Consider the following 72,089-nt stretch of genomic DNA (forward strand, 5'->3'; position numbering starts at 1 on the left):
GCAAACAAAGGAATTCATCTTTTGGTGTGGTGTTTTGAAAAGAGATGGGTGTAGAGGAGACAAATATGCTTAACCAGAACTATCATCAGGCATTAGCGGATGCTATTATTGTAGTTCATTCCTTCTGGATTGTAGATTGAATCTTGTTGTAAGTTAGTGAGACTTCCCTGAGCATTGTAGCCTTTCAGGTTATTATATCTTGAGTAGTGAGCTCTAGGCAGTGAGCCTGAATGCATGTGCATTCCACATTGTAATTATTTTCACATACTACTGCAGAGTATCATCATATTGTGGGTAGGTTCCCACCATGGTTTTTCTCTTAATTGGGTTTTCCACATCAAAATCTTTGTGTTGTGTGGTGTGCTATCAATTTTCTTATCTTTATTGTTACTACAGTTAATTATATTTGTATTTGTGGTTAAGTTTGACAATCTAGTGAAAACTGATTCACCCCCCCTCCCTCTCAGTTTTCTTTCAGTGATGTTGCCAACAATTTTGTGGGGAGATATCCTACTAAAAGAATTATTAGGGAAAAAGTAAAATTAGGACCTATATGGGATTTGAATTGATGCCATTCAAGACCTAATTAAGGTGTTTTCTCCTTCCCATTTTATTGAAGTCAATAATGCTAAATATATCCTTAACCATTCTTATTGGTATGCTCATCCTTGCTTTTCAACCTTGACATAAGACTCCATAGTCCTTGTCTTTGTTTGTGTGAATAAGGACAAATCCTAACTAGTTATTAGTTAGAACATATTCAGACATGGTAATTTTACTTAGGATACCTTATTTGTCACATAAAACTATCATTTAATATTGTTCTTGTTAGTTACCTTAGGTGTCATTCTAGATAGAGATGAGTCATGTCTCATTATTTAATATTAGTTTCATAATGCATCACTCATTTAAATATGTATCAAGGGTAGTTGTAAATACCTCATCACCTCTTACCTATATAAGAAAGGCTCATTTGTACATTATATCCTATCAATTTATTCTCATATAATATTGATCTCCATTGTTCATTCTTGTGCATGTTGCAACATTTTCTTGTGGTTGGTTTGTTTCTTGGTTGATCCCTTGAAGTGTGGCCAACTTCAAGATGGGCTCTTAATCTTTCTAAAATGGTATCAAATCTTTGTCCAAGAAAATTTCTTCTCATTCCAAATAATTGAGTGTTTGATGATGATTCATTATTTCCCCCTCCCACAAATTATCTTGCAGAGCCAACATCAATTCAAGGTTGTAAATTCTTTAAACTTTTAGAAATAACCTAAATTCGGGCTACTATTATATCTCTCTATGGAAACATTATTTAATTTTTGAGCTCAATATTTTCATTCACCACCTCTCTTGATCTTGTTAGAATTGATAAACGTATCTACTCGATATCACTATAGAGCAACATTATTCAAGTTGGGAATCATTTTTTTTATCTCAACCTTTTTGGCAATTGACACTCATCTAGTGATTTATGGTGGTTTCAGGTGACTTATTTTTGGTTTAGGGTTGTCATGGATGGAAACTCTTCATGGAGATTCATTCCAGTGGTCATGATTCTTCCTATCTGGAAGTAGGTGTTAACTGCTAGTGTGCTAACCGATATTTCATGAAGAACAAATTATTTTTGGGTTTAGTTACTTTCCGATGATTGTAGTGCATTGAATCATGTTCTTGTTGATTGGGTCAACTTAGATACATCATTTTGGTTATCTTTATTTATCTTTTTGGATCCAGTTAAGCCAACATGTATCTACATGTTACACCTTTAGGCTCACATGTTGTATGACCTATTTTTGGGTGTCGATATATAAGTTTAATGTGGGTGATCTTTTTGGTGGATGATGCGATTGTATGCAAGAAAGAGATGATTGAGAATTCATTTTGATGCAGTTTCACATGTACATTCTTGATCCAAAAGTTGACTAAGACAATGTACAAGGTAGAATAGAGTAGAACAGAGAAGGTGGTCCAGTCAGTCAATTTGTGCTTAACCGAAACTCATCCAACCATAGTAGATGCTATTTCAGACTTCATACACTGTAATTCATCATTGTAATAGTTATGTAAGTCAGTGAGATTCCCTGAGGGTTGTAGCCTTCCGGGTTATTATACTTGAGTAGGGAGCTCTAGGTAGTGTGTCTGAATGCCTGTGCATTCCCTATTTATAATATTTTTTTTCTACTGGCCATAGTGGAATAATATTGAGGGTTCAAATCCCACCTTGGTTTTTGGGTTTCCACATAAAAATGCCAGTGTTATGATCTTGTGGTTGTTTGTTATTTGTTTCTGCATTTCAATTTTAAGTGTATGCTTTTGGTGGTTAAAAGTTAAGTTTGAAAATTTGTCAACCGGTAGATCACTAATTAACCCCCCCCCCCCCCCCCCCCCCCGCCTCAGTGATCCCTGATTCCAACAATTGGTATTAGAGCCTAGTACCTCTAAAGAATCCTAACTGCTTGAGGAAGGTCTGAGAGATTGATTCAATGGATTCCGGTTTTCAGAAACAACTCAATGTGGCACTTGAGGATCTTGATGTAGCTAGAAATGAGATCTATACCTTGAAGAACAACCTGAATGATGCTTATGATTTCATTAATGACCTGGAGGATAACGAAAATGTCTCTAGAGAGAAGAGGAAGGAATTAATGGACAAGTTGAAGGAGAAAGAAGATCAGATCATGGAATACCAGGATAAAGCTAATTAAGTTAACAAGCTTCAAAGAGAGAATGCTACTTTGAAGAAGGAAATGCAATCCATTGTGATGAGGTTGACCAAGGAAATTGAGGACTAGAAGAAGAATGAAGAGAATTGTAAGGAATTTAAGTAGTAGAAAAACTTCCTACACTAACTTTGAGAGGAGGGTAATGGTAAAACTTTTAGAAATCATCACAATAGCTACAGAAAATAGAATTAGATATAATAACATTTAAACCATAACAAAATGATTTACGTGGGGAAAACCATTTTGGGAGAAAACCCCCACACTCCAAAAGCCGCCCAATATATTATTTCACAATAAAAAACAAATTGAAATATACTTGTAGAGAAAGCTCTTTGCAAGAGTACCACTTGGAAACAACAATAATTGAAAGACTAAATGAATTCAACCACAAAACCCTAGCCTAACAACAACAAAGATCCACCATAACATATGAAGATTACCTAAGACAATGAAAATCAAATAAAATCACAAAGATTATACCATGACATGTCCAATAGGGTTTGGATCTCCATTCTTCCTATCTCCATTGATCTTTCTTGATATATTTGCTCTCAGATTTTATGTGTGTGCAAGAGCTCAACAAAGAATAGAAATGTGGTTGATAGCTTGATCGCATATAAAAGTTCAAATGATAGAATGCTTTATTAGTTGATTAGGGTTGACAATGAAGGATGCATCTCCTTATATAGAAGACACTATAAGAAATGGAGGGATAAAATTAAGAGGTGTAAAAGATAAATGGTCGGCTATGAGTAGAGGGTAGGTAAAAGAAATAAGAAAATAATGAGAGGGTAGGTAGTGTAGGAATTAAGAGATGAATGACACGTGTCATGGGTAGAAAAGGATAATGAATTAATTAAATAAATAAATATTTATTTAATTAATAGAAGAAGTGGGATCAATTAAATAAATTAAAGTATTTATTGAATTTAGGAAAAGGCAATTTAAATAATTAAAAGTATTTATTTAAATAAGAAATAAGGCTAGAAGAGGATAAATGAATTAATTAAATAAATAGATTTATTTAATTAATAGAAGAATTAGGATTGAATAGTTAAATAAATAAAGATATTTGTTTAATTAGATAGGACAATTTTAGGTGTCTACATTTTGCCCCTCTTTGAGACAATTTAGCTTGTCGTGTTGTTTCAAAGAAGATAAGATGAACTGATACAAAGTTGCCCCAAGATGGGAATGATATGCCCCCTCGAGAGATTGGATGAAAATGTTTGAAAAGATCACAGACAATATCTCAATAAGAAAGAAAGGCTAGAAAGGACTAACCAGATAGGATAAAGTGATAGAGTCATGGGATAAAGAAGACTGACTTGGGAGACTAGGGCTGGGGTAGTCTATAAGATAGACTATGAGGGAAAACATCCTCATTGTCATCCACACATCCAAGAGATCAGAGTGCAAAGAGAGCATAGAGCAGTCAACAGTGATGGCATTGGTGCAAATATTCCATCGTGCTCACTGATATCGGAGGCTAGCAGATGCAGGAGAGCCAGTGAGTTCCACAAAACCTCCTTGTACTTTGCTACATTAATTGTTGTCACAAAAAAATGTCAAGCAGGGTAAAAAATGCTAAGGCATGTCTGCGGTGGTGCTAGGTGCGTCTAGGTAGGCTAGGTGTGTCTATGTTTGTTCCAAGTGTGTCAATGATTGTAATAGCGTTTGTGCAGGGCAGGTGCGTCTGTGCAGAATAGAGGCACATCTACATCTTCAAGGACAAATCGATAGTTCTATGATAAACATACGTTGTCGATTAGATAAGATGCTGAGAGGATACACTCAAGCAGGTCCTCAAGGAATACTAGGATAAGAGATAGGACTAGGATTGACAATTATGTGATAGAACATACGTCGCCAATCAGGAAAGCACTCAAGAGGATTCACTCAAGCAGAGGCCCTAGGATAGGATAAAGCAAGACATTTTGTGATGAACAAGGAGTACCATAGAAATTGACAATTTTGTGATAGAACATACGTTGTCAATTGGATGAGGCTGAAATTGACAATTTTGTGATAGAATATACATTGCCAATTGGATAAGCTACTCAAGAGGATACACTCAAGTAGGTCCCCTAACAAATAGGATCAAAGAAGCACTTTGTGATGAACAGGGAATGCTACTAGGATAGAAAGCAGTACTTTGTGATGAATGGGGAGTACTAAAAAGAGCAACACTTTGTGATGAACAGGGAATGCCACTAGGATAGAAAGTAGTACTTTGTGATGAACAGGGAGTACCACTAGGATAGAGTGCCATATGATAGATATAAGCACTAGGACAAAAAGAAGCACTTTGTGATGAACAAGGAATGCCACTAGGATTGACATAGTTGATTTGCTTGATTGCAGGAGGACCTACCTATGCTAGAGTCAAGGGAGAGATTCCCTTCAACTCAAAGTTTGTGAGAAGAGCTGACACTCAAGGATAGAGCAGCAATTCAGGCTATGGGCTTGTGATATATTTTGTATGTGCCTCAGTTTCAGGGAAACATGGGATTGTTGACTGCATTAGCTGGGAGATGGCACTCAGAGACTTGCACATTTCATTTGCTGATGGGTGAGATGACAGTCACCTTGGAGGATGTATATAGGATACTGCGGATACCGATCGATGGGGAGTTAGTTCCTTATGATCAAGAGAGAGACAAGGATGCACTGAGACGAGTGTCTCAAGATCCAGGACTGGAGATGAGGGCTGGACATGTGGCTTGGGATACCATGATAACGATAGGATTGGCACCACCTATGGTACTAGTAGGAGTGATCATTGGGTTCCTCTATGCAGATAGGGCAACACGAGGGTTGGCTGTAGGATGGGGGAGGACTCTAGAGACATTGGTGACTGAGTACACCAGGTTTGCATGGGGGCCATATCTGTGGCACACTTGTATTATTAGCTACATCATTTTGTATATCATGGATGAGTAGGATTGGGATGAAAAGTGACACTATTGTAGGTATGGGCATATGAGCATCTGTCAGTTACACGTCTGATACACTTCAGGGGAAGACGACATGGGCGCACTTATGTACACTTGTATGATATGATTATGTCATAGCCATGGATTGGGAGGCAGGAGTATTGGCATTAGGTTATGGATGAGGGAGTGGGAGCATGACGTAGTGGAGCTCCCATATGTATTCCAGAGCAAGTATTTGATTGGTAGGACATTGTATATTATTGAGAGGCAGTTGGTAGATAGGGTGGGAAGGCAGTTCGGTAGGATAAAACAAATGCCATGAGGTTCAGGGATGTATGCGTAGACAGTGAGGGATCAGGTGCATTTGGGGCCATTGCTTTCATATGATCAGGCTATGACATAGCTAGTAGAGATGGTTCCCTTGCCTTGGCATATGTGGGCAGATATAGAGGATGTCGGCATGGATGCAGCGTACACTGCATATTGGGGAGATCATCCCTTTCCATGGCTAATGGATCCAGGGGAGCTGATAGATGGAGATGGTGGAGGTGATGGAGATGATAATGGAGATGGTGGAGGTAGAGGCCAATGACGGAGGTAGTGCGTCATGGCAAAAAGGAGAGTGGCTCTAAGGATAGAGGACAGAGAGGAGAGACAAGCTCATGTAGTAAGCGGCAGAGGTAGAGAGGAGAGTGGTGGGTCCTTGAGGGAGACCTGCTAGGGATAGATAGATGAGATCTAGGATCTGGAGAGAGAGATGGCTAGACTCAGGAGATAGCTAAGGGACATTGAGTGGGAGAGGGATTAGGCTATTCAATGCTACATGGAGGTTGGGACAGCAGTGAGGGCAGGGAGGTAGGAAGCAGAGGACACAGGGGCCAGATACACCTATGTTCTATGGGTAGGGGAGGAGATAGCCTACTAGAGAGACCTATACTATGGAGTGGTACTACCAGATCAGCAAGCTAGGATCTTTCGTAGACCATCGCAAACTATGATGACCACTGGAGGGAGAGACAGAAGATAGGCATCTAGCGGTGGGGTCATGGGTCCTCCACCACCACTAGATAGAGGGGGAAGGAGAGATGATCCTAGGGCGGCTCCTTCCAGGGCTTAGACTCCATCAAGGCCAGTTGGCTCCGAGGGAGGGAGTTCATCATAGCCTTAGAGGGCTCCCTATGTATCAATTTTGTACCATTTTGTATGATGACACCTTCGGGTGATTGTAGCCATATGATTTTGACATCATTGTATCATGACACTTATGATTATTGTAAAGCGGAAACAATCAAACCCTAGTTGTTCTCCCCTCCCCAACTCCAAGGAGAGAGAAGGGAGGTCACTAGGGTTGATGGTTTTCACTTAGGAGAGACTTTACATTTAAAAGAGGGGTTGAAACCCACAAGATCCAATCCCACACAATGTAGGATTGGATTCTAAATGAGTTTCAAGGGTTGTGATAGCAAGGATACCCTCTTTTGTAAAGAATGTAGCTAGGATGATTGAACTAGGAATGCATGTAAAGTAGGAAAGATTCACCTATAAACAGAGATAGGGATACGAGATGAAGCTACGGACCTAGAATTAGCAGTAAAATGTCGAGACGGTGTTGTTCTGCAAGTTTGAGCGAAAGTTGACGGGACGATGGCGCCCGGCATGCACACGGTCCTCCAAAAAATCCGCGAAATGAAGGGGGACCTATTCGTCTCTGCACAAGGATTCCAGATCTTCAATTACAGCCACGTACCTACAACCTACACACAGAAAAGAGAGGACGATTGGGGGGTTAGGGATGAGGGGTTTGCCTTTAGGTCAAACACTGGTTTTGGAATTAACCAAGAAATGAGAATGCTGTAAATGTAAATGTTTGTAATGTAAACAAGTACTGATACCTTGTTGTAAGAATGTGTGTATTCTTACATGCGAAGGTGTAATGTATCTTGTATTTTGTATGTTGTATGTGATCTCCACTTCAATGGTTGAATCCTTGTCTTGAATGCAACACCTAGCCTTGAATGGAGACTTAGAATGCTCAATTGCTTGAAGGAATGCTTGAATGCTTGAATGTTTGAATGTTTGAATATCGCTTTCGCCTCTTGCACACATATGTTTTTCCCTTTTTCCTTACCTCCTCAAATGGGAGGGGAAATGTAGTTTATATACTTGTCAATTAGGGCTGATAGACTGATTTTCCCGACCTTAGGCCGACTAGGAAACATTATTTTCCAAGTTGCAAACTTAAAGACCCGATGCCCAAAAGAGACTGGGCCCAAAATAGGGCCAGGGACCAGGGCGTTGGGTGCCATGGTCCTGAAGGACCAGGGCACTGGGCGCCATGGTCCCACCTCCTGGGATAGCAGGGTGCAAGGAAGGATCAGGCCAAGGTGCAGAAAATGCAATTTTTGGTGTTATAAACAGGTTTCGGGGTCTCCATTTAGGTTCAACGTTGCGCTGCCATCGTGAAGACCAAATGCAATCAAAATTGTAAGTGTCACAATTTTAGGACGCTACATTTAGCCCCCACTTTAGCGGGAGTATAAGCGTACACTCATACTTACGGTAAAGTACAAGGAAACAACATTGAAAAACTTTCACCACGTCAAGGAGGCAAGATACACCAAGCCCCCAGTGGACTAAGGATCTTACGACTTCAATTGACAAAGTAAAAGGGAAGATCACGAGGGAGAACCATGACTATTAGTAGTAAGGTTCCCTCACTATGAGTCATGCAAGAAAGATATCAAAAATTTTCAAGGCAAAGCTAAATTTGTCAAGAAATTTTCAAGTATCTTGAAAAGATATGAACAGGATGTATGCCCCCCTACGTTAAAGCGATCGCACACGCCTCACCGGGGGTGATTGCTTTAAGGTAGTGATACATATAAGAAATGAGAAAGGAAAGGAGCACGTTATCACAAGGATTTAGCCCCCAAGTGTGAGATAAGCCCAAGGATAATAGACACAAAGCACAAAGAATGAGGTGACTTTGCTTTCCTCGGGGTCAGTATGCTGTATGATAATTCATGTGTATCATATGTATGTATGCATAATTGTTCTTCATTCCACAATCAAGGAAGGTCACCTAGAAGAAGGGAACACATGTGTCTTTTGAGTCAACATGAGAGGGACCAAAAGAGATCTCAATGTTTTGCATTGTCCTCAAGTAGACAACACTAAGGACAACAAATAGAAGAATGAGAGTAACACATAGAAGAAGTAACAAAAGAGAGGAGGAGAGAGACTGCTATGCTAATGAACTAGTCTAGCACGTCATCTACCCCCCGATCTTGCTGATCAATATTTCGGGAAGGTAGGAAACACGCTAGAGTAGGAACATCCAACACAGTAGATGGAGCTATCATAAGATCCAAACAAGGGCTATGTTCATATCCCAAGCCACGGTGTTCTTGTCTAGGAGCTAGGATAAGTGCTTTAGAAAATTCGTTAGATAGATGGTTATCAACATCAACATATTCATATTCACTATCAGAATGAACAGGAGTAACATTTTCATCATGAGTAACATTTTCATCTATATCATCATCAAGATTTATAAAAATAGGATCTTTAACTCGCACAGGATCAAGACCATCATGCATCTTATGTTCAGGAGATTTCGGCTCAATTGTCAGCTGAGGAGAAAATGGAATAATACTGGCTGAAGGTGTTTTTGGGGATTGCAAAGTTTGAGAAGCTGTTGCCTAAGCTCTAAGATGACGCTTTCATCAGCGTTCACATGCAAAACGATTTCGTCTAGTCTTAGTAGGAAGTTGAGAAGATTGAGGAGGAGGAATGTTCTCATCCTTATCACTTGGGTGTTTAGGTTGTGGTCTCTTAGGTTGAATAATAGTAGAAGAGGAAGGTCTCTTCTCTTTATAAGAGGAAGGAGGAGGAACTGCTCCATATAAGGGAGGAATATTTGGTTTAGGAAGGAGACCAAGTCCATCATGACGAGGACATATAGGTCTACTTTTAGGAAGTTTATTAGTCATAGGCATAGTCACATTCATAGGGATGGGTTGGGAATCTTCTTGAGGAAAGACATTAGTTTTATCTTTCAAAGGAAGAAATTCCTTCTCAAGAACGATAGGAATATTAAGTTTGGGTGTTCTAGGTTCACTTAGAGATAGGATCATATCTTTTTTCCACTTTTGATAAGATTTGAAAAGATGATCACTTCGCAGAGGAAGAGATTGGAATTGTTTGGGCCAAAAGTAATCAATAGGAACGCTAGAAGTTCTTTCAGCTGGTTTAAAGAGACTATGATTGACAGTAACAACTTCACCATTATGGGGAAATTTCAAACACTTGTGAATAGGAGAAGCAATAGCTTTCATGGAAGATAGCCAAGGATAGCCTAGCTTCACACAAAATTGTTCGGATGATGGAATAATAGCAAAGTCCACATCAAGGGATTTCTTATGGACCTCAATAGGTAATGTAATAGAACCAATTGCAGGAGAAGAAAATGCATCAAATAGTTTCACAACCACATTTGTTTCATCATAGATCACTTGATTCAATTGCAAAGTAAAAAGAAATTCTTCAGTAATGATATTAACCATACAAGAAGGATCAATAAGCACTCCACGGCAAGGTGAATTCTTGACTTTTGCAACTATATATAAAGGACCATCAGGTGCCCTGATAGTTTCACTAGAATCAAAGGTGATGGATAGTTCTTTAGGGATTTTCTGCTGCTCCACAAAGTTAATCACGTTCGGAGTCATGGACACAAGATCATCAGGTGAGACAGAGGAATTAGTAGTATCAATCACATTAGAGGTATGAGAAGGTAATGGATGAGTAAAAATCTGAAGATTTTGGTTAGGAGGAGCTATAGATGTATTGCCTTTATCATTCACTCCAGAAATAGAAATAGTATTATTATCAATCAAATCTTGAATTCTACGCTTTAAAGAAAAACATTTTTCAGTATCATGCCCAGGATGACGATGAAATTGACAAAAAGATTTGTTATCAAAATAGGGTGAATTAATATTTGTAGGATCTATTTGCTTTATAGGAGGAAGAGTAAGCACATTTTGTTCCAATAACTTATTCATAATACTATGCAATGATTCATTCAAAGGAGTAAACTTTCTTTCTTTCTTGAAAAACTTAGAAATAGGAGGCACACCTGATGCCACATTCACATTGTTGTTGATGATGTTTTCATTGAATTTAATGGACTCTCTATTTGGTTTAAACTTCCCAAATGGTTGTTGACTACTATCACCCTTATCACTCAGAGCCATAGGATTTGCTTGTTCCATTTGACTCACAGTCAGTTGATAATTGTGAAGAGTTGTGCACAACTATTGGAAAGAAGTAAACTCAGAAAATAGAAGTTTTTCTCTAATATCTTTTTGTAAATTAGAAATAAAGATTCTTTGAATATCATTGTTAGACACTGGAAAAGAAATTTGAGCATACAAATGCTTATATCTACCAATGAAATCAGTCACTTTTTCTTTAACACCTTGTTTACAATGCATTAAATCAATCAAAGTAACTTTAGGACTTATATTGTTTTGAAATTGTTGAATGAAAGCATTTGCAAGTTGTTCGAAAGAAGTAATAGAATAAGAAGGCAATGAGCAATACCATTGTAAGGCTTTATCTCTTAGTGTTCTAGTAAACAGTTTTGCAAGCAACCTTTGGTCATAAGCAAAATCAGTACATATTGTTTGAAAGGTCTTAACATGTGTTAGAGGATCACCCTTACCATTATAAAGCTCCAAATGCGGAATTTCAACATGTTTAGGGGGGATAGCTCGAACAATGTCAAGAGAAAGTGGGCTCGCGACATCAAATGTGGGCACACTAAACTTAGATTGATTCATAGAGGCAATTTGTTGCTGTAAAGAAGAGACAGTTTGTGCAAGATTGTTAATGGTCACTTTAGTCGAAGAGTTCATATTAGATGTGTTAGATTGTGATGGAGGTATTATGTTATTGAAAGAAGGTAGAGAGTAAGGTGGTGGGACACTATGATAGTTAGTCATAGGAGATGATTGGAAAGGAGGAACACTACAAGGAGGAATGGAAGGGTTAAATGAATTGCCCCCTTGCCTCATGTTCATTTGTGGAGATATAATAGGAACACTCATTGAAGGAATGAATGAAGAAGTCGGATTGAATGAAGGAAGAGTGTTGATTGAAGAAGAGGGATTGCCCCCATGACTAGTGATCATAGGAGGAATGTCTTGTATTGAAGTAGTCATTATGTTTGATGTAAAAGTAGGTATACTAGCAATAGGAGTCGTCAAAGGGATAGAATGATTAACTTGAGTAGGAGGTTGTGTATAACCTAAGGTTTCGGCAGAACTCTTCATCGGCATCACATTTGAATCCACAATGTGTGCAATACCATGCAAAATATCAATTACATTCTTATCACTTTGAACCATACATTTTAAACCCTCAATTAACGGAAGAGCTTGACTATCAGGGTATTCTTGAGACATCCATTGTCGAAAACCATCAAATTGGTTATCCAATTTTGAAAGTTGTTCTACAGAAACCTCATGGAGAGCTTCTTCATCATTAAGAGGATTAGAGGAATTACCCATGTCCTCGTTAAAAAGGCCATTCAAATTAGGTTCCATCTCCTCGGTAATTACACCTTGGAAAGACTTAATTCTAAGGCTTCATCTAACGGGAATAGTGTAAGTAGGGCTTATTGTTGTAAAACTCATGCACTAAAGAGAGAGAGAAGATTTTGAATTTTAGAGGTAGCAAATTTCAATAAAACCAGCCAATCTCCTAGATTTAAGTTGTTAAATGCAATCAGGACAATCTCCCAAAATTTCGGAAAAAATGTCTGGGACCGTGGCGAACGGAGTGCACACGGTCCTCGCAACTTTTTTCGAAATTTTTAGGGATGAAAGTTATGATGATTTTAAAGCTAATCTGAAAAAATTGAGTGATTTTACGATCTGTAGATAGGCCAAATTAAAGTTGCAATCTCAAAATTGAACCCTACCAAGATTGTTGAAAAATGTAAATTTTGAATTTTGAAAAAGAGAGGGAAACTGAAATTTTGAATTTTATGATTTTAGAGGGAATGCTGAAAGCAATGCAAGTGTTGAAATTTAAAATTTGACTCAATTTCATGCAAAATTCAATTTTGAAAGTGGAAATCAAGTTTGTTGCAATTAAACACTTAATTTCAAAAGTCACAAATTGCAAAAATTTGAATAAAACACTGAAATTTTGAATGAATGCCAACACACTTTTCAGATTTAGGATAGTAAGAAACACAATTTTGATATGAATTTCAATTTCAACAATTTTTTAAATGATTAGAAGCCTCAATCCAAGCAATCGCTAGACTAACTTTGACTTTAATTTTGAAAGTGTTAAAATTGATAAAATCAGCCAAAGTTCTGGATTTTAGCAGAAAAATACAGTAAGATCTAGCTCTCAAAATTTCGGAAAAAATGTCGGGGACGATGGCGCTCGGGGTGCACACGGTCCTCACAACTTTTTTCCAAATTTTCAGGGATGAAAGATATTGTGATTTTATTGCGGAATCCAAAGTTACAGCCGATTTGGAGGTGTTTTGATTAGTGAAATTATCAGTCAAAGGTTGAATCAAGAAGGTTTTAAAAATTAGGGTTTTGACACTTAACCACTTAATTTTCAAAATTAAAGCACAAATATGAATTGACAATTTGCAATAGAAGGGTAGATCTGAAACAATCATTAACAATTAAACATTTCACAAGCTCAATTACTTAAAAAGAAAATTTTAGGGTTTTTATGCAATCAACCTCTAAAATTTGCAAAAGATCAAACATGGAAATATAATTAGGAAAGCAAAATTTTCAGATCTAACCATGAATAATCAGAATGAGGATGTTCACGTCGGCTTCACCAAAATGTAAAGCGGAAAAAATCGAACCCTAGTTGTTCTCCCCTCCCCAACTCCAAGGAGAGAGAAGGGAGGTCACTAGGGTTGATGGTTTTCACTTAGGAGAGACTTTACATTCAAAAGAGGGGTTGAAACCCACAAGATCCAATCCCACACAATGCAGGATTGGATTCTAAATGAGTTTCAAGGGTTGTGATAGCAAGGATACCCTCTTTTGTAAAGAATGTAGCTAGGATGATTGAACTAGGAATGCACGTAAAGTAGGAAAGATTCGCTTATAAACAGAGGTAGGGATACAGGATGAAGCTGTGAACCTAGAATTAGCAGTAAAATGTTGAGATGGTGCTGTTCTGCAAGTTTGAGTGAAAGTTGACAGGATGATGGCACCCGGCGTGCACACGGTCCTCCGAAAAATCCGCGAAACGAAGGGGGACCTATTCATCTCTACACAAGGATTCCAAATCTTCAATTACAGCCGCGTACCTGCAACCTACACATAGAAAAGAGAGGACGATTTGGGGTTAGGGATGAGGGGTTTTCCTTTAGGTCAAACCCTAGTTTTGGAATTAACCAAGAAATGAGAATGCTGTAAATGTAAATGTTTGTAATGTAAACAAGTACTGATACCTTGTTGTAAGAATGTTTGTATTCTTACATGCGAAGGTGTAATGTATGTTGTATTTTGTATGTTGTATGTTATCTCCTCTTCAATGGTTGAATCCTTGTCTTGAATGCAACACCTAGCCTTGAATGGAGACTTAGAATGCTCAATTGCTTGAAGGAATGCTTGAATGTTTGAATGTTTGAATATTGCTTTCACCTCTTGCACACATATGTTTTTCCCTTTTTCCTTACCTCCTCAAATGGGAGTGGAAATGTAGTTTATATACTTGTCAATTAGGGCTGATAGACTAATTTTCCTGACCTTAGGCTGACCAAGAAACATTATTTTCCAATTTGCAAACTTAAAGACCCGATGCCCAAAAGAGACCGGGCCCAAAATAGGGCCAGGGACCAGGGCGCTGGGTGCCATGGTCCTGGGGGACCAGGGCGCTGGGCGCCATGGTCCTGGGGGACCAGGGCGGTGGGCACCGTGGTCCTGAAGGACCAGGGTGCTGGGCGCCATGGTCTCACCTCCCAGGACAGAAGGGTGCAAGGAAGGATCAGGCCAAGGTGCAGAAAATGCAATTTTTGGTGTTATAAACAGGTTTCGGGGTCTCCATTCAAGTTCAACGTTGCGCCGCCATCGTGAAGACCCAAATGCAGTCAAAATTGTAAGTGTCACAATTTTAGGACGCTACAATTATATATATGAGATGATTCTTCCTTGCAGAAACTATATGCATGTGTACCTATGTGATGTTTCTATGTGGTACTTATGATATGTGTGCAAATATGTACATGAGGAAAATGCAATATTTTTGTTGTTTTATATTTTTAAATGTTATGCATGATGTGGATGTATGAAATGCAGATCAATATGATAATGCAAATAACTATTTACATGATGAGAATGTAAAATGTGCTAACATGTGTTGTGTGCAGGATATGGTGCAATTGTGATACCTATATGTATGAAGTGCTAACATGTGATAATGCAGGTGCAAACTACATGAAATGCAGATATTTTTGGTGTGTCATTAGACTGAGTCATGTGATAGGAGGCTACACAAACTTAGGAAGTACGATGGAGGTCAATCAAGAAAGGGGGGTGGAAGATAGAAGATATGAATCGAAAGAGCTTCTTGTGCATTATCATCATTGAGCTTTATTATGACAAATAGGTTATGACAATCCAGACATAGGTTTGATCCAGAAAGTCATTGTCCCTGATTGCATGGAGATCAGACAGTTGCAAACAAGGAATGCCCTAGTTCACACTAGACTCACAGTGTCCTCATATCCTTGGACAAGTCATAGCATTACTAAGAGACAATCCACAAACAACAAAGAAAATAGGTGACGATACCCCATCCTCGCCTTTCTAGTCAAAGACATCCTAGAGATAAAATCTCTAGTCAGAGACATCTCGGAATAGCTAAAAGACATGTCACTAGAAAGATAAAATCAAAATAAAACCAAGACTTGACACCAACATCCAATGTAGTCCTCAAGTTTAGTGTCTCTTGCCACTTGTATAAGTCTATTTGATTGTGGTCACAATGTTTACTTTTACAAAAGGATAGATAGCACTGAACCATAATGTTGTCTGAGTCTGCTGAAAGATTTGATTTGTTGAAGCCGATTATTAGTATTGTGTCTCATTTGAAATTGACTGAATCCATGCAACTGATACTTTATTGCAGAGAAGATGAAACTTTATTGCGGATTGGCAATGAAAATATTGCTTTATTGTGGATTGTCCACGGATAGACTGAAGAAAACTGTACTCTTCGAAACATGTGATGCTCTTAGTTCCACACCCATCACTAGACATATGATTTTCCTTAGCCATAGATAGGAGCTGATTTATTATGGACGGAAAGGGTTGTGACTATGTACAAGGTAAAAGGATGAAATGGAATCCTGAACGAGGGGGCAGCAATGTCTCTATGCACGGCACCGGTGACCCGGTTTTCACCATGGTACTTGCTCAGGGCGCCACTGAAGTGGTTTTCACCATTGGACGAAATGTTTTTCTATTTTCCAATTTTTTTGTGTCACAAGGTGCCTGTTTTCCAGGTTTTCGCCAAGTAGCGATATTTTATTTTTTATGATTTTTTTTTAATTTTTTTAATTTTTTAATTTTTTTGTATTTTTTAATTTTTTTGTATTTTTTATTTTTTTGTATTCTTTTTTTTGGTATTTTTTGATTTGAGATACTCTGAAGAGCTATGTGTAAAACCTGCAAAGGTGCATTCTTTTGATAGGATCCTCCAAAGGTTCACCATCTGGAGTTGAGAGCTGATATGCACCAGATCCATAGGCTGCTATAATGATGTAAGGACCAAGCCAATTTGGTTCTAACTTGCCCTTCTTCTCTCTGTCTTACTGATTTTTGGGATTTTATTTGAGAACTAAGCCACCCACCTCAAATGTATGAGGATTCACTTTATGATTGTAACTGCGACTCATTCGTTGTTGATAAGCCTTGAGATGATAGAAAGTAGTTTATCTTCATTCATCCAATAGTTCTACTTCTTGCAAGTGAGAGACCCTGTAGTCTTCATTACTGATAATGTTTTGCAAAGAGACTCATAAAGATGGTAACTTGACCTTAATAGGAAAGATAGCTTCAATGCCATAGACAAGTGAATAAGGTGTGGCTCTTGTATGTGTGCGGACACTTGTGTGATAAGCCCAAAGTGCAGGATTAAGTTGGATATGCCAATTGCGGCCAGCGTCATTGACTGTCTTTTTAAGGATTTTAAGAATGGTTTTATTAGATGCCTCATCTTGAGCATTACCTTAGGGATAATAGGGCATGGAGAAATGGTGGGTAATATGGAAGCGATCACAAAGTTCACAAACATCTTGATTTTTGAAGGGACGTCCATTATCAGTGATTATGAAAATAGGAATACCGTACCGACAAATGATGTAGTTGAGAATGAATGTAGCAATCTATTTTCCAATGACTTGTGTAAGAGGCACAGCTTCAATCCATTTTGTGAAATACTCTATGGCAGTGATGATGAATTTGTGGCCATTGGAGGAAGGAGGGTGAATCTTGCATATGAGATTGAGTCCCCACTGACAAAAGGGCCAAGGAGTCACAATCGGTTGAAGTTCTTATGCTGGCACATGAATAAGGTCTCCATGAATTTGACATTGCTTACATTTCTTGATAATTTGATATGAGTCTTTTTCCATATTGGGCTAGTAATATCCAATCCTGATGAGTTTCTTGGCTAAGGTAGGACCACTAGAATGTGGACCACATATCCCTTCATGAACTTTGCGTAATGCAATTTGAGCTTCGTCCCTTTCTAAACATCTAAGAAGAGTGCCTTCTAGACCTTGTTGGTATAGGATATTGGCTAAAATGACATATTGGGAAGATTGGTGAATGAAAGTGTGATGTTGATTGTTGGATAAGTCTAGAGGAAGGGTGTTATTACAAAGGTATGGGAAAATGGAACCATATAACTAGGAATCAGGACCAATGACACATATCATCTTAGTAGGAGTGATCTCATATGAGGGAACCAAAAGGTTATCCACCAAGAGCTCATAGTGGGTTTCATTCTATGGTAGATCTATTAGTGAAGAAATAGTAGCCATGACAGCTACAGCTCAATTCTGCTCTCTTGGTATCTTCTCAAAGGTTAACTTCATGAAATGTTGTTTCAGGTCATCCACCATTTTTTGTAAGGCATTAATTTTTCATCCTTTGTTTGGTAGTCATCAATTGCTTGACGAATTACAAGTTGAGAGTCCCCAAAAACATGAAGTTCCTAGATCTTCCACTGAACTGCAATCTGTAGTCTAGTTGTTAATGCCTCATATTCTGCTATGTTATTAGTGCAAGGAAATGATAATCGATATGATTTTGGTATGGAATCTCCTTGAGGTGTGATGAAAAGGATGCCAGCGCCTACACCATGCTGTGTGTATGAGCCATCAAAGTACAGTTGCTAAGGCTTCATTTGTGATACCATCAGGATGGATTCATCTAGAAATTCTGAAATTAGAGGAGCATCATCTATCATGGGGGCATCTGCTAACTGATATGTGATAACTTTTCCTTTTATTGCTTTTCTATCTACATATTCAATGTCAAATTCACTCAAGAGAATCACCCATTTGGCTAGTCGACTAGTAAGCATTGCTTTATTGAGAAGGTACTTCAATGGATCGATCATTGCGACCATAGCGAGAAACACATGCTCAATTGGTGTGTAGTTTATCTCATAACCTACCAAAGTATGACTAATGTAGTAGACTGCCTTTTCTTTACCCTCGACATCTTTTTGCGCTAAGAGTGCCCCCAGTGTTGTTGATGTAGCTGATATGTAGAGTAATAGGGGTTGTTCTAGAACTGGTGGCATCAAGACTGGTGGATTTAGAAGATAATATTTGAGTATCTGAAAAGCCTGTTGATAGTTATCATCCCATTTGAATTTGATGTTTTTGTGTAGCAAGTGCTAAAAAGGATGACATTTATTTGCAAGTTGTGCTATTAATCTTAATATGGACTAGAGTCTTCCTTACAAATTGAAGTTGACTGATATTTCTTGGTGGTTGCATCTCTAGGATTGCCTTGACTTTTGTTGGATCGGCTTCAATTCCTCTTTTTGAAACAATAAATCCTAGGAGATTCCTGGAGGTTACTCCAAAGACACATTTCTTGGGGTTTAATCTTACTTTGTATTTCTCTAATCGATCAAAAATGATTGAAAGTATGTCCAAATGTGTATCTTTGTCTATTGATTTTCCCAAGAGGTCATCAACATAGTCTTCTATAGTTACATGCATGAGATGATGAAAGATAGTATTCATGGCTCTTTGATATGTAGTTCTTGCATTCTTTAGCCCGAAGGGCATGACATTCCAGTAGAAAGTTCCCTAGGGACAAGTAAATACTATTTTGTGCTGATCCTCAGATGCAATTTTAATTTGATTATAGATAGAGAATCCATCCATCAAAGATAACATCACATGACCTGCTATGAGATCTACGATCAGGTCAATATTTGGCAATGTAAAATCATCCTTAGGACAAGCTTTGTTGATGTCTCTGAAATCTATGCATATTCTGATGCTACGATCTGGGTTACTGACGGGTACTAAGTTGGAGATCCATTCAGGATAATTAATTGGGCATATGAATTCGACATCCAAAAAATTTTCAAGCTCTACCTTGACTAATAATGCCAATTGTGGATGCATCTTTCTTAATTTATGTTTTACTGGTTTTGCCCCCGGTTTAACTGTCAAATGATGCATTACTAAATCCAGATCTAGTCTAGGCATATTAGCATATGACCATGCAAAATTGATTTGTCGCTCTGTGAAGAAACTTATGAACCTTGGTTTTTCTATCTCTGTTAGAGATTGTGCCGGGAATATGTTATGTGGAATTTTTTCTGTACCAATGTTTGTTTTGATGGTCTCCTCTACCAACATAGATGATTTTTCTTCATATGATGCTAGGAGAATGTCAAGCCTTCCATCTTCGGGTGCCATAGAGAGGTTTTCACCCTCAAATACATCCTTTCTTTTTATTTTTTTGGGGTCAAATAGTGCCACAATGTGGTTTTCACCATAAGGCCCATGATTTTTTTATTTTTTTTACATTTTTGCGACTGGAAGGCCCAACACTCACCAAATATGCCATGATGTTGAGTTCTATAGTGTATCTAGCCTTATGGTCCCCAAGAAAAAGATCATCTCGTATGCCTAGATAGTCAATAAAGGCTTCATCATTTTGGAATGTGTCGAACTGTACAAGTCCTTCATGGTCCTAGTCAATAAATTGGTGGTGAACAAGGGGAAGGCCTTCAATGTTTTCAAAGTCAATGGGACTAAGGGTGAAGATACAGTTATATTCAGGTATGTCCAGGTCATCTTTGCCACTCTCCTCATCTATCTCAATCATGAATGAGTCCAAATTGTCATCACTAAAAGTGCATTCGGGGATAGGTGTCCTCATCCTTCGTGATTTCGACCTAGAACCTAGAGGCAAAGACTATGTGGGGTCCTCAAGGGTTGTTTCTTGACCAACTTTAATTTTTTTATAAAATTCCTCTTCTTTTGTGGGTTCACCTAGTTCTCTGAATGTCTTAGTGAGTTCATAGTCACTGGAGGATTTTTCTGAACCCCATTCCCATTCATTAGAGTCAATGGAATAGTAGTTATCTTATTGGTCTTTGGAAGCCTTTATTTGTAATGCTTCTTCTGCCTTTCAAGTATTTACCCTGGAAGATATGAAACCAAGCCCTTTCGAGCACTCTTTTTTAAATGTCAATTCTGGTTGCAAAGGTTGAATGATACCTTCCTTTCTTAAGCCAAGAAGAATTTTACCATCATACCCAAACTTTTGTAAGATCTTGAACCCTTTGCAATATTTTTCACATGGTATGCTGATGTGAGCTTGTGTACCATCTTCAGAGTCTTTGTAAAGAAATTTTTATAAGTCTTCTTCTTCCATTTCACCCCACTTTTGGAAGATGGTAGGGTCCCATTTGAGTGTAATGATTGATACCCATTTAGAAGGATGTGGTCATCCATATTCTTTTGGTGAACTCATGACTTGTCATAAGCACATGGTTTGGTTCAAAGTGTATTCACCCATGCCTTTGTCCCGATATTTCTCTTTAAGCTCACCTTGTTTTGATGTTGAAGGTTTTATTGATTCAGGGTCAATGTATGCCAAAGAAGGGATAGCTTCTCTATTATTTGGAATGATTGTCTTAGCTTTTGGTCTCAAGTTATTATAGTATATAAATGGATTAGGATCACCATTAATGGTTACTTCAACTCCATTGTGAGGAAACTTAATGCATTGGTGGTATGTAGATGGGATGCCCTCATCTCATGAATCCAAGGACGTCCTAGCAATATGTTGTATGTGAGATCTAGGTCTAGGACTTGACAAACCATATCCTTTGTAACTGGCCCAACTCTAAGGGGCAAGGTAACTGTGCCCTTCGATGAATGCTCTTCATCATCATATGCATTCATGGTAATTTTGTTTGTATCATTCATAGCTTTGTTTGAATATCCTAGTTGTATTATTTTGTTCAAAGTACATATATTGAGACCAGCTCCTCCATCTATCAGGACTCATTTTATTCAATGTTTGTGTAGGAAGGCTTCAATGTGTAAACGTGCATTATGCGGTTGGATCACAGAGGAATCATCAACTTTTGTGAATGTAAGGGAGTGTGGAATGGAAAGGTATCCTACCATGGCTTGAAACTGGTCCACATTCAGATCAATGGGGATGGAAGTGCCTCTCAAAGTTTTATCAAGAATGGCTTTATGTGCGGGGGATATGCATAAGAGCTCAAGGATTACGATAAGTTTGGGTGTCTTCCCTAACTGTTCTACCGGATTGTCCTCAGGTTTGGTTGATGAGGAAGTGGTGTTTTTAGCTAGAGCACCTTGCAAAGTGACTTTACCTCAATGAGTTGTAACATTACATTCAGAGGTAGGTTCGGAAGAAGGTCCAATTCCTTTTAGGACAACCTTGGGTCTTTGGGTAGAATTTTTTAGGCATTTTGTCCTTGATGATAATGGTAGAGACATAATTGTCCATCGAAATGTGATTAACAATTAAATCATAGTTCTAGGATGCTCTGGTGTAGTTGGTCTGGTCATCTATAGCTTTATCTTTTCCCTTGTCATGTTTTGGGAATGGTTCCTTAAACATTTCATGTTGTTGTTTAGATGAGTGTCCTTCAATCTCAATGTCCCCTCTATCAATAAGATCTTGTATGATGTTCTTTAGCTGATGAAAATTTCCTATTTTATGACCCTTGCTCTTGTGATATTCTCAGTATTCATTATCATTCCACCAATTCAGTTTGACCTTTGTCTCATATGGAGGCAAACCTAGAATTGTTATTATCTTGTTTTCCACTAGCTTCTTGAAAGATGACACAAGTGGTTCTCCCAATTGGGTGTACTTCCTTCATGATTTGGAAGTTGTTTGAGTATTCACTTGATTGTTTGTAGAGCTTGATCCCAAAAAAATGAATTTGGGTCATATTGTATTGGCATCAACAACATCATCATTGACTGTGTTCTTGTTTTTATTCCAAAATCTTGGCTTGTCTTTTCCTTTAAAGTCCTCTTTGTTTTCTTTGAATATTTTGACGGTGCCTTTCTCAATTAGGACCTTCTCTATTTCTAAGCCCTTTTCAATGACATATTTGAAGGTGGACAAATAAGATTTTCTTAGGTCATAACCAATGTCTTTGTTAACATTTTGGGTGAACATTTCAACCATTTGTTTTTGTGGAATTTCACAAAAGCATCTGTTGGCTAGATTTCTCCATCTTTGTAAAAATGATGAAAAAGATTCTCCATCCTTTTTCTTGGTGTTGCAAAAAGTAATGATTGATATGTCTGTCTCTATGTTGTAGGAGAAATGTTGGATAAATGCCTCTACTAAGTCACCCCATGACTTAATTCTAGGTGGGCATTGGCAGAACCATTCCATAGCTTGATCACCTAAGCTCTGTGGGAATAATCTCATCAAATATGTCTCTTCTATTGCTACCTCAATGCAATCTGTGAAAAAATATCTTATATGTGCCTTAGGATCCCCTTTTCCTCTATACTTATCAAAATTAGGTGTCACAAAATGTGTAGGAAAAGGAGGCATTGGAATGTTTTTGTCAAATGGATAGGGACATATGTCTCTCATTGTGTAAGTTGGCTTTGATGTATTTATGTCCTCCATTTTCTTTTGTAAGTCCTTAATTTTCTGTTCCAAATTGTTCTTAGGTGGAGACCGACTTCTTGGACCATACCCCATGCCTAAACCATCGGGTGGAGGAGGAGCATGTTGCATATATGGATGGTATTGATCATACACATGTTCATATGGAGGAGGTCTATAATGATGCTGCATATATGGACCACTTGGTATAGAGTCATGATGAGGAATGGAATATCTATTTTGTCCATGTATACCATACTCTACAGGCATGTCATGAGTTTTTTATAGTGTGTTGCCCCCAAATTTGATGTGGGGTTTCCTTGTGTCCAAATTTTGAACATGCCTTTAGATATCCAATTGCTTTGGTGGTTGGTCCTTAGCATTAGCATGTGATTGAGTATATTTTTCTACATAAGACTTCCATAATGGTCTGCAAAGGTCAGTATCATATGCTTGACCATGTGTATGTGGGACCTCAAGTTTTTGAAACAAAGATGATGGTGATTCAGGCACCATATGTGGTCCTCTATTGCGTCCACTACTAGGCCTCCTTTAATCCATGTTGAGTTGAGGTTGTTGCAAAGGTTAATTTTCCATTATTTGAGACATGTCAAAATCATGAGGGATCTTGGCTCCACTTTGTCCCATCACTTGTAAGAAATATTGTCTATCTCTCCTCATTATTTTCTCAACCAATCGATTAAAACGGGGATCCATAATGGATTCTTCCACTTCTCCTGAATGTATGAAAAAATTGTCCATATTGTCATTGTGTGTATCATTGTTGTTTGTAGTGTCCATGTTCTCAACAATTGGAATGTTTCTATAGGCATCCATGACACGTAATGTGGTATGATCAGAATTGAAAAAGACATCATTATCATTCTCATAGGCACTCATGTTTGTGGACTCTTGAGCTTCTTTAGCTTCTCTCCTAGATTTTTGCGAATGAGTTTCAACCATGAACTAGATCTTGACCAAGATATGTGAGACTAGATGAAAATGGAAAGAGTATGGAAGACCAAGAGTTGGATGGAATGTAAATGAATCTAAAGTGTACTTGTAATGTACAAAGTGTAAGACCAAGTATGTATGTAGTAGATTAGGTTTGGCTTCCAAAGAGATGATAGTTTCTCTTGATGAGGTAAGTTGACCTTGACTCTAAGTAAGACCAAATGAGACACAAAGGTGATAGACCTTGATGAGGGACCACTTAGCAAAATGTTTTTGTATGTAGTGTGTTGACAAAGCAAGATGAGGACAAGCAAGTGACCTTTTGACTCAAGTTTAGACAAATGTGAATGTAATGCAAGGTGTAAAGCAATGATGGACTTTGTGAGACCTAGAAATAGGCTAAATTCTAGATGAAAACCCAGAGAGATAACCTAGGAAGCTCAATAAGTCTGAAACTGATTGTTCTTGTTTGCTGGACTGTATTTTTTTCAATTTTGAACATAGACAAGCCTATATACTTCATAGACACACTTAAATGACACAAACACTGTTTAACACTGCACAGACGCATTTCTTAGAATTTGTGAATGTAATGTTGTTTAAAATAACACAAATGCATTTCTACCCTTCACAAAAATGGCTAAATGACACAGACACGTTTCTGAGAACTTTGTGCATTTTTTCCAATTTGTGAAGTTGCTGTTGTGACCAAATCTGAATTTGTTTAACTGTTTTTCATGACAAGATGACATAATGTTGATGAGGACTCAAAGTTTGTAAGTGTTTAGACTCAAAATGACTCAAAGAAAAGTGTGTTGTTTGATGTAAAAATGTTTTGCATACACTTGAAGACACAACAGACACAATGGTTCAATGTTTGATCTTGAATCTTTGAATGTTTAAGATAAGACAAGCACAATTCTTATGGCAAGCTAGGACAATAGTTGTTGATCCCACATGGGGTTTCCCTGGAGGCTATGCTATTGAGAGTGGATACTTAGATGCTTGACCCCACTGTCTCCACCCTCAACACTCACTTCTTCGGGGCACCCAAGCATCAGTCCCCATGAAAAATCCTTGTGGCAAACTTTGTATCTCTACTAAGAACCATATGTGTGTAGGCTGCTCTAGAGGTCCGACCTCTTGCCCCAACAACTAGAAGGATTTTGACTTTCTAAAACAAAAAGGTGCTAGTAAGGGCATCCACTTGTGTGTCCATACATGCAGCACGTTCAGCTCTATAAATATAGAAGGCTCCTAGCCAATAGTGGTTACGCCTTACAACTGATCAAATAAATTTGATCAAACAGGTTTATGGGGAGACATAGTGTCAGTATGAACTAATCAGCACATGTTACCCATAGCTTTCACCATGGATACAAATATTTATAGTGGTTCGGAAGAGGTGGGTTTTCCTTGCTACCACTTGGGTTGTTCTCTCCTCACTAGTAGTCCTAATGACCACACGGGGAGACAGGCCCTCTAGAGATTAAACAAAAAGAGCCTATTGCCCAAGACACAAAAGACACTGGTTTAATTTTAGTGCACCAATTGAAGTGTTTTCTAATCTATGAAAACAAGGCACACAATAAAGATCAAAACCCTTGCCAAGATCCTGCAACAAATATTTGTTAGTAGTTTGGGTTGTTTCAAATGATTACCCCTTACTGCAAGAAAACGAGTTAGGTGAATTTTAAATCCAAAAGACTTTGTGAAATAGGGGTCTTCGACAAGATGATTTGTTTCAAGGACAAGTTGCACCAATTTTGTTAGCTAGATCACAAGATGTTAGCCCAAAATAAACTAGATCTGAAATCCAAATGATGAAATAAAGCCTCAAAACTGGATCAAAAACTAAAAATGCAAGATCTGAGACACAGACGCGATTAAATCTAACTCAGATGCGGCAGAAAATCACAAACATGTCTAAATTCATCGCAGATGCGCCTATATCACACAAACGTGACTCCTGAATGCAGACACGACCGAGAGATTCATAGACGCGGTTTTAAAACAAAGACGCAACCCTGCAATCTGCAAAATAAGATAAAATAATGTCAAGTATAGATGCGATTAGGAAGGTCACAAATGTGGCAAAAAAGAAAAAACATGGTTCCAGGATGTGCAGATGCATAAATATCAAAAGTTTGTCAGAAATGTCAGATCTGCAACTTCAAAAACACAAAATTTGGAACAATTAAACGCAAAAGGAACAAGATTCCCACCAGGTGTGCCAAAATGTTTATGGTAAAAATGGAAACACCAATAATTGAAAGACTAAATGAATTCAACCACAAAACCCTAGCCTAACAACAACAAAGATTCACCATAACATATGAAGATTACCTAAGACAATGCAAATCAAATAAAATCACAAAGATTATACTATCACATATCCAATAGGGTTTGGATCTCCATTCTTCCTATCTCCATTGGTCTTTCTTGATATATTTGCTCTCAAATTTTATGTGTGCACAAGAGCTCAACAAAGAATAGAAATGTGGTTGATAGATTGATCGCATATGAAAGTTTGAATGCTAGAATGCTTGATTAGCTGATTAGGGTTGATAATGAAGGAAACATCTCCTTATATAGAAGACACTATAAGAAATGGAGGGATAAGATTAAGAGGTGTAAAAGATAAATGGCTGGCTATGATTAGAGTGTAGGTAAAATAAATAAGAAAATAATGAGAGGGTAGGTAGTGTAGGAATTAAGAGATGAATGACATGTGTCATGGGAAGAAAAGGATAATGAATTAATTAAATAAATAAAGATTTATTTAATTAATAGAGGAAGTGGGATCAATTAAATAAATAAAAGTATTTATTTAAATGAGAAATAAGGCTAGAAGAGGATAAATGAGTTAATTAAATAAATAAAGATTTATTAAATTAATAGAAGAATTAGACTTAAAATAGTTAAATAAATAAAGTTATTTATTTAATTAGATAGGACAATTTTAGGTGTCTACACCACTAATCAAAGATTCAAAGGTAACTCAATAGCTATAAGATTCTTTCATACAACCTCTATCTCACGCACCTCATATATAGGAGATACAATACAAGAAACAGTCAAACAGTATTACAAAACCATGGGCTAAAACCACCCAATAAGGTGTATCTAACCTTATCTCCCTTCTAGATGCCCTATGGCACATCCCTTCCTTTTTACAGTTCATTTATGTGTCTGATGTATTTTATATTTCTTATTTAAGGAGTACAAAATTTTGGAGGCCATAACTTGAGAACCGTGTGTCCTATTGACGAACCATTTGAAGCGCAAAAAATCTTGTGAAGTGCTCTATTGCCTCATAAACTTTTTACATTGTTTATTCCCACTTTTCAGAGCATTTAGGGGCCTCTAAAGCCCTCAAAATCAAATTTAAACCTTTCATTGGACCCCTCCAAAACAAAAAATTTAATATATTCAAAAATAGTTGTGATCTTGCAACATACCTTTATGGGAATGCTTATCTAGCCAACCAAAAGCTTTGAGGACAATTTACCACCATTTCGTGCTCAAATAAAAAATTACCATAAATAATAACCTCATGTAAATGCGAGGTTGAGACACCATTTTCTCAACAAATCTCTCACTTGTCGAACACCTTTCAAGAGAAAAGGGAGTATCAACACAATGAATCAATTGCTAGGGGCCATGAGGCCCATAGAATCCGAACACCATCTGAAATTCTCTATTCTCACAGCCTTAGTTAAAGAATCTGCAACATTCATCAAAGTTTCTACTTTAAGTAGCTTCACCCTACCATCTTCAACCATATCTCTGACAAAATGATACTGAACATCAATGTGCTTGGTCTGGGCATGAAATGTTAGGTTCTTAGCTAGGTAGATCACACTCTAAGTGTCACAATAAACTATTATGGCTCGTTATTTTATTCCAATGTCTTAAAATTGTCTCTTAAGCCAAATGTCCTCTTTACAAGCGTGATTAGCTGCCATATACTCTACTTTAGTAGTGGACAAAGCAACCACAACTTGTCACTTCCTCATCCAACTAATTGCACCACCAAATAAAGTAAACACATAAGCACTAGTGGATCTTCTGCTATCAGTATCACCTGCCTAGTCTGAATCCCATAATGATGAATATCAAGGGAAATCATGTCTCCAATTGAATTACCATGATAACACAAAGAATACTCCGAGGTACCCTTCAAATATCTAAAGACTCTTTTGACTGCATCCCAATGAACTCTACCAGGATTACACATATATCTGGATAGAACTCCCACTGCTTGGGAAATGTCTGGTCTAGTACAGACTATAACATACATCAAACTTGCAATTGCACTTTGGTAAGGCACTCTTCTCATGTCTTCCATCTCTGATGGGGATGTAGGACAATCTACAATAGATAATTTTGTTCCTACTTTAAAAGGAACACACAATGGTCTACAATCTTGCATGTTAAACCTCTGTAAAACTAAATTGACATAGTTACTTTGGCCTAGCCATAGCTTTCTATTCACTCCATCTCTTTTAATTTCCATCCCAAGAATGCATTTTTCTGCACCAAGATCTTTCATTTTAAATTTAGCAGCGGGATGAGACTTTAGTTCTGAAATCATACATTTCCCTTTACCAATGAATAACATATCATCAACATACAATGTAATATACAAGAAATGATCACCGTTATTTTTATAATAAACATACTAATCTTATTTAGAATTCTCAAATCCAAGACTCAACACATATATATCAAATTTTGGGTACCACATTCTAGGACTCTGTTTGAGGTCATACAGGGATTTCTCTAATTTACAAACCAATTTACTTTTACCTTTCACCACATAGTGCTCTGGTTGTGTCATATAAATATCCTCCTCCAAATCACCATGAAGGAAAGCAATTTTCACATCCATTTGGTCAACCTCTATATCATAAGCAACAACAATAGAAAGCAAAAATATAATGGATGTCATTTTTGCAATAGGAGAAAATATCTCACCATAATCAACACCCTCAATCTGAGAGTAGCCTTTTGCAACCAACCTTGCTTTATACTTGTCAATGCTTCCATCTGAACAAATCTTTTTCTTGAACACCCATTTACAACCAAGAGGCTTTCATCCTTAAAGAAATGGTACAAGATCCCATGTATCATTCTTTTCCAAAGCTGCCATTTCTTCTTCCATAATTCTGCATCATTCATATGTAATGCCTCTTCTATAGATTTTGGTTCATTCAAATGAGTATTCAAAGAAAAAATACATCTCCAATCATCAGGTGAATACCTTTCAAGTGGTTGTCTATGTGAGGCCCTACCCCGACCCATCCTATCACTTCAGTTATTTTTATTTTGGAACTATTTTGGATGCTAGTTTTGACACACTATGGATATAGAACTTTTCATGGTCCCACGATTTTTGGTAACATTGATATATATGGATGCTTCATTTCTATGCCTTGTGGATTATAGAATATTATGTGATTCTAGATTAGGGTAATATTGTGATGATGCAGGTTATTATCTGAATTTCAGGATTTGATATAATGTTTGGAAAATGTTTGCATATATTGTAGATGGATCAAATTTTGAGGATTATGAGGAAATTGCTTTGAATTGTGACAAATTATATTTCATAATGTTAAGTCTTTGTAGAATGAATGTATTGTATTCTGATTTTGTGATTTTATATATTATATGAGGCTATTTGGGAAGTACTAATGTTTAAATTGAGATGTGCAGGAAAATATCCATGTGACCATGGAAATATTAGGGAGAATCAAGCCTAGGCCAATGTGCGTTAGTAAAACTAGGGGTTGTCTATTTGGAGAGACAACACCCCGTATGTACTGTATTTTATTCGTAAATGTAAAATGTTGCATGAGTGTAATTTGTATTTATTTGATTGATTAAATTGTTTAAGGGACAATTGCCATGTGGTTATTATGATGTGGAATTATTTTGTAGTGTCACTTGACACCTATGTAGTATGTTGTGTTGGCAATTGTCATGTCACCTTTTTGAAAGTTTTATTTTTGTTAATGGTTATATCCCCTAATTATCCTTGAAGGAACCAAGAAATCTAGGTTAGAGAGCCACAAGGAAGGTCAACTCAGAGTTGACCCGTAGGTTAACTTCAGGTGGACTTTCTGAAGGTCAAATCAACTCCTAGAGTCAATTTTAGAGCTTTTCTATTAGGCCTCATGGGGTACCTATGGGTGAAGGCCAAAATTGGCCATGTGTCTTTCCCTTAGGACTTGTTTAACCACCCAAAAAAGTGGTTTTCCCAAGATGGACGAATTCCATCTATAGGAGTGCCATCCTTGGAAGGAGAACCTTCTTGGAGATAGTAATCCCTCTTCCCCATTCCATTTCCCTTCTCTAGGCACCTAGGTTAGGGAGTGTGTAAGACCTAGGGAAGACCAACCCAATGGGAGATCTCTCACACTATCCAAGAGGTTGGAAGGAGTGAGAGAGGGCTTCTTAGGCTAAGAATGGAAGCTTAGTGAGGTAATCACCCACTCTCCACTTTTGGAGATTTTTGGAAAAATTTGGAAAAGAAAAACCAGTTTTAGAAATTTAGAGGAATTTTGGTGGCCAAGGATTTGCAGAAAGTTGTGTGGATTGGGCAGCTCATCTCCAACTAAGTTTAGCGTACCTATTGGCAGAATAAGGTTGGTTGTTATCTCCTCTTGGTTTTGTTGTCTATGTTAGTTATGTTGTTTTGTTGAAGGAAAGAAATGCTTGTAAAGAAAGTGTGTATGTGAATTGTTGTTGAAGAAAATAATGTGTAGTTTCATTTCTATGTTTTTCTGTTTTGTGTTCTTGTTTTGGGAGTGTCCAAGATCTTCTACTCTTGGGAGAGTAGGATGATCTTGGGGTGGAAGAAGCATGACAGCCTTGGGTGAGAGGCTCTCCTTAAGGAGAGTGATCTCAAGGGTGTCCTTTGTGACCCTTGCTGCATAGCCTTGTGTATGCATTTGGGGGTCATAAGGGGAGAGAAATGGCTTTGAGCCTTTGGGGGGCATAAGGGGGTTGGGATGAATTCTGTTGAGTATTTTGAGTTGCCATGAGATGGCTTGTGTTATATTTTTTTTTTGGCTGCAGTCTCCCCAATGGTACTTGGTCCACTTCCACCCGTAGATTGATCACCCCAAGTGTGGTGAAAGTGTAGCTTGGGATGGGAAAGTGTATGTGTTGTGTGCTTGCCCTATTGTTGTGTTGTATTGCCTGATTGTAACCCGTCTAGGTCTTGATTCTCCTAGCTCGGGGGTGGCTTCTGGTAAGCCTAGGCTGGGAGGTGAGCATCCCATGGTCACAGTCCTAAAACTTTACTTGCAGGTGGCTTGGGGGAAAACACTAGGAGTTGCAGATTTTGTGTTGCAGACTTCTATTTCAGATTTCTGATTTTTATTTAAATGCAGAAAAGAAGAAAGAAATGTAACCTTATGATTTGTAGCAAAAAGAAAAAGGAAGAGAAAGTGCATATGTAAATATAGGGCTTAAAATGATTCTGTTTCTATTTAAATAAACGTAATTTTTATTTTCTGTGTAAAAATTAGAGAAAGATGACTGTTTAGATTTCCTACCCATTTTCTTATTTGGGTTATTGTAACTATCATTCTGGAAAAACAATGTAAATTTCATTTTATGTTTTGATGTCTATAGTGTTTGCTATAGTCTACATTTTAAATCTAGTCTATTCTCTTGTTATTTACTGCAATATTAAAGGAAAGAAACAGAAAAAGAAAAATGCACTAGAATTCCTTATTTACTATTCACTAGTTTATTTACTGCATTAGTAAGGAAAAGAAAAAGAAATGCAGTAGGGTTATTATTTACTTGCATAGTGTAAATTCTGTAATTTTATGACTGTTTTAAAAAAAAGAGTGAACTAGTATTGTTTTTTTTATTTCTCACTATTTACTTGCATAGTTTAGATTTTGTTATTTTATGACTGTTAAAAGAAAACCAGAACTATTTTATTTCTGTAGCAAGTTTAAATAAAAGAAAGAAATAAATAGATCTATTCTAAATGTTGTTAGAAGACTTAAAACGGAATGTAGATGGTTAAAAACCTCAGATCAATATAAGGGTTTTTAACCCTATTACTTCAACATTTAGTCATATATATCTCTATATGTATATAAGTATATATATTGAAATTCTATACCTATATAGATATAAAGTATATATACATATAAGCTTCCTGTAATGTGCATACCCCTGTAACAACAAAATAAAGGATGCATTTTGAACTTGTGCATCTCTGTTTCAAACATATAAAATATAATGCAGAATAAACCCTTTAATCATATATATATATATATATATATATATATATATATATATATATATATTCTGCAATCTAAAGTCATGCTCTATGGATGCCTGTAGAAGAAAATATCTACATATTCATAAACGATACTATGCATATTATATATATATATATATATAATATACATAATATACATTGGAAATTCAAAAAAAAAACTACATCTTATACCATTTTTATCAACCCACGAAACTTATTAAAAATGTTGCAAAAAAAAAGGGGAAGCAAAGTCTCGCGGGCCACTGTGTGCAACACAGTGGACGGCCACGGCCGAACCACTGTGCTACACACAGTGGGCGGCGCCGAAGGGCACCGCACTGTGTGTAACACAGTGGGCGGTCGCGGCCGCCACTGTGCTACGCACAGTGAACGGCGCTCGCCACTGTGTGTATACATAGTGGGCGGCGGCTATGTCATCCGCCACTGTGTGTACACACAGTGGGCGGCGCTGCCGCCATTGTGCGTATGCACAGCGGCGCCCAAAACCCTGTGAAAACCTCCGCCTCTCCCCGCATGAAACCCTCCGCCTCCGTACCTGCAGTTACATTTCAAAACAAAAAAAAAGAAAGAAAGCAAAACAAAGAAAAAGGGGTAATATAAAACCCTAACCCATTCGGGTTAGGGTATAAAATGGTAAAGAGGAAATAAGGTAAGAGGTAAAATATAAAAAAAGCAACCCTAACCCAATTTCGGGTTAGGGTTAGCATTTTAGGTAATTAGATATATATATATATATATATATATATATAGGAGATTTAGATTTGAAACATTAAAATTGATTTTTAATCTATAATGAGGGTTAGAATTTAAGAATTTATAATGTGATTTTATTTATATATATATATATATATATATATATATATATATATATATATATATATATAAAAGGGAATTTAAATTGGAAATTTAAAGTTAGATTTTAGTATATAATTTGGGGTTAAGTTTATAATTGAAATATTATGGAATTTTGAACCCTGATTTTAATGTATATATTTGGGGACAAATTTAATAATTGGATTATTATGGGATTTTAGACTTTTGATAATAGGGGTTAATTTAATATTTGAATTATTATATGTCCTCATTTTTTTGAAATTTAATTTTAATTAATTCAAGGGGGTTAATAATAAAGGATTACTATAGTTGGATAAACTATACGTTTAACCCAACAATATATTTAATTAATCAATGGACTTACCCCCCCCCATATCATTATAATTGGGGCATTAGGAAAATTTAAAAGGGGAATTTGTAGAACCAATTTTATGGCCCATAAACCCTTGGGGGTAAGCTTGGGCCAAATTTAATTTAATCGACAAATTAAGAAGTTAGGGAAAATTAGAATTGGCCTTAGCTTATTGTCGGTTTCAGTGGGCAAACGACATTGTAGTTATTCGAACCCTCATCAGTTGGATGTATATATAATAATTTCGCAGGTGTATCAATTAATCAATAGCATTATCCTTATAAGGATTGGGAATGATTTAATACCTTAAGGTAACCAATTATTCCTTGATTTAATTAGCGACAACTTGTCTTAGGTAATTGAGCTAGCTAACTAATCGGCAATGCAAATTAATCTTCACCAATCAAGTCACTCGCTCGAGTTGGTTATTTAACTTAACCTTAGTAAGTAAGTTAATTACATCCTAGATAAGACAAAACTTTAAGTACAGTCGTTATGTATTAGGATTTATAGCGAGTTCATGACGTCAAAAAAAATTTGTTGTTCCGTTTTTGTGCCCTAAAGTTTGGGCACGACATTTTGGTATCAGAGCAAGGTTTCCAACACTAGGAAGCTTTCTCCATTACGTTTCGCTTTAATTATCTAAATTAATCAAATATTTTCTTAAACGGAAAATAAAAATATAAATATATGAAAATTGAATTATTTAAATTAATTGTTTATTTATTTTATCTTTGTTTCCTCATAGGATGCCTCCGACTACGCGACAAGCTCGCAAGCGCGGAAGGGGTCCTAGGCGTACACGTATGGCACGCGAGGATGTTGCTAGGGAGGAACCGGTTCCAGAAGGGAACCCGGAAGCACCTCCCGAACCACCGGTTGACCCTAACCGAGACATCTTGCTAGCTCTTCAGAACTTGATCGGGATCGTGCAGGATAGGCTTCCAGCAGTGGACCATCATGCAGACAATCAGAACTCAGGGAGTCATAGATCAGTGGATAGGGAACGGAGTAGGAGTCCACCTCCTAATTCCGTAGAGGGTGAGGCAGAGCATGAACCGGAGTCCGTTCACCTGCCCGAACCCCCTCCAGTAGCAGCACCTATGTACTTTGAGAGAGCACGTCAGGAACCAGGAGACCTGATTAGAGAGGTTTTACGCCTCCAGCCGCCATCTTTTGGAGGCACTACTGACGGAGTAGAGGCTGAGGCATGGCTTTTAAGCCTAGATCGGTGCTTCGCATTGCGATCTTATGAAAGCAATCTGAAGGCACGCGTTGCAGTCCACCTTCTGAGATCGACAGCCTCCACATAGTGGAAGCAAGAGGAATTCAAGTGCGGACTCACTGCAGATACCATCACATGGGAAATCTTCACAAAGAGGTTCAGAGAGAGGTACTTGTCAGAGCACTTCCGGCAGCGTAGGATCGATGAGTTCCATGACCTCCAGCAGAAGGGTCTCACAGTGACCCAATACGAGAGTAAGTTTATTGAGCTCCTACCTTATGTAGATTACCTGAAGGACGAGAAGCTACTCGTCAACCGATTTGTTAGGGGGCTTAATGCTGGGATAGCAGGACCAGTGAGGATGGCCGCTCCAGGGAGCCTTCGGGTTGCCGTAGAGAAGGCCCTTATAGCCGAGGAGATTCAGATCAGGCCACATGACACGAGGTATCGGTTCCAGAACCGAAACCCAGCTCCCCAGCCTTTCGGGTTTCAGAAACCCCATTGGAAAGGCAACCACAGAAATGTTTCGGGGTCCCATAAACCCCCTCCTCCACAGCAGTCATAGCAAAATCAGAGACAGAGGCCACCTCAGGGACAGCAGGGCTCCAGGCCCAAACAGTGGCAGTCACAGGGTCCTAGGCGTGACCAGAGAGTACAGGGTACATACACACCCCCGGCATGGGCTCAGCAGTCCTCCAGGGGTGGGTACAGTGGTTCTAGCCAAACAGGTGGGCATCCTTTTACTAGGCCTCAGGGCGCACAGTTTCAGGCACGCGGTGCTTGCTTCACATGTGGAGCCATGGGGCACATGGCGAGAGAGTGTCCACAGGGACAGATGACAGGGAATCAGAGGATGGCAACATCAGAGCCTACAGTTGGGGACATGGGCAAGTCCCATAGAGTCTTCGCAGCGGTTGATAACCGCCAGGCAGAGCACCAGGCCACAGTCATCGAGGCTGCAGGTAAGGTCAGAGGTAGTAGTATTTCTATATTATTTGACTCAGGAGCGATTGACTCCTTTATATCTCCATTGGTTGTGGAGCGTTGCGGGCTAGTGGCAGTAAGGCAAAGTGTCAGCTGGGAAGTGGAGTTAGCTTCAGGGGCTAGAGTGTCAGTGGATTCAGAGGTTAGGGGATGTCCGCTCCAGATTGGTAATACCACCACCTTAGTAGACCTTAGAGTTACACCACTCGGATCTTATGGCATCGTACTTGGCATGGATTGGCTTTATGCCCACAGAGCCAAGATGGATTGTCGCTTGAAAAAGGTCGAGTGTGAGGACGATCATGGTGCTCCCATAGTAATCACTGGGATTCAGAGACCCGTGTCTCTTCGTATGATATCCGCTATGCAGCTTAAGCGGAGCATGCGAAAGGGATGCCAGTTGTTTGCTATCACAATCAGTGACCGAGAGGAAGAAAATGAGAAGGAGCCGTCCATAGATGATCACCCCATCCTTGAGGCATTTGCAGATGTGTTTCCTGATGAGCTACCTGGTATGCCGCCCAGCAGGGAGATTGACTTGCACATAGATTTGGTACCAGGAGCCGAGCCAGTTTCGAGAGCACCTTATAGGATGACCACTCATGAGCTTAATGAGCTCAAGATGCAGCTAGAGGAACTCTTAGAGAAGGGTCACATCCGTCCTAGCGTCTCTCCTTGGGGCGCACCAGTCATCTTCGTGAAGAAGAAAGATGGATCCCTTCGGTTATGCATGGATTACAGGAAACTGAATAAAGTAACCATCAAGAACCGCTACCCCTTGCCAAGGATCGATGACTTGTTCGATCAGCTTCAGGGTGCCAAAGTGTTTTCCAAAATAGACCTGAAGTCAGGATATCACCAGTTGAGAATTGTGGAAAGTGATATCCACAAGACTGCGTTTCGCACCAGATATGGCCACTATGAGTTCACTGTGGTCCCATTCGGTCTTACGAATGCTCCAGCTGTATTCATGAGTCTCATGAATGGGGTATTCCGCACCTTCCTTGACCGATTTGTGATAGTGTTCCTCGATGACATATTGATCTATTCCCGAAATGAGCAGGAGCATGAGGAGCATTTGAGACAGGTTTTACAGTGTTTGAGGGACAACCAGTTGTTCGGCAGTTTGTCGAAGTGTGCTTTCTTTAGATCAGAGGTCAAGTACCTAGGGCATGTTATATCCAGTGATGGGATCTCAGTTGACCCATCAAAGATTAGAGCCATCATGGATTGGCCGGCACCTACTAGTGTGACAGAGGTCAGAAGCTTCATGGGTTTAGCAGGATACTATAGACGTTTTGTGGAGGGATTTTCCAGAGTTGCACACCCCATCACATCCCTCCAGCGAAAAGGGAAGAAATTCGAGTGGACAGAGAAGTGTGAGAGGGCTTTTCAGGATCTAAAGAGGGCCCTCACTAGTGCACCTATCCTTATTGTGCCAGACCCCACGGCCGACTTCATGGTATGCATGGATGCTTCCTTAGATGGATTGGGAGCAGTTCTTATGCAGGAGGGTAGGGTTATAGCATACGAGTCTAGGAAACTTAAGACTCACGAGCTTAACTACCCTACGCATGACCTAGAGCTTGCAGCAGTTGTACATGCACTTGTGAGGTGGAGACACTTCCTTTTAGGTCATCACTTCGAGCTTCATTCAGACCATCAGAGTTTGCAGTATATCTTCACCCAGCCTAACCTTAATGCACGTCAGAGGAGATGGATGGAGTTCCTTTGTGAGTATGATTTTGATGTTCATTACATCAAAGGAAAGGAGAATGTGGTCGCAGATGCCCTAAGTAGGAGACGACATGAGGTTTACACCATATCCATGAGCACTGATTTGAGAGACCGTATTTTGCAGCGATTGCCAGAGGATGATTGGTATCTAGAGGTTTGTCAGAGGATCCGTAATCAGGAGACCCTGGAGGGGAAGTTTGTGGACTACTCTTTGGAGTCCGATGGTTTATTACGCCATAGAGGGCGCATTTATGTACCCTCTCCTGGGGGTTTGCGAGATTTCATTATCATGGAGGCTCATAGAGCTCCTTATGCAGCACATCCCGAGGTTAAGAAGATGCATGCTGACTTGAGGCAGTTATATCATTGGCCAGGAATGCGGCAGCTTATCGCCGAGTTAGTAGCCCGATGCCTTGAGTGTCAGAGAGTCAAGGCAGAGCACCACCATCCAGGAGGGTTACTCCAGTCCCATGCTATACCAGAGTGGAAGTGGGATACTATATCCATGGACTTCATTATTGGTCTTCCTATGTCATCGCGTCGCGATGATGCTATCTTGGTGACAGTTGACAAATTGACCAAAGTAGCCCACTTCTCACCAGTCCGGACTACCTTCACAGCTCCAGCAGTGGCACAGGTGTTCTTACGAGACATTGTTAGGCTTCATGGTGTCCCACGCAAGATTATCTCTGATAGGGATTCTCTCTTTACATCTTCCTTTTGGAAGGCATTACAGGCAGCGTTGGGCACTAAGCTCAACTTCAGCACAGCCTATCATCCAGAGACAGATGGGCAGACAAAGCGGGTTAACCAGGTGTTAGAGGATATGCTCCGCATGTACGTCATGGATCATCAGACCCGATGGGAGGAGTACCTGCATTTAGTAGAGTTTGCCTATAATAATGGGCATCACACTTCTTTGGGGATGCCACCCTTTCAGGCTTTGTACGGCAGACCATGCAGGACACCTTTAAGTTGGGATCGTATTGAGGACAGAGTGGCCATAGGCCCTGAGTTGGTCCGTGATATGGAGCAACAGGTAACTTTGATTAGACAGTGCCTTAGAGAGGCACAGGATAGGTAGAAGAAATATGCAGATGCAAAGAGGATAGACCGGAGTTACATGGTTGGGGACAGAGTTTTCCTGAGAGTGCGACCGCGTAAGAGTCCAATCCGCTATGGAAAGGGTTCTAAGCTCGCACCTCACTTTGTTGGACCCTTCGAGATCCTTGAGAGGATAGGACCAGTTGCTTATCGCCTAGCTTTGCCACCTAGCCTGTCACGCATCCACGATGTGTTTCATGTGTCAGTTTTGAGAAAATATATCTATGATGAGTCTCATATTTTAGATTGGGATGCCTTGCAGGTGGAGTTGGACGGGCAGTTAGCCTTGGAGCCCATTCGCATTTTGGCTCGCCGGACGTTGGCCCTTCGAGGTCGAGAGCTGGACCAGGTTAGGGTCCAGTGGGATTGCTATGATGAGGTTACAGCTTCATGGGAGGATGCAGCACGTATGAGATCAAAGTACCCTCATCTTTTTGATGAACTCCAGGAGGATGTTCATGCCTAGAGGGGGAGGGTGTGAGGCCCTACCCCGACCCATCCTATCACTTCAGTTATTTTTATTTTGGAACTATTTTGGATGCTAGTTTTGACACACTATGGATATAGAACTTTTCATGGTCCCACGATTTTTGGTAACATTGATATATATGGATGCTTCATTTCTATGCCTTGTGGATTATAGAATATTATGTGATTCTAGATTAGGGTAATATTGTGATGATGCAGGTTATTATCTGAATTTCAGGATTTGATATAATGTTTGGAAAATGTTTGCATATATTGTAGATGGATCAAATTTTGAGGATTATGAGGAAATTGCTTTGAATTGTGACAAATTATATTTCATAATGTTAAGTCTTTGTAGAATGAATGTATTGTATTCTGATTTTGTGATTTTATATATTATATGAGGCTATTTGGGAAGTACTAATGTTTAAATTGAGATGTGCAGGAAAATATCCATGTGACCATGGAAATATTAGGGAGAATCAAGCCTAGGCCAATGTGCGTTAGTAAAACTAGGGGTTGTCTATTTGGAGAGACAACACCCCGTATGTACTGTATTTTATTCGTAAATGTAAAATGTTGCATGAGTGTAATTTGTATTTATTTGATTGATTAAATTGTTTAAGGGACAATTGCCATGTGGTTATTGTGATGTGGAATTATTTTGTAGTGTCACTTGACACCTATGTAGTATGTTGTGTTGGCAATTGTCATGTCACCTTTTTGAAAGTTTTATTTTTGTTAATGGTTATATCCCCTAATTATCCTTGAAGGAACCAAGAAATCTAGGTTAGAGAGCCACAAGGAAGGTCAACTCAGAGTTGACCCGTAGGTTAACTTCAGGTGGACTTTCTGAAGGTCAAATCAACTCCTAGAGTCAATTTTAGAGCTTTTCTATTAGGCCTCATGGGGTACCTATGGGTGAAGGCCAAAATTGGCCATGTGTCTTTCCCTTAGGACTTGTTTAACCACCCAAAAAAGTGGTTTTCCCAAGATGGACGAATTCCATCTATAGGAGTGCCATCCTTGGAAGGAGAACCTTCTTGGAGATAGTAATCCCTCTTCCCCATTCCATTTCCCTTCTCTAGGCACCTAGGTTAGGGAGTGTGTAAGACCTAGGGAAGACCAACCCAATGGGAGATCTCTCACACTATCCAAGAGGTTGGAAGGAGTGAGAGAGGCCTTCTTAGGCTAAGAATGGAAGCTTAGTGAGGTAATCACCCACTCTCCACTTTTGGAGATTTTTGGAAAAATTTGGAAAAGAAAAACCAGTTTTAGAAATTTAGAGGAATTTTGGTGGCCAAGGATTTGTAGAAAGTTGTGTGGATTGGGCAGCTCATCTCCAACTAAGTTTAGCGTACCTATTGGCAGAATAAGGTTGGTTGTTATCTCCTCTTGGTTTTGTTGTCTATGTTAGTTATGTTGTTTTGTTGAAGGAAAGAAATGCTTGTAAAGAAAGTGTGTATGTGAATTGTTGTTGAAGAAAATAATGTGTAGTTTCATTTCTATGTTTTTCTGTTTTGTGTTCTTGTTTTGGGAGTGTCCAAGATCTTCTACTCTTGGGAGAGTAGGATGATCTTGGGGTGGAAGAAGCATGACAGCCTTGGGTGAGAGGCTCTCCTTAAGGAGAGTGATCTCAAGGGTGTCCTTTGTGACCCTTGCTGCATAGCCTTGTGTATGCATTTGGGGGTCATAAGGGGAGAGAAATGGCTTTGAGCCTTTGGGGGGCATAAGGGGGTTGGGATGAATTCTGTTGAGTATTTTGAGTTGCCATGAGATGGCTTGTGTTATTTTTTTTTTTTGGCTGCAGTCTCCCCAATGGTACTTGGTCCACTTCCACCCGTAGATTGATCACCCCAAGTGTGGTGAAAGTGTAGCTTGGGATGGGAAAGTGTATGTGTTGTGTGCTTGCCCTATTGTTGTGTTGTATTGCCTGATTGTAACCCGTCTAGGTCTTGATTCTCCTAGCTCGGGGGTGGCTTCTGGTAAGCCTAGGCTGGGAGGTGAGCATCCCATGGTCACAGTCCTAAAACTTTACTTGCAGGTGGCTTGGGGGAAAAGACTAGGAGTTGCAGATTTTGTGTTGCAGACTTCTATTTCAGATTTCTGATTTTTATTTAAATGCAGAAAAGAAGAAAGAAATGTAACCTTATGATTTGTAGCAAAAAGAAAAAGGAAGAGAAAGTGCATATGTAAATATAGGGCTTAAAATGATTCTATTTCTATTTAAATAAACGTAATTTTTATTTTCTGTGTAAAAATTAGAGAAAGATGACTGTTTAGATTTCCTACCCATTTTCTTATTTGGGTTATTGTAACTATCATTCTGGAAAAACAATGTAAATTTCATTTTATGTTTTGATGTCTATAGTGTTTGCTATAGTCTACATTTTAAATCTAGTCTATTCTCTTGTTATTTACTGCAATATTAAAGGAAAGAAACAGAAAAAGAAAAATGCACTAGAATTCCTTATTTACTATTCACTAGTTTATTTACTCCATTAGTAAGGAAAAGAAAAAGAAATGCAGTAGGGTTATTATTTACTTGCATAGTGTAAATTCTGTAATTTTATGACTGTTTTAAAAAAAAGAGTGAACTAGTATTGTTTTTTTTATTTCTCACTATTTACTTGCATAGTTTAGATTTTGTTATTTTATGACTGTTAAAAGAAAACCAGAACTATTTTATTTCTGTAGCAAGTTTAAATAAAAGAAAGAAATAAATAGATCTATTCTAAATGCTGTTAGAAGACTTAAAACGGAATGTAGATGGTTAAAAACCTCAGATCAATATAAGGGTTTTTAACCCTATTACTTCAACATTTAGTCATATATATCTCTATATGTATATAAGTATATATATTGAAAATATATACCTATATAGATATAAAGTATATATACATATAAGCTTCCTGTAATGTGCATACCCCTGTAACAACAAAATAAAGGATGCATTTTGAACTTGTGCATCTCTGTTTCAAACATATAAAATATAATGCAGAATAAACCCTTTAATCATATATATATATATATTCTGCAATCTAAAGTCATGCTCTGTGGATGCCTGTAGAAGAAAATATCTACATATTCATAAACGATACTATGCATATTATATATATATATATATATAATATACATAATATACATTGGAAATTCAAAAAAAAAACTACATCTTATACCATTTTTATCAACCCACGAAACTTATTAAAAATGTTGCAAAAAAAAAGGGGAAGCAAAGTCTCGCGGGCCACTGTGTGCAACACAGTGGACGGCCACGGCCGAACCACTGTGCTACACACAGTGGGCGGCGCCGAAGGGCACCGCACTGTGTGTAACACAGTGGGCGGTCGCGGCCGCCACTGTGCTACGCACAGTGAACGGCGCCCGCCACTGTGTGTATACACAGTGGGCGGCGGCTATGCCATCCGCCACTGTGTGTACACACAGTGGGCGGCGCTGCCGCCATTGTGCTTATGCACAGCGGCGCCCGAAACCCTGCGAAAACCTCCGCCTCTCCCCGCATGAAACCCTCTGCCTCTGTACCTGCAGTTACATTTCAAAACAAAAAAAAAGAAAGAAAGCAAAACAAAGAAAAAGGGGTAATATAAAACCCTAACCCATTCGGGTTAGGGTATAAAATGGTAAAGAGGAAATAAGGTAAGAGGTAAAATATAAAAAAAGCAACCCTATCCCAATTTCGGGTTAGGGTTAGCATTTTAGGTAATTAGATAGATATATATATATATATATATATATATATATATAGGAGATTTAGATTTGAAACATTAAAATTGATTTTTAATCTATAATGAGGGTTAGAATTTAAGAATTTATAATGTGATTTTATATATATATATATATATATATATATATATATATATATATATATATAAAAGGGAATTTAAATTGGAAATTTAAATTTAGATTTTAGTATATAATTTGGGGTTAAGTTTATAATTGAAATATTATGGAATTTTGAACCCTGATTTTAATGTATATATTTGGGGACAAATTTAATAATTGGATTATTATGGGATTTTAGACTTTTGATAATAGGGGTTAATTTAATATTTGAATTATTATATGTCCTCATTTTTTTGAAATTTAATTTTAATTAATTCAAGGGGGTTAATAATAAAGGATTACTATAGTTGGATAAACTATACGTTTAACCCAGCAATATATTTAATTAATCAATGGACTTACCCCCCCCCATATCATTATAATTGGGGCATTAGGAAAATTTAAAAGGGGAATTTGTAGAACCAATTTTATGGCCCATAAACCCTTGGGGGTAAGCTTGGGCCAAATTTAATTTAATCGACAAATTAAGAAGTTAGGGAAAATTAGAATTGGCCTTAGCTTATTGTCGGTTTCAGTGGGCAAACGACATTGTAGTTATTCGAACCCTCATCAGTTGGATGTATATATAATAATTTCGCAGGTGTATCAATTAATCAATAGCATTATCCTTATAAGGATTGGGAATGATTTAATACCTTAAGGTAACCAATTATTCCTTGATTTAATTAGCGACAACTTGTCTTAGGTAATTGAGCTAGCTAACTAATCGGCAATGCAAATTAATCTTCACCAATCAAGTCACTCGCTCGAGTTGGTTATTTAACTTAACCTTAGTAAGTAAGTTAATTACATCCTAGATAAGACAAAACTTTAAGTACAGTCGTTATGTATTAGGATTTATAGCGAGTTCATGACGTCAAAAAAAATTTGTTGTTCCGTTTTTGTGCCCTAAAGTTTGGGCACGACAGTCTATGTCTCGTAGACCTTTGAACAAGCTGAGTTGGAGGTTATTCCTCCTCTTCTGAAGATTCAGAGCTAGATGGGCTCTCCTCAACTTCATGCCTATCTAGGGGTCTCAATTCAACTCTTTTAGGTGTAGAAGGGAATTGAATCACATCTTCCTTTTTAGTCTATTCTGGCTTCAATGTAACAAAAGGAGACTTAATTTCTCTAAAAATAACACTTCTACTATGAATTACCTTTTTTCCAATAGGGTCCCAAATATTGTATGCTTTCACACCATAACTATACCCGATGAAGATACATTTCACAACCTTGTTCTCCACTTTGTCTACTCACAATTGAAAATTCTAAGATGTCTCAATGAAGGCTTGTCACCCGACCATGCTTCCATAGGCATTTTATCAAATAGGGGTTGATGTAGGAGACCTATTAATCAGGTAGCAAGTAGTAGCAACAACTTCAACCCAAAAATTTTGTTCTAGACTAGCATCACTCAGCATACTCCTAGCCTTTTCCATCAGGGTCTTGTTAATTTTTTTTGCAACTCCATTCTGCTATGAAGAATATAGAATTGTTTTCTATTTGTTATGCCATAGTCTTAACAAAACCTATCAAAATCATTAGAGAAAAATTAACCTCCGTTATTAGTCCTCAAACTTTTAATTTTCTTTCCAGTCTGCAAATCAACCATTGCTTTAAATTCTTTAAGTCGACTAAAAACTTCAGATTTACTCTTTACAAAATATACCCATGTCCTTCTACTAAAATCATCAATAAATGAAACATAATATTTGGATTTTCCAATCAAAGGAACAACTACAACACCAAACACATCATAATGAATAAGATCCAAAACACCAAAAGTTTTATGAAAACTCGAGTAAAACGAAATGTGGTTTTTTTTTTCCATAAATGCAATGCTCCCAGAAATCAAAGTCAAGATTACAATCATTTAAACCTTCAACAAGGTTTTTATTTTTCAAGGTCCTTAGACCCTTTTCTCCAATGTGGCCAAGCCTCTGGTACCATAACATAGTCTTCTCTGCAGGTAACTTTACTTCAGAAGAAAGAGCACCCTTAGGTACCTAAGATCTATTTCCAGTTGCTGAAGATGAAACCCTCAAATCTTCAATAGATTTACTTCTTACAGAAGTGCTTATTAAACTCAACAGTGTATGCTGCTAGCTTATACAAAGTGTCCAATCTAATGATATTCTTGATCTTATTCATATTAATTTGTGTGGTCCTTCTAGAATAAAAATATTTTAGGGTGATAGATATATCATGCTAATCATTGATGACTATTCTAGAATAATGTGGGTTACTTTTCTAAGGGATAAATTTGAAGCCTTTGAAAAGTTCAAGATCTTTAAAGATATGGTTGAGATAGAAATGGGGTTAAAGATCAAATTCTTAAGATCCAATAAGGGTGGTGTTGTTCACCAAAAGTGATAACCCAAGAGCACCTGCAAATCTTTCTATCAAATGGCCAATTTCAGTCTACAAAATACATTAGGGCTTGGACAACATAACATAGGACCCTAATTGATCCTCCTGCACTTCAGGTTCTACTAGACCTAGGGGGGGACACCCTTTTGATGCACTAAATACAACAATTACAGACACATAACTGCATCAACATTAAGCAGATAGATCATTTCACAAGCTCAACATATTAGGAAACATTACAGATTGGCTAGATCTATACAAACAGTAGGATGAAACAGAGCTTGGAAAGAATGGAACACAAACACCCCTAAACATGAAGGGAAAATAGATTTATCTTTTAAAATGTTGTTCTGAAAGACATCCCCAAACTTGTAAGATCAGTGCCTTATCCAAGGGCAATAGAGTCACACATCAAACTATAAATGAAACCTTATACTGCAAATCCATCTTCATGATTAAATATTCATGCATTTAATACCTTGCATAAATGCATTACTCAGCTCACTCATAGAAAATATCAAATCCAGACACTATATTCCATTATTCATGATTTATTACAGAATTTAAATTCTTCCTTGAAGAATCCTTGCAAACAATCACAATTACCTCCTTGAGCTAACAAATCTCATTCTCATTGAGGATCTGATCTGAATATAATGAAAATACAAATCCAGAGACAACTTCTGTGTGAATTTGTGCATGCCTTACATACACAAGAACCTGCAACTAAGAACACCTATAGCAAAGAATCGAACTCCATTACTGAAAGGATAACCCTTCTCTGTACAATTTGGAAGAATACTCGGAATTGGAAGCCATGAAAAAATGGAGCCATTCTCCAAATTTCTGGAACCCTTACAACTGAGAAGAATTCAGAATAAAAAGAGGAGAGAAGAAAATCAAATCTGCAACTGAATTGCCAAGTGTCTCCTCTCTAACTGAATTTTTTTCCCGTGGAAAATTCTTCTAAAACATCTCACATTTGTCAAAATTAACTTCATAATCGAATTCCTCACTCCGAGAGCTTTCCGAAAACATATAACACTTTATACTTTGGCAAAAAATTGAGCCCTGGGCGAATTAATCCTCAACACGGACCCATCATTTAAATTTTTCGAATTTCTCTATAGTTTAAACTATATCATTTAATCATTTTAAATTTGATTTTTGCCTCCATTTGTGCTCTGACGCCTTGCCACGTGGCGGCCTCTGATTGGTCGATGGGGCTGACCGGACGCCACCTGGGATGACACCTCATCATCGCCACGTCATCTGCTTCGTCACTACCACTTGGCCGCCACGTCATCGCCACTGGACTGCCACCTGTGCGCCAATTGTGTGCCACCTCACCGGGACCCGCCTGCTGGACTGCCACCTATCATGACACGTGGACGGCTCTCGTTCACTTTCGCTATTTTGTGGGGTTTAAACTACGTGCATCTCCCTTCGCGAAATAGCGTGAGCCGTTGATCTCTCTTGAACTTGCTCGCTCGTTAACCTGGCCTTCATCTGCAAAATTTTGCCTGTTTGCCTCGGGAAGCGTGCCTACGTGGGGTCTACTTGGTCTTCGTCCAGTCAACTCCTCCATCACCTCGAGAAGCGTGCTCACGCGTGGGCCCGCCTTGGGCGCCCATGGGCACCTTGTGTCAAAAGCCTTTATGGCTTAGACATTATAGTATAGTGCGTTTTTGTATATAAATACTAAAAGCTCCCAATGCACAGCCAATGTGGGATGATTATCTTTGCCTGTAGCTGCGTTTTGGAGCTTTGCCTGCAACTTTAATGGCTTTTTTTACCAAGGGCTAGCAATGAAAGGTTCAAAACTTTACTCATACCACGCAGGGGCAAGGAGAGAGCACGTGAGACTTGGCATAAACACCTGCCAATGCATTTTACTGAAGGATTAATGGCTTCCAAACACCACGTTTTGCCCCAATTTGCATTCTTTGATATATACACCTGCCCAATACAATTTTCATTGTTTCAAATTGCCTCCCAAGAATCCACAACAGAGCAGGGAGGAAATTTGGTGGCAAAGTAAATCAAATTTGGGCCTTTTCACCAACCATTGCATTTGTAGTCAATGTTCCATGCTACAACAGAGAGTAATTTGCTTGGAGTTTAAAGCTTTTGCCAAAAGCCACGCACAGCAAGGGAGGATTCAAACACACCAATATGCATTTGTTTTGGAGTTTCAAAGTCTTTCACATGCCAAGTTCCAAGAAATCATAATTTGTCCACTTACCATTTGCATTATACAAAGTTAATGTGCCCAATCTGTCACGTGAGAGAGGAGCATCTAGTTTTCAAGTTTGGGATGTTTACTTCGCTGTTCCTACAGCCCCTTTGCCAAAAACGTGACAGCCATAGCATGGTTTCTTTGCTGCACTTCAAACACCACATAAACTTGCAATAGCATTTGACTGCAGCCCCCAAACACCACGTAGAGGAGAGGATTCACTTGTTAGATGATAATTGCATTGGCTTGGAGTTTCTAAAGATTTAATTGAGCTGTTGTAGCTGCTCTTTCCTTTATCAAACTGTCAAAGTCTCTTTGAATCTATCTTTGCTGCTCTTATTGTCTTTAATTGGATTATATCCATTATTGATTTTGTGACTAGATTGTTATGAGGCCTCGACCTTCTTACATGGCTATCTTCCTTTTCTCCTTGCAATACTCCATTTATTGGCATATTCTGAAATTCTTTTAATAAACAAAGTCACCAATAAAATCAATCCGCGGGTATGAGCCAGGTCGGGCCCCAAAGTGGGTCCGACTAAAAAAAATTTCGTTTTCACGCAACTGACCCTTGGAATGCTTCACGGAACTCAAACATACCTCTGGAAATGATCGGCATCATTTTCGGATCATAAAATTGCATTTTGCAACTTTCAGGCAATTACGCCACAATTTTCGCATTTAATCGTGAAGACGTAATTTTCAAACCTGTCAAAACACCTTTCTGGAGCTTGCCATCTGACACGCGTGTACTTTGATATACAAGGATGACATCTACCAAACGGTTTCTCAAGATGAGTCCTGAGTGAAGAGATATTAATTTCTGAAAACGGCCAACTGGCTTTGTCGACACTGCAGACCTGATGAAGTCAATGTTCTGGCAACACATGATGCCTTTCTCAAAAATATCAAACGACCTCCGTAGGCTCTCAAATTTGTAACATAGGTACCTTAAAGTACATATTAAATCTTTTAATTCTCAGTTCGATCACCAGACTGACAGGATGCAAACGGCGTGCTCACCAAAATGGCTACATTAACTGATCTAACACTGGAAGTGCGGATAATTGAATTTGATGGCAAAATGAGTCCTTTTGAAAACCGATCAAACGGATTGATAAAATCTTGAAATTTGAAATGTAGCTCACCATTTATACCAACATTAGCTCGGAACAAACATTCTGACATGACATTCACCGGGACATTTTTACACTTGTGCAAACCTCACAAACTACAAATGGATTTGGCTATGAAAATGGAGCAAACGGATTCGTCAAGACTTGAAATTTTGCAGGGTAACTCACTTTTATGCATACAATTGAATCCATTTTGAATTTCTCCATGACGATCAACAGGGAAAAAGATATAAACACCCAAAGTAGGCTACTCAATAAAATTTGCACTTGTGCCTAGAATGCACTTTCAGCTCACCCCTCGAAATGGGTACTTGATAAACTTCTCCAAACTGAATTATGAAAGTTACAACACACTAAATAGGCCAAATGAAAGGTGTGGGACATGAATCTCAAGCCTTACCCTCTCAAAATCAATTGGATCCATTTTACCCCCTTGCAAAGTAGGCCATTCAAATTGACTCATTCGGGTACTTTTCTGACATGTAGGGCAAAATTTTGAAATGGGCCTCTAAAATTAATTCAATTTTAATCAGTCCCAACAGTGGCTCTGACTGGGGATGGTTGATTGCGAGATCAACACAAGAATCCAGATATCTTTGGTTAAGCAGACCACCCAAAAAATGGGTCATTCTTCTCTCAATTCTTCTCTTCTCATCTCAGGGCTTCCTTATTCTACCCAAGCAATAGGGCACTTTATTGAAAACCACACAATTGAAGCAAAGCGACTGTACAATATATACAAACAAACTCACAACTGATTATAACTGCTCCACTTACAAACATTTACCTCTGTCAAAAATTTGATTTTCATCTCTTGATATCATGATCCACACAAAGGCACCTTCCAGTAACAACTGAGCATAATCATTATAATCAGACCTTACCATCATACTACTGAAACAGCTGGTGTGCATGCCATTTATCTGATTTTGAGCTTTGTAACCACACATTACTTTAACAAAAATAAAATCATGAAACAAACCACAATAGGGGCTTTTCCACAAGCTGCCATACACTTCACTATCCCAATCAATTCTATCCTTTGCAAGGGCATCATCATGCTGAACATGAAAAATAAAATACTCATTCTCAACATTGCAATTTCTATCAGCACATGCCTTATTACCATTTAAATTTATAGAATGAGGGGCATTACAAACCAGCTGATGCAAACAAGGAACATGGACATTACCATCCGGATGTGATGCTTGACTATGCTGATCACACCTCATACTATCCTTGCTTATCAAACTGAAAACCTCTGCATTCTCAACATCCCATTCATGGAAAAGAATGCATACCTCCGGCTGAAGCAAATCCTCGGCTAACTGTTTCTCTTTCAGGCTTACATCCACCTGAAACACTTTCATTTGTGGTTTTAAATGGTCATCACATAATCCATGCCTCTTACCTTCATCATGGAATAAATTTTTACAACCCATGCTATTGTTGTTTGGAATTCCATCAGTATTATGGACTGGTTCATCATTTACGACATCTGGCTGATCAGTTATTTCTTCATACAAAGGGTTAGAAACAAAATGGACAATCCCTTTATGAACATTATGACACTGAAGTGATTGGTCTGTATCTATATCAGCATTGAATAAAGCATTAGTAAAATTGCTAAAGACACCATCCATTCGATCCTCATAATCATCTTCATCAGACAAAGAAGAAAATGAAACTTGGCTGGAACAATCCTCAATGTTCCATGTTTCATATTCATGAGATTTTATTCTATGACCATCATTCTGAAAATCAAGATAATCAAACTTATCTTGCCACAACTGATCTTCTTCACCAATTGAACACTCGTCATTAGCCAAAGAATGAACATGAACATCGCTGCCATTCACTTCATCAGATAAGTTTTTAGCATGTTCACTAAATCTTTCTGTCATAAAACCATCTGTTAGATCAGCATGTTCATCAAGTGTACACGCATTCAATTCACAGTCCTTTTCTGAAGAATCCTCTTCACTATATTTCAGAAGGTCTTCATAACAGCTCGAAGGCTCTCTAATATCTGAACCTTCTTGTCCACAACTTCAAGAGCTTTCTTAAGTTTTGCAATCTTTTGGACTTGCATTGCACTTTGCTGTTCCATTTGAGATTCCGTAAAATTTTGTCCATTCATGTGTGCTATATCTTCATTGCAATCACGCATACCATCACAATTTTCTGAGTTTACTTTGTGCATAACTTTCAAAATAGAAAGATCATCATCATGATTACAAGAAATAAAATCTAAAGTGAAATCTAAAAATAGATTTACTTCATCCTCAACACAATTAAGATTATCAATATCTAAGTGAGGATCAACTATTGATTGCACTAAACAATTCTGATTTTCATCATATGGCACATTTTCGCTTGCACAAACAGCAACACTTAGTAATCCCTTTGTATTTGGAATTTCAACATCAAATACATCAGTAGCATGTAAAGATTGATGGTCATCACCATCATCATTTTCATTAATATTATCCTGGAGAGATGCATGATTCACTTGGTAATTGCCAGTCACATAATCAGCATAACCGGCATACAAATCAAATGGTACATATCCCTTGTATATATCTGTCTCTGTATCAACATTTTCACAATGCTTCCCACTAATCATTCCATCACTACTGCAAGAGACAACTGGCATTAACAGCAAAGGTTCTTGACTCTCATTTAACTCTGAAACACATGCATCAACAAAACCATTCGGAACTACAGAGCTTGATGCACCTAGACACAGAATGATTTGCTGAGATTCACATGGTATTTTACCATTGAAGGTGCTTTGACAAGAAACAACAGGAGACATGAATCTCTTTGAGATTCCAAACTTCAAGTTATTTTCCATATCCCTAACTATGTTAAAGGCTTCATACAAGGTTTTGGGTTCTTTGTTTCTCAATAGGAAACCCATCTTCTCATCAAATGCACTCATGTAAACATCCAGACATACTTTATCATCGAGTTTATACTTTCTAGAAATTTTGGACAAAGCTTGTGAAAATCTAATGTTAAATGTGGGTACCAATTCATCTTCCCTGATTTGTATATAAGTGAACTCTTTCAGTAAGTCAGAATCACTCACCTTCTCATCGAATTGATCCATGAAATCTGAAATCAATTCTTCCCATGAGGTAATAGAATTCACTGGTAAAAAAGAGAACCAATCTCTTGCATCCTCTTTCAATGACTGAATAAACAATTTCATGCATACATCTTCTTGGCAAATTTCAAACTCTCCTATCAAATCTGAAAATCTTTTAACATGTTGACATGCTGATTCTGATTTCTTCCCACTGAAAATTGGCAAATACTTTCTAATTTCTGTGGGTATGGGATTTGGGTAACCCGGAATATCTCTAAAATTTAGAGCAGCATAATGGTTCATGATGAAACTTCTCCTATTATATGGTCGTGACACTTCACCAGGCATGGCTCTATGTGGAAATACACAAGACTGAAAAACTTCACTATTCATTTTTCTTACTTCCACAAATGATTATAAAATCTTGGATAGAAAACTTCAAGCACGTATCCTCATACTGATCTATTCATAACATTGTTTGACATAAATTTCTTCCATATTTGCATAATATAACAGAAGAGCATATACTCTGAATATTACAATAGAATAGATATGCAAATGGACTTTGGAATCCTCTCTTTCCCTCTTTACTAGTGATGTTCACTAAATGGGAAAACGACATTACACATTCTAATTTTCAGAGCACATATCTTTGCATTTGAAACCTCTGAAAAAATACCTGGAGATTTGTAGCTGTAAACTCTTGTAGATCTGGAGATTTACTTCACACTTTAGCACGGTCTTTTATCACAGAGTCGCCACCTCTTGTACAGAGGATGAAAAGTAAAACACCATTCAATCACAAATTTAATTCTTTGTTTCTCTTTCAATCTTGCTACAATCAACACTCTTCCAGGCTATTTAACACTGGTATGAACCACAGAGTCGCCACCCAATAAGGGATTGGGAAAAATTCACACAAAGCTGAAAGGACTTCTTACAACTTTCAACCACGCATTCACCGTTACTCCTTCATAAACTATGACATGATACACATATCATTCTGCATATCCAGAACAAGGAGCATTTTCTAACTCATAAATTCACTTTCACACTCTATGCATACACAATGGACAGACTAACTGGATGAATTTAGGCAATTTCCATTTTCAAGTCCCCAGCAGAGTCGCCATTTTTGTTGTTCACTAAAAGTGATAACCCAAGAGCACCTGCAAATCTTTCTATGAAATGGCCAATTTCAGTCTACAAAATACATCAGGGCTTGGACAACATAACATAGGACCCTAATTGATCCTCCTGCACTTCAGGTTCTACTAGACCTAGGGGGGGACACCCTTTTGATGCACTAAATACAACAATTACAGACACATAACTGCATCAACATTAAGTAGATAGATCATTTCACAAGCTCAACATATTAGGAAACATTACAGATTGGCTAGATCTATACAAACAATAGGATGAAACAGAGCTTGGAAAGAATGGAACACAAACACCCCTAAACATGAAGGGAAAATAGATTTATCTTTTAAAATGTTGTTCTGAAAGACATCTCCAAACTTGTAAGATCAGTGCCTTATCCAAGGGCAATAGAGTCACACATCAAACTATAAATGAAACCTTATACTGCAAATCCATCTTCATGATTAAATATTCATGCATTTAATACCTTGCATAAATGCATTACTCAGCTCACTCATAGAAAATATCAAATCCAGACACTATATTCCATTATTCATGATTTATTACAGAATTTAAATTCTTCCTTGAAGAATCCCTGCAAACAATCACAATTACCTCCTTGAGCTAACAAATCTCATCCTCATTGAGGATCTGATCTGAATATAATGAAAATACAAATCCAGAGACAACTTCTATGTGAATTTGTGCATGCCTTACATACACAAGAACCTGCAACTAAGAACACCTATAGCAAAGAATCGAACTCCATTACTGAAAGGATAACCCTTCTCTGTACAATTTGGAAGAATACTCAGAATTGGAAGCCATGAAAAAATGGAGCCATTCTCCAAATTTCTGGAACCCTTACAATTGAGAAGAATTCGGAATAAAAAGAGGAGAGAAGAAAATCAAATCTGCAACTGAATTGCCAAGTGTCTCCTCTCTAACTGAATTTTGTTCCCATGGAAACTACTTCTAAAATATCTCACATTTGTCAAAATTAACTTCATATTCGAATTCCTTACTCCGAGAGCTTTCCGAAAACATATAACACTTTATACTTTGGCAAAAAATTGAGCCCTGGGCGAATTAATCCTCAACACGGACCCATCATTTAAATTTTTTGAATTTCTCTATAGTTTAAACTATATCATTTAATCATTTTAAATTTGATTTTTGCCTCCATTAGTGCTCTGACGCCTTGCCACGTGGCGGCCTCTGATTGGTCGATGGGGCTGACCGGACGCCACCTGGGATGACACCTCATCATCGCCACGTCATCTGCTTCGTCACTACCACTTGGCCGCCACGTCATCGCCACTGGACTGCCACCTGTGCGCCAACTGTGTGCCACCTCACCGGGACCCGCCTGCTGGACTGCCACCTATCACGACACGTGGACGGCTCTCGTTCACTTTCGCTATTTCGCGGGGTTTAAACTACGTGCATCTCCCTTCGCGAAATAGCGCGAGCCGTTGATCTCTCTCGAACTTGCTCGCTCGTTAACCCGGCCTTCATCTGCAAAATTTTGCCTATCTGCCTCGGGAAGCGTGCCTACGTGGGGTCTACTTGGTCTTCGTCCAGTCAACTCCTCCATCACCTCGAGAAGCGTGCTCACGCATGGGCCCGCCTTGGGCGCCCATGGGCACCTTGTGTCAAAAGCCTTTATGGCTTAGACATTATAGTATGCAATCTTTGAATTCTCAGTTCGATCACCAGACTGACAGGATGCAAACGGCGTGCTCACCAAAATGGCTACATTAACTGATCTAACACTGGAAGTGCGGATAACTGAATTTGATGGCAAAATGAGTCCTTTTGAAAACCGATCAAACGGATTGATAAAATCTTGAAATTTGAAATGTAGCTCACCATTTATACCAACATTAGCCCGGAACAAACATTCTGACATGACATTCACCGGGACATTTTTACACTTGTGCAAACCTCACAAACTACAAATGGATTTGGCTATGAAAATGGAGCAAACGGATTCGTCAAGACTTGAAATTTTGCAGGGTAACTCACTTTTATGCATACAATTGAATCCATTTTGAATTTCTCCATGACGATCAATAGGGCAAAAGATATAAACACCAAAAGTAGGCTACTCAATAAAATTTGCACTTGTGCCTAGAATGCACTTTCAGCTCACCCCTCGAAATGGGTACTTGATAAACTTCTCCAAACTGAATTCTGAAAGTTACAACACACTAAATAGGCCAAATGAAAGGTGTGGGACATGAATCTCGAGCCTTACCCTCTCAAAATCAACTGGATCCATTTTACCCCCTTGCAAAGTAGGCCATTCAAATTGACTCATTTGGGTACTTTTCTGACATGCAGGGCAAAATTTTGAAATGGGCCTCTAAACTTAATTCAATTTTAATCAGTCCCAACAGGTGGTGAATTCACATTAGGTGAATTTAATAGTTATTGTGAGAAACATGGCATAAGGAGATAGTTGTCTACACCCTAGACACCTCATCAGAATGGTGTTGTGGAAAGAAAGAACAAAACAATCCTGGATGCAACTAGATCTATGATGATGGAAGCTAATTTGTCACATATCTATTGGAGAGAAGTTGTGAGCATGACGGTGTACACATTAAACAGAGTTCATATCAAAGCAGACACTGGTAAGAAACCTTATGAGTTATGGTTTGGTCATACACCTATAGTGAAGTACTTCAAAATATTTGGTAGTAAATGCTATATCAAAAGAGATGATTCCATTGGAAATTTTGATCCTAGATATGATGAAGGGATATTTATTGGTTATTCAAATGAAAGAAAAGCATATAGATGTTCTAATAAAAGATTCCAGAGAATTGTGGAGAGTGCTAATGTCACGATGGATGAGCGGTATGTTGGTATTTCATAAATATTGCATTAACGAAGTATAAGTATTGTCATTGATGTCAATTATAACTAGTAATGGATTTGTATTGCAACTAGTAGTGATACTGTTATGCAATCGGTAGTTGAGCAGTGAAGGAAACTGGTATTACTATTGAAGCAGTGAGATCAACCGATAACCCTACCTGTTGATATGCCAAACCCTAACTGATGGAGCTTGGTGAATCAGTTGTGTTGATCTATGATCAAATGGTGATCGGAGATATTTATGCCACATATGCATGATGCATGTGATGAGTTTCAAAGTGGTTTTTGGTGCATAGAGATAGTTGTTTTATCTTGGGAATGAGCAAGCACATTGCATGAAGTGGAAACTGCGTGATGAGTTACAAGATTCGATGAGCGGTGATCAAGGAGCAGTCAAGGTTGTCTTGAACAATGTGTTGATGATTTCTATGTGATCTAATGGTCATGTTTGGATCATTTTTTTTGTAATCTCTATGAGATCTTAGGTTTTGTAATGTGTTATAGACCTATTGTTTTTCTTATAAGGTTGATGAGTTGTTTTGTAGTAGTGTTGGCAATTTTGGTTAAGTGTCGATGTGATTGATTGTCGAATCAGAAGGAGTATCTGTAGAATGTTTGAAGGCAGATAGGAGCATGAATAGGATCTGATCAAGTAGAATAGTGCTATTACCAGATCAACAAAACCCTGTTGTTCTCTAACAATTACAATAGTTAAATCCCTTAATTGGGTAAGCTTTAATAGGCTTAGTGTTCTGTAAATATTCTTAGTAGGTGATCCATTAGCTTGGATTTCAAATCCTCTATCGAGGTTACTCCTAATAGGGCATTGCCTTTAATGGGGTATTGTGGTCAATCCCTTAACTAGGTGGTCCTTAACTAGATCTGTTCCTAATAGGACATTTTTGTAAAGTTTCTAACAAGGCTTGTCTCCTAATAGAGCGAACATCAGAAGAGTTGAGAATACTTGTGGGTATTCATCCCACCGTGGTTTTCCCCATTTGGGTTTCCATGTCAAATATCATTGTGTCAAGTGGTGAATGGTTTTTGTAATTATGTTTTGATATGGTTAATTCGTTTAATTGGTAAAGCCACTTAGATATGTTAAGAAGACTGGAAGTGATCTAAAAAGTGCTTTTACTAATGTTAATAAAGTGTTTTGATGTTTTGGTTTAAAGGTTTGAGAGTTTCAGATCTGTTACACTGTTATTTTATTGTGCTATTCAATCGGTAAACTTGATAGTGCAATTGCAGTTTATAGTTTAGCATTTAAACTGGTTAGTTCAGTGATTGATTTATGAGTTGGGTTTTGAGTTTGGTGAAAGTTTATTTTGTTTTCTATCTAATGATTCATCCCCCCTCTCAATAGTTGTCTGGATCATTATTGATTCATCATATAATCAATTGGTATCAAAACATTTACGGTCCTCTAGTGTCTAAGCCTAATAGCTTGAGGTAAAGATCTCGAAGAACATGATGAAGAAAGAAGGTTTGAAGTTCAATAAGGAAAATTACAGAATCTAGAGTGATAGGATGAAGATCTATATCAAGAGTCTTTGAAGTCAATATTGGGAACATGTTGTTACCAAATATACCTTGCCTAGTTGAATTTTGTCTGATGATCAAAAGAAGGAGCAACAAGGGAATAATAAAGCATTGGAGGCTATTATCAGTTCCTTGTTTGATTTAGAGTATGTTGATGTCCATGGTTTGGAGACTGTTTATGATGTGTGGAAGAAAATTGAGGATATCTAAGCGGTGATGAGAATGTGAAGATTGCCAAAGAAGAGAGTCTGAGAGGTAAATTTGATGACATGCAAATGGTTGAAGGTGAGAATATTCAATAGTATGCTCAGAGGATCAAGGAGATAGTCAGTGAGATCAAAAGTGTTGGTGGTAAAGTGGAGGATACCATAGTGGTTAGCAAGGTGTTGAGAACCCTTCTACCAGTCTATGCTATCTAAGTTGAAGCCATTCAAGAAGTGAAGTCTATTGATAAAACAAAGGTAGCTATTGACTCCATCATTGGTAAACTAACTGAATTTGAATTAAATGGTTATGAAGGTATTGCTAAAAAATTGGAATATTCATTTAGAGCTTCAGTTTCTAATCCACCTGTGAGGAAAAGAAGAGAAGCCAGTCACAGTTATGACCAGGTCCACCAGAGAAGTTGATGATGAAGATAGTCTGATTGAGCTTGAAGCATTGTTGGCCAAGCGGTTACCTAGAGGTACTAGTAAGTACAAAGGTAAATTACCTTTGAAGTGTTTTGTATGTAATCAGATTGGACATATTGCAACTAACTATCCAAATGGAGACAATGAGCAGAAATGAGAGAAGTATAAGAAGTACAAAAGAAAAGGTAAAATAGATTGCCTCATTGCATTTCATGGAGGAATCAAAGATGAGGAATCTAAGGGTGATGCAAATGATGACAATGTCTTTGTTGACATCAAAGAGGAGACATCAGATCATAAGGCATTGGTTTCTCATATGGATAGTTTTGATGATTGGATTATAGATAGTGGTTGTTGACACCAGATGACTCGTGAGCAAAGTAAGTTTCTTACTTTGAAGGAATTTGATGGAGGTGTTGTGAGATTTGGAAATGAATCACCCTGCATGGTAAAAGGAAAGGGAACCATTTCTCTTAATGGAAAGAGCAGTCCAGATGATGTCTATTGGGTTGAAGGATTGAAACATAATCTTTTGAGTGTTGCTCAACTCAATGACAAAGGTTATCCACTGGAATCAAGAATGGAATGTGCAAAATCTAAGGGAGAAAAGGTGAACTAATTGCAATTGGAAAGCAAACCAAAGGTAACCTGTTTCACCTAAATCCTAAAGTCAACAATTGTTTAATTGCTAAATTTGATGATAGTTGGCTTTGGCATCGGAGATTTTGTCATGTAAATTTTGATAACATTGCCAAAGTCAGTAAGTCCAAATTAGTAAGAGGTTTGCCTCAATTGGACAAACTGGTGAATGCTCTATGTAAGGAATGTCAGTTAGGGAAGTTGTCATCCTTAACTTTTAAGAGAAAATCTTTCTCAGCAGAACATTTGCTAGATTTGGTTCATATAGACCTCTGTGGACCAATAAGGACTAGGATTATTCAAGGTGATCGGTATTTTATGATGTTCATTGATGATTACTCAAGAATGATGTGGGTCACATTCTTGAAGGACAAAACATAACCCTTTAGAAATTTTAAGGCATTTAGGGCCTTAGCTGAAAAGGAAAGTGGAAAGAAGATAAAGTGTTTAAGAACTGATCAAGGTGGTGAATTTACTTTAGAGGAATTCACTAGATACTATGAAGACAATGGAATTAAGAGGCAACTTTCTGCACCTAAGACACCACATCAGAATGGTATTGCAGAGAGGAACAATCGGCCAGTTGTTGAAGCTTCTAGAACTATGCTAATACAAGGAGGTGTTGCTAAGACTTTCTAGAGAGAAGCTGTCAGCACAACTATCTACACTATGAATTGGATATTGGTTAAAAGAGGTAAGGATAAAAATCCTTATGAATACTAGTATGGTAGGTCACCTAATGTCAGTTATATTAAGATTTTTGGCAATAAATGTTTTATTAAAAGAGGTGACTATGTTGGTAAGTTTGATGCTAAGAGTGATGAAGGCATATTTCTTGGTTACTCCACCAAGAGTAAAGCCTACAAATGTGACAACAACCGGACACAAAAGATCATTGAAAGTGTTGATGTCCGAGTGGATGAGTATCCTGAAGATACAGGACAAACTAGTAAGGAGAAGAAGGAAGATGAACCTTACATTCTGATTTTGGAACCAGAACCGATGAAGCCAAAAGTTGGTGAAATGAATGTTATAGGACCAGTTCAACTGGAACATGTAGATTATATAGAAGATGAAGATAGTGAGGAAGAAGAACTTGAGGATAATGATCATATTATTCCAAGGTATGTTAGACTCAATCATAATCCTGATCAGATTATTGGAGATAAAGATGTTGGAGTGTTGACTAGAAGAAGAATTAGAGTGAATTCTTGTATGATCTCCACTATGGAGCCTAGAACAACAAAGGAAGCCTTCGGAGATGATCACTGGATCAAGGCTATGGAATAAGAGCTTGACCAGATTGAGAAGAATAATACATGGACCCTAGTACCCATACCAGTGAACAAAGTATTCAAAAATAAAGTGAATGAAGATGGAGTAGTAGTCAGAAACAAAGCCAAATTGGTATACAAAGGTTATGCAGAGGAAGAAGGAGAAGACTATGGTGACACATTTGCACGCTTTTCTAGATTGGAAGGTGTTAGGACTTGTCTTTCATTTGCAGCATATAGGGGATTCAAAGTATATTAGATGGATATGAAGTTAGCATTTCTAAATGGAATACTAGAAGAGGAAGTTTACATTGAACAACCAGATTGTTATGCTTTGACTGATGCAAAGGATATGGTGTGTAAACTACACAAGGTACTATATGGTTTGAAGCAAGAACCAAGAGCATGGTATGAAAGACTACATTCACACCTGATGAAGATAGGTTTTTAGAGAACCAATGAAGACAACAATATATATCTCAAGACTAAAGGAGATAAGATATTGGTTAGTGAGGTGTTTGTGGATGATATTATTTTTGGAGGAAATGATGACATGAGTGATGACTTTGCAAATGAGATGAAATGTGAATTCGAGATGTCTCTGGTAGGAGAGATTAAATTATTTATAGGTTTGCAAATTTATTAGATGAAGAATGTTATCTTTTTCACACAGTCCAAATATGTGAAAGAGGCATTGAAGACATTTGGAATGGTAGACTGTAAACTAGTTGGTGTTGGTATTTTGATGATGATTAGTTGTGATTGTCATTGATGGACACAAACTTATTTGATGTATGAGTTATTCTCAAGTGGTAGTTGTTCCAACCGATATTGTGTGTCATTAAATGTATAGTCTTTGTTTGTTGAATACTATTAGTGTTTTGTAGAAGATGCTTACTAGTCACATCATGACCGAAGACCCCAAGTGGTATGAAGATCTCAAGCAGAACGAAGACCCCGAGCGGTAGTTAATCTTTTGATTAGAACACAATGTTTCAGTTTTCCAGTCTTCATTTATCAATCGGTAATCAGTATATTGTATTAAATTAGTATAATTGTAATGTGTGATGAGTTATCATCCACCGACACTTTAGCGGTGTTTTTGTGTCGTGTTACCAAATGTGTCTAGATGCACTGTACCTAGGAAATTGTAGTCTAATCTTATTGGACCGACATGAAATTAGGTTTGTATATGAGGACATAATGTCTAGGGTTTTAATGTTGTTGTTGTGTGTGAGCACTGGAGAGAAGATTAGGTCTGTGCAAGAAAAGGTATCTCACAATAGAGATAGAGAGTGAAAAATATAGAAGATTGAAGTAATGCTGGAATGCATTAACATGGAGTTGTCAAGGATCTAATCAAGCATTCTGTGCTACTTTGTAGATCATTCACTTGTTGATTACTAATATCTTCGACAAGTCTGAAACCCTTAATTGGGTAGGCCCAGCTAAGCCTATTGAAAATCCTCTAACAAGGTGGTTCATAGTTGTGGATCTGAAATCCTCTAACAGGGTAGTTTTTAGCAGGACTTGTCTCCTAATAGAGATCTAGATTCCTAACAGGATATGTTCTGGTGAAGAATGTTGTAAGGCCTTAACCGGTCTGAGCTTAATTGGTCTGGTTACTATTCTGTAGATTGTTGACTTGTGAGTTTTTCTCACCATGGTTTTTCCCATTTGGGTTTCCATGTAAAAACATCTTGTGTTATGGTGATTGTTCTTCTGTGGGTGAATGCTTTATTTTCTATTTGACTTGTTTATGTTTTAACTAGTTTATTGTTTAATTTGTTACACCAGTCTACAGTTAAATTGCTTAAGAGTTTGTTTAATTTTTTTGTGGACACTAATTCACCCCCCCTCTTAGTATTCATCAATTGTTATCAGAGCCAACCTTTCTATAAGTCTAACCACTTGGAAGGGGATATGGGGGAATACAGCATGAGGTAACTCACTCACTATCTTAATGAGTTTGAGAGAGCCTATGATGAACTCAAAATCAAGTATAAATCCTCTTTAGCCAAGAGAAGAGAACTTGCTGAGAAATTGATGGAATTTACTGAAAACAACTATTCTGATGAAGCAGACATGGAGGCCTTAGTCAGAGAAGTGGAAAAACTAAAGAATCCAAAACTAACCTAAGGAGGGAGTTGGAAGGACTGACTATTAGGATGAGTCGGGAGCTAGAAAACTAAAGAAAAGCTTAAGATTTGGTAAAGGACAAGGAGCATGAGATCTCTAAGTTGAAACAAGAAATTGGTACCATTACAGCCTATCTGCAGGAGGGTAAAGAAGAGAAAAAAGAAATACAAGTTGAACTAAATGTAGCTATTTCTCATAATGAAACCTTGATGGAGACCAATGTTTCTCTTTCCAAGGAACTTGCCGAGACAAAGGAGAGTGCTGCTAAGTTGGAACAAAAGCTGGAATCGATGAAGCCATCAAAGGATATCACGAGAATTGGTTTCTCTAGATACGAGGAAGGTGAGACCTCTAGAACCAAGAATGATGCACTAAAGAAGCAATCGAAACCTAAGAACAACAATAGGAGTAAAGGTAAGAAAAAGTTTAAACGTGTTTGCTTTAACTATCTTAAAGAAGGACATACTACCAATGTATGTAGGAGCAAGGCTTATAGTAACTTTCCTTACTTTCAAAATAATGTGGCTAGATCTAGTAGATTTAATGGTCACTTTTATGCATGCAACAATTTTGGGCATAGAGCTTTTGAGTGCAGGTCTGTTATGAACAACTCTGGAAGTTATGCACCAAGATCTAAAGGAGTTGTCCCAGAACTTCCTATGAACCAGAACCCAAACTGGTATAGAACCTATGACCATCAGTCAAATGGTTATGAAGTGACAACTAGTTGGAGAGCAACCTATTTGATCTGTTGTGGTAGCGTTCAGACTAAGAAAGAATCCATTGGGAGAAGGAAGAATAGAAATGTGAACACCGGACCATGGAGAACACTTGGAATGATATGTTATCATTGCAACAAACCAGGACACACTGCCAGAGCATGCAGACTGAGAAAGAATCCATTGGGAGACATACCGATCAACCCAGAAGGGAAGTTTGATGTTGAAATTGTTTAGGCGGATATGGATAAAACTTGGAAAAAGAAATGTGAAGAGAAGCCACAAGATGTACCAGTTTCCGCACCTAGTGTGGAAATCCCTAAACTAGCAAACTGAGCTTTGAAAAGCTTAGGGGGAACATATCGGTAAAATGTTTTGAACCCCCGGAGTATACCGATAAAGTACCTTTATCAATATTTGTTACCTATCAACCGACAGAAGAAATGAAGCGATAAAAGGTTTATTATGGAGGTAGGAGCATTTAAAAGTGACTTTTGTCATTATTTTTACTTACCTATTTTCAGAGAAGAATTTTTTTTCTTAAGCTTGAGCAGAGCAACCAGAGTGATTCATCTTGCATTTGAAAGAATTCAGAAAGGAATCTTGCACAAGATTTTGCAGCCACTTCAAGGTATTAGTGTGAAAGTCAAAGTGGTAAACAAGCTCCTAAAGAAGTGTGTTGTGCTCGACATCGACAAACCCTAGTTTAGAGTGTGAAGGTATTTCTCGTTGAAACATTCTTGTCATTCAGAATCTTCTAGATATGGCTTCTGCATCTAAAATACCTTCTAGTTCTACTGAACCTGAGGAAGCACCCGAGTTTCTTACAAAGAAAATGAAATATAATGCCCTATCTCAAATTCTTGTCAAAGTCATTGTTGAAGGTGATGTTTCAAGATATATTGATTGCAAACTAGAAGACCTAGGGTCTCTAGTGATTCACTCCTAGCTAAGTCTGTTCTATGGAGACAATAAGAAGATTAAACCTAAATACAACATAATAGAGAAGAAGAAATTACACAATGTAGTATATTTTCTAGAGGAATTTATAGAAGAACACATCAGGATTATCCTTAGTAGGGTTCATGGTGATAAGATGTACCTTGAGTGAACCCGTGATATTACACCGGAGGCAATTCATGCCATGACCGGTTTCTACAAAGCTGGGGAAGTCCCTGTTCTTCGAAAGATCACCAAAAACAAAGTGACAAAGCTCACTGGTTGTGTGAGCGACCAACGGGAAATGATTGTTAACACCATTAAAGATGACTTGGTGAAATATGCATGCATGGTAATTGGGTATAGAATATTCTATGCTAGCAAAATGAATTATGATCCTTCAGCTGCAATGCATGCTGCTTATAGGATGATCAAAGAGAATGCAGAATGTGACTTATGTACCTGCATGCAAAAACAACTCATGGATAACCTAAAATTGATCAAATTGGACAAAACCCTGAGGTTTAAATTTGGTCAACTGCTTGTCAGTTTATTTTTCTACTTTCAAGGATATTTTCCTGGAGTCGGTGATGTTCAATGTTCAACTGACCTACCGGTTTCTAGACAAATATAGGAGAGTCTGCAAGTAGTAGGAACTACATATCTAAAGACTCTGAACAGGTATTTTGATTTGTTCAGACTAAAGATGAACTAGAGAATGAGAATATCTGGTGATCTAGTTAAGAAATATGAAGATGACATTTGTTTTACAATCAAAATAGATCACTGCATAATGGAAGCGATCGAACCCATAGAAGATGTAGTTGAGCCTATGGGCTATGAAGTGGTAAATGATATACTGATAGGGTATGTCTCTACCCTACTTGCTTCACCACTAGATCCCAAGAAGAAGAGGACCGATACTTACTTAGAGAGGATCAAACCTATTGAGGTACCGAAGAAGAAAAAAAGTAAAGTAGTGCCATTGGCATCAGCACTGGTTACATTTGCTGCCAGTCCTAAAGTGACCAAGAGGTCACCAGCTAAAACGAAATTGGAGGCTATTCTGCCTAAGGTATTTAAAAGGAAGAAGAAAACCAGGAATAATTCACCAGATTTAGAAGGCACTGAACTAGAGGTAGAAATGAAGAAGACAAGGCAATCAAGCAAAAAGATGAAGTCAACTAGTAATGTACCAACAACCTCTGGACCGGTAAATTTAGATATTTCCTCTTACAAACCTATGACACATTGTCAAAGAACCATAAAGAATATTAGAAGAAAAGTTATTGATGATTTAAAAGAATATTTTGATGATTTCAATGATATTGAAAAGGAGGATGTTGAACAAGAACTTACTAAATATTTATGTATTAATGATCGGTCACCTTTCGATATTAAGTCGGTTACTTCTAAATCTTTGTATGATTCTTTGGACAACAAATAGTGCATTGTCATTGAAAAGGAACAAGACATTAGGGAGAAAGTTTTTGCTCAATATTTTGCAATTGCCTCTAATTCAGAATTGTTTAAAATTATTGATAAGCACAAAGGCATTTTCTTCATGCGAAGAAGAAGACTTCAGCTACTCGGAGGCAAAACTTCTGAAGTGGAACAAGACACCCATCTACAGGTTAATGCAACTATCAACATGCAAAAATTATCTGAAGCTAATTGACTGGCTCAAAAAGAACCTGACCTATCCATAGCCAAACTGGATGAAGTCTTTGACAGTTTGGGTGAAAGAATAGAAAAACAAAATGACCCCATTGATGTTGATGCACTGGATATTGAGGATATCACCCCAAATAAAGAAAAAGTTGAAAATAAGAGAATGGAGAAAGAAAAGGATGGGAAAGCGGAGAAAGAGAAACAAGAAAAAGAGAAAGTGAACAAAGAGAAACAGGAAAAAGAGAAAACGAAGAAAGAAAAACAAGAGAAAGAGCAAGCGGAGAAAGTGAGACAAGAGGAGAAGAAGAAGGAAGAAGAGAAGAAGAAGGAAGAAGAGAAGAGGAAGGAAGAAGAGAAGAAGAAGGAGGAAGTAGAGAAGAAAAAAGAAGAGGAGAAAAAGTGGGAAGAAGAGCAGAAGAAAGAAGAGGAGAAAGTGAAGGTCACTAAGGTAGCCCATGAAAAAGAAGAAAAGGAGAAGAAAAGACAAGCAGAGATCAAGGAAAAGGAAGGAGGATAGACTCCTAAGGAAACCAGAGATTAAGCCAAGCTGGTTGATCTCACCGGTCCCATCAGTCTGACTCTTGCCTGTCTAACTCAATCGGTTGATGAGACTGAACTATTGCGGAGCATTCAACTAGCGTAGGAGAGATTGGAAGAAATAAGGAAAAAGAAAGAAAAAGATGTCATTCAATTTGTTGTTGACACCCTTTCTAATCTAATCCCCAGTACTAATCTCCCTAGTATCGATTCCTTGCTGGCCAAGCTCAAACTTCTTTGCATAGTAGTGGATGATCAGGTACAATGTTTGGAAGATGTTGCCCAGGCCACTATAAGGAAAAACCATGAAAAGGTACTCAAAGTTGCCTTAGTAAAGAAAATGGATGAAGACAAGGCACAAGTGCTTAAGCAAAAAGATGATATAAGTTCAGCTATGGGTGAAGGTAACCTACTCTTGAGTAAAATCTACCAACCTAACCTATTTTATGAAGATGCTCTGAAACAGAAGACTCAACTCCAATCGGAGTTACAAAATTATATCAGCAACTTCAAATTGCCCTATGATTTGTTCACAGTATATGGACAAACTGTTCATACTCACCAGCATCAGATTGCAAAGCTTGACTCAGAGATCTACAATCAGACTCGAGATCTACAGGAGCTCCAGTTGCTCCTATTGCCAAAATTGCAAGTTCTTCAGAAGTGCTTCCTGAACTTGGAGGCTATTACTGTGACATGGGAGATGAGAACCATCGATGCAATGGAAGAATTAGCCTTCCAAATGAAGACTGAGAGTGAAATTGCTGCCTCACTTCTTGAGTCATGGTCTTTAGACATGAAGAATTTTATGCAAAACTATAAATCTCTTTTCGAGAAGTTATACTCTTTATTGTCATGAACACATACTCTGTTTTTATATTATGCAAAAAGGGAATATTTTGCATTACTTTGTCATTCTTGGCAAAGGGGGAGTTGTGTATATGCACATATTTCATGCACAAACTTGTATTTTTTTTTGCAAAGGGAGTAGTGTATATGCTTAGGGAGAGTAATTTTGATTATGACATCTATTTTTGTTTTGTAAGCACTTAGATGTCAAAATTTTCCTAAGTGTTTCTATCAATGCCAAAGGGGGAGATTGTTGGTATTTTGATGATGATTAGTTGTGATTGTCATTGATGGACACACACTTATTTGATGTATGAGTTATTCTCAACTAGTAGTTATTCCAACTAGTATTGTATGCCATTAAATGTATAGTCTTTGTTTGTTGAAGACTATCAGTGTTTTGCAGAAAATGCTTACTGGTCACATCATGATCGAGGACCCCAATTGGTATGAAGACCTCAAGCAGAATGAAGAGCTCGAGCGGTAGTTAATCTTTTGATCAGAACACTATGTTCCATTTTTCCAATCTTCATTTGTCAACCGGTAATCAGTATATTGTATTAAACCATTATAATTGTAGTGTGTGATGAGTTATCATCCACCGACACTTTGGCGGTGTTTTTGTGTCATGTTACCAAATGTGTCTAGATGCACTGTACCTAGGAAATTGTAGTCTAATTTTATTGGACTGACATGAAATCAGGTTCCTATATGAGGACATCATGTCTAGGGTTTTAATTTTGTTGTTGTTGTATGCGAGCGTTGGAGAGAAAATTAGGTCTATGCAAGAAAAGGTATCTCACAACAGAGATACAGAGTGCAAAATATAGAAGACTGAAGTAATGCTGGAATGCATTAATAGGGAGCTATCAAGGATCTAATCAAGCATTTTGTGCTACTATCTAGATTATTCACTTGTTGATTACTAATATCTTCAACAAGTCTGAAACCCTTAATCGGGTAGGCCTAGCCAAGCCTATTGAAAATCCTCTAACAAGGTGGTTCACAGTTGTGGATCTGAAATCCTCTAATAGGGTAGTCTTTAGAAGGACTTATCTCCTAACAGAGATATGGATTCCTAATAGGATCTATTCTTGTGAAGAATGTTGTAAGGCCTTAACCGATCTAGTTACTATTCTGCAGATAGTTGACTTGTGAGTTTTACTCACCGTGGTTTTTCCCATTTGGGTTTCCACATCAAAACATCTTGTGTTATGGTGATTGTGCTTCTATGCGTGAATGCTTTATTTTCTATTTGTCTTGTTTATGTTTTAACCGATTTATTGTTTAATCTGTTACACTGGTCTGCAGTTAAACTACTTAAGAGTTTGTTTAATTTTTTTGTGCATACTAATTCACCCCCCCCTCTTAGTATTCATCAATTGGGATACCAATGGTTATAGACTGTTAACTATCTAAGGAGGATGATGCTGCAATCCATTGATGAAAAGGAGTACAAGTCTAATAGGGAAATTGCATTATGTTATTCACAATAGATCAGATATTGCTCATGTAGTTGGACTAGTTACTAGATTTCAGAAGAACTTGAAGGAGACACACATGGTAGCAACTAAAAGGATATTCAAATATTTGAAAGTTACTATTTATTAAGGATTATGGTATCCATATGTAGGTAACTTTAATTTTAAAGTTTATACAGATGCAGACTGGGAAGGAAATGTTGATGATAGAAATAGTAAAACCAGAGGTGCATTCTTTCTTGGGGGAAGGCTTGTATCTTTGAGCAGAAAGAAGAAAAGTTGTATATCATAGTCAACTATTGAAGCTGAATATATTGTAGCATATATGAATTGTACCCATGCAATCTGGATGAAACACATTCTGGAAGGACTCAAGTTGAAGATCACAGAAGTGGTAAGGATTTTCTGTGATAACACCTGTTGGGAGTATTTAAAGTTGAGTCAAAGTTTGCAGGCCTATTTCAAAATTTTGCTTTGTATGTCAGAAAGGCACCTAAATAAGTCAGTTTGAATGGACTAGTTTGCGAGAGGGCAGAGTGGAGCCGGTTGATTTTCAGAGGGTAAGGCTCGGGATTCATATCCCACACCTTTCATTTGGCCTATTCAGTGTTGTGCAACTTTCAAAATTCAATTTGGATAATTTTATGAGGTACCCAGTTTGAGGGGTGAGCTGAAAGTGCATTTTAGGCACAAATGTAGATTTATTGAGTAGCTTTCTTTGAGCGATTACATATTTTGCCCTCTTGATTTTCATAGAGAAATTTAAAGTGGATTCAATTGTATGCATAAATGTGAGTCAGTCTACAAAATTTCAAGTCCTAATGAATCCATTTGCTCAGTTTTTGAAGACAAATCCGTTTGCAGTTTGTGTGTTTTGGCAAGTCCCTGTTTCGACAGCTAGTCGGAGCCCTGATTCGCATAAGTGTAAAATTTGTCTCAGTAAGCGTCATGTCAGAATGTTTTTTCTAGGATAATGTTGGTATAAATGGTGAGCTACATTTCAAATTTCAAGCCCTTATCAATCCGTTTGATCGGTTTTCAAAAGAGCTCATTTTGCCATCATTTTTCAGTTATCTGCACTCTAGTGTTATATTAGTTAATGTAGCCGTTTTGGTGAGTGCACCATTTGCATCTTGTCAGTCTGGTGATCAAACTAAGGATTCAAAGATTTAATATGTACTTCAAGGTACCTATGTTTCAAATTTGAGGGCCTACGGAGGTCGTTTGATATTTTTGAGAAAGGCATCATGTGTTGCCAGGACATTGACTTCATCAGGTCCGCAGTGTCGACAAAGTCAGTTGGGCAGTTTTGGAAATTAATACCTCTTCGCTCGGGACTTGTCTTGAGAAAACGCTTGATAGAAGTCATCCTTGTATATCAGAGTACACGCTTGTCAGATGGCAAGCTCCAGAAAGGTGTTTTGACAGGTTTGAAAATTACGTCTTCGCGATTAAATGCAAAAATTGTGGCGTAATCGCCTAAAGGTTGTAAAATGCGGATTAATGATCTGAAAACGATGTCGATCATTCCCAGAGGTATGTTTAAGGTCCATGAAGATATTCCAGAGGCCATTAGCTTAAAAACGAAAAAAAATTTAGTCGGACCTACTTTGGGGCCCGACTTGGCTCATGCCTATGCCGTATTATTTTATTGGCGACTTTGTTTAATAAAGGATTTTCAGAATATCTGAGTGTGGATTGTGATTATGTGACATGTCATAAGAGTTGAAAATACTGTAGACCTCCAGGCAATTTTAGATTGGTGATTTTAATGCTAAAGTCCTCCTTCAGCGACAAAGAAGAGACATAAAAAAAATGTGCCTAGCAAGTAGAGGTTTGGAAGAAGGTTTTAGAACTTTCAAAATGCAATTGGCAGCCGTAATGGCAATCAACTTTACCCAAATCTCCTCCTTGCTGTAGTTTTTGGAAGGGCATTAGAAATCACCAAAGCAATGAAGCTTAAGCAAATGGAAATTTCAAATTGACAAATGTAATGTCAAATGTTCCCTCAGCAATAAAGATTGACATGAAACATTAAGCAGCTGCATGAAGCCAAATCCTCCCTGTGTGGAGTGAAATGGTGAAAAGGTTTTTAATCAAATTTTAAACAAATTCTTTTGGGAAGTGTTTAAGCTTCCAAGCAAATCTTTTGGCATGATCACATAGGAGGTTTTCATGCCAATCAAATGCAAATTGTGGGTGTCCCCAGATCCAACATAACTATCCAATGGAGAAGATTGTTAAAACCATCAAGCAAATGGCAATGGCTGTAGTCTATTATTCCTCACGTGACTGTTTGGAGGCCACATTAAAACACAAGTTTAGATTTGTGATTGAAAAGTTCAACAGCAAAAAACTACAGCCTATGCAACTTTTTCCTTACATGGAGTTTGAAGAAGGTGCGGAGATTGTGGAAGTTAGCAGCAACAAATTCCAAGGAGAAGCAAACAACACTCAGTAAATACAATAAATGGCAGATTCAAAGTTTCCTCCTTCTATGTGTGGCAAATTGAAAACATTCTGAAAGCTTCAGCCAATGCCATTAAGAAATGTTCACACCTCTGCGTGGTTTTGGGCAGCAGTGTTAATTTTAAAGGAAATGCAGCCTGCATGGATGGGGAGAGTGGTAGCGTTGAAGTCTTCTACTAAATGCAAGCAATAGTCATACTCCTAGCTCCCTTGGGTGGATCCTCTGTGTTGAAAGGGAGGCATGCTGCAGCATTATAAACTCCAACAAAATACAATCTGAAAACTCATGACTCTTCCAATGCATTTCCTTACACGGAACATGGTGGAAAAGGTGTTTTTTCAAGAAGTCTTCAAGCAAAGGCAAGAAATGCCATTAAAAACCTTCAAAAACTTGCAGTTATAGGCAAAAACTTTAATCCCACATTGACTGGGAAAGGGACGTTTTTGATGTTTATATGCAAATCCACACAGTAATAATATGTCTAAGCCATAAAGCCTTTTGACTGATGGTGCTTGATGGCACCCAAGGTGGGCCCACGCACGAGCACGCATCCCAAGGTGATAAAGGAGATGACTAAGTAGCGACCAGGTGGACCCCATGCAAGCACGGTTCTCGAGGTAGACAGGCAAAATTTTGAAGAGGAAGGTCAGCTTAATGAGTGAGCAAGTTCGAGATGGATCAACGGTGCGCGCTATTTTGCGAAAGGAAGATGCACGCGAGTTACGCCCTGCGAAGTTGTGAAATCTAGGTGGCCGGTATAGTCAGATGTCCACTAGGTGGGTCTCGGTGAGGTGGCAGTGATGTGGCACTGAGGTGGTGTACACGTGGCAGCCAAGTGGCAGTGACAAAGCAGATGATGTGGCAGTGATGAGGTGTCATCTCAGGTGGTGTCCAGTCAACCCCATTAGCGAATTAGATCCTACCACATGGCAAAGCGTTAGAGCACATATGGAGGCAAAAATTAAAATTAAAGTTGTAAATGATATAGTTTAAACTATATCAAATAATTCAAAAATTTAAATGACTGAGCAGAAATGGAGTTAATTCGCCCAGGACTCAATTTTTGGCCAAAATATAAAGTGTTATATATTTTCGGAAAGCTCTCAGAGTGAGGAATCTGATTATGGGGTTAATCTTGACAAATGTGGGATATTTTGGAAGCAGTTTCCATGGGAACAAAATTCAGTTAGAGAGGAGACACTTGGCAATTCAGTTGCAGATTTGATTTGGTTCCCTCTCCTTTTTATTCCCAATTCTTCTCAGTTGTAAGGGTTCTAGAAATTTGGAGAATGGCTCCATTTTTTCATGGCTTCCAATTCTGAGTATTCTTCCAGATTGTACAGAGAAGGGTTATCCTTTCAGTAATGGAGTTCGATTCTTTGCTATAGGTGTTCTTAGCTGCAGGTTCTTGTGTATGTAAGGCATGCACAAATTCACACAGAAGTTGTCTCTGGATTTGTATTTTCATTATATTCAGATCAGATCCTCAAGGAGGATGAGATTTGTTATCTCAAGGAGGTAATTGTGATTGTTTGCAGGGATTCTTCAAAGAAGAATTTAAATTCTGTAATAAATCATGAATAATGGAATATAGTGTCTGGATTGATATTTTCTGTGAGTGAGCTGAGTAATGCAT

Source organism: Cryptomeria japonica, chromosome 10 (assembly GCF_030272615.1).
Source record: "Cryptomeria japonica chromosome 10, Sugi_1.0, whole genome shotgun sequence".
NCBI lineage: Eukaryota > Viridiplantae > Streptophyta > Pinopsida > Cupressales > Cupressaceae > Cryptomeria > Cryptomeria japonica.